At 37.5% G+C, this 72,089-nt stretch overlaps 1 protein-coding gene across 1 annotated transcript; it reads left to right on the top strand.

The window, feature by feature from the left end:
- Positions 1–26,992: 26,992 nt before the first annotated feature.
- Positions 26,993–66,387, top strand: LOC137623307 (integral membrane protein 2C). Its single transcript, XM_068354105.1, has 7 exons — positions 26,993–27,146; positions 38,142–38,330; positions 39,217–39,312; positions 46,100–46,243; positions 52,044–52,158; positions 55,247–55,393; positions 62,631–66,387. Exons 1-7 carry the CDS (start codon positions 27,066–27,068, stop codon positions 62,756–62,758), a joined length of 900 nt encoding a protein of 299 aa, XP_068210206.1. The 5' UTR covers positions 26,993–27,065; the 3' UTR covers positions 62,759–66,387.
- The last annotated feature ends 5,702 nt before the right edge of the window (positions 66,388–72,089 follow it).

Raw genomic sequence — 72,089 nt, 5'->3', positions numbered from 1 at the left:
AGTCTTTGAAAAAGTAATTGGTAAGGAAAATAGAAATAGAAATCCAAGCCAAATTATAGTTAATCCAAGCCAAATGATAGTAAAAACTATTCTTAACTGAGAACTTAGAAATATTAAAGATACAGTCATTTATATTATTAAAATTGTGAGTCATGACACCGAGTTCTTTTCGTTTCTTTTGAAGTCGTTACTGATCATCATCGTCTCCTACGCTTATTGACACAAAGGGCCTCGGTTAAATTTCGCCAGTCGTCTCTATCTTGAGCTTTTAATTCATCCTCTCCTACTTCATCCTCTCCTACTTCACGCTTCATAGTCCTCAGCCATGTAGGCCTGGGTCTTCCAACTCTTCTAATGCCTTGTGGAACACAGTTAAAAGTTTGGTGAACTAATCTCTTGGGAAGTGCGAAGAGCATGCGCAAACCATCTCCATCTATCCCTCACGATGATCTCATCCCCTCAGCAATTGCTCTTAAGGTTTCATTTTTAATCTTGTCCTGCCATTCAACTCCCAATATTCTTCAGAAGGCTTTGTTCTCAAATTTACTAAATCTGTTGGAGATCTTTCATTGTCATATCATGACTCATGTCCATAGAGTACAGAAAATTATCAATAATTGACGAAACTTTAGATAGTTGTTCACGTAGTAGACAATCAATCATATGGGTGCTATCGATAAACTTTTACACCGTCTTAATCTCCTTCTTGAGTAGCTTATCCAAGGTAGGTATGTCAAAATGGCGGAATTGACGGGCTAATGACGGGAAAATAAATATACAGGAGCGCCATCATTTCCGATTTCTGCTTTCCTCTGTCTGGAACGGAAAATATCTCCGCATAGTATCAAGGTTGGAAAACCATTTTTGGCATATAAATCTGTTTTATATTTATAATATGAAGTCTATGCTTTTATATCTGTTGATCTGTGTTGTGATTTGAACTAAAACTAACAAAGTATAGAAATTGTGATTATATTTTGTTAATTTGGCGGATTTTTCGTTGGTTTTCGGTACTACAGTTAGTCATCGGAAGCTTGCAAGAGAATTCACCTCCAGGAAGTTAACAAGATATGAAGTGGGGGGGGGGGAGGCTGCCCCAATCTTTTCCCCTCCGACTGTACTTCCTTTTAACACATTTTCCTCCAATCCTAATTTCCCCCTCCCCTCCCCCACCTATCCTATCCCCCTATACAAGTGGTTCCCAAATTGTTTTTTGGTTTTTACCCACTTTTCGTGGAGGATCATTATCCATGGGGCCTATTTCATAACCCATGATTGCAGTGACTGCCTTATCAAAATGAGACTAAGTGAGTAATGCGGTGCAAAAAAGAAAAAAGAAATCATAAGTTCCTTACATAGAAAGTAATCACAAATCGCATAATTTTCAAAGGCTGTTTCAGCAAAATTAGAAAAAAATATAGAAATAAATTCAATGGAGCTAAAAAGTGTAATACTCCTTCAAAAACTTATCTGACCTTTGGATATGAAAAATCTAGTAAATATATAATTCTAAAATGAAGTTATATTATAGGGAATGATAATTAACTGCCAGAACCATGACCTGCAGTACCTACACACCCAACTGCTACCAGGATCATGTTCCCTTACCAGAATGCCCATTCCACAAAGTGTGATGGGTGAAGTTGTAGATTATCAACCAGCTTCTTGATTCTTGGTTTTGTTTCACAAAAGCTCCCCAAAAGTCATGCTTCACATCCAGTCTTTTATGATATTTTCTTTTATGTGAAGTACTTGAGAGAATGCAGCCTTACATGATTAAGTTAATGGAAATGGCAGGTGGCGGCGAAAAACTGTCACATATGTTAGGATATGAAGCTGCCATTGATGACCAAAATACTGTGAGTGACTCGTGTTCAAACTTTATCTTGGCTCCTGAATCTTCTTGAAGTGCCAATAGCTCAGTCTGAAAATCATCATTGTCATCAGAAATGCATGTAACTGCAGCAGTGAAGGGAAACCTTACTAGCAGAGAGTTTTGCCTTTGGGGATCTAGGAAGTACCTTTTAACTTCCCCTTCTAAGGCCTCAAGATGTTGGGTAATCAAGTTGTGTGTGGCAGCATCACATTCGCTTGCCATTTGTGATACTTTTTTCAACATTGCCAAGTTTCTCATTCCAACTTTTCGCCTCCAATTCTTCATTTTATGAATGAAAGCCTTGATTTTGTTTACAAAATCTATAAAAAAATTACTTTCCCTTGGAGTTCCAGGTTGAATTTATTCAGCTGTCTAAATATGTCAACAAGGTAGGCAAGCTGCACTATGAAGCCATCTATAGACTATACTGACTGTAAATCTTGCTGGTTTTGTGTCCTGGGAAAGAGGGTTATCTCTTGTCTCGAGCTAATATACATGCCGAGTTACTTTGCCTTTGGATAGGCAGCAAACTGTTGTATTCCTATCTTGGAAGAGTTAGTTTCTTGTAAAGGAGTGTATTAAGAATACTACTATTTATAAAGTCAGCTGTCTTTATAATGCTATTGAGTATTCTGTAATTCTGAGGGTAGTGTTTTTGATGCAAGATCTTACCTGTGGATCATGCAGTGAAGAGGTATAGCATTTGGTGCTTTTTGTATAACCCTTGTAACAAAACTTAACTGAAAACCCATCATGGCTGGAGTCCCATCTGTGCATATCACACACATATTGCCCCAGTCAAGACCTTCAGCCTAAAAAAAATTCTGTAAGTTTCTGCATTACATCTTCACCTTTTATAGCTTGTTCAAGAGTTTCACAAAACAAGAATTCTTCCTAGAAGTCCTCATCATGAGCATCTTCCTTGAAGTCCTCATCACGAGCATATCTTACAAAAGCCATGAATTGTGAGCAGGACTGGAAGTCAATGGACTCGTGAAGCTTTTCCAATTCCTTATATCACCTGTTCTTTGCTATCATCAGATATCCAAGATATTTAGTGTTGCACACTATTATTTGAAAGATAAATATCATTCAACTTTCTCAGCACCTTTCTCTCCCCAAACAAAAGTTAATTCCTCCCCAACTGTGTGAGGCTTCTTTACTTTTCTATCTAAAGGGGTACAAGAAATGACCCCTCCACAACTGCAGCATACTTTGTTTCCAGGTGCAACTTAAACTTACAGGATCTTAGCAATTCAGCTGTAAATATTTTGTGACAAATTACACACCGACGCTTCAATACAACTTTATCAGTAATGCTTGTAAATTTAAAATCCAGGTAGTAGTCAACCATCCCATGCTGATACACAAGATTTAAGAACGCAGGTTTTCATACATAATTCATAGCTTAGGAGGCCTTAACATTTTGCAGAGTGAACATTGACTATTACCTCCATGTTTTGTTTTATATCAAGTACAAAGAATTATACAGAAAAGATCATTAAAAGGAAAAACATAATATATCACTCGTGTCTGGCAGCAAAGCATTATAGAAATATGAATTGACTTGTGAGCGGCCTCCACTGGCTGCTTACCCTCTCAACCCTTTTGGTTTTATCTAGACAGCATCAGCTTATGGCTCCCTAATTTGGGAGCCACTGCTCTATACTGTAGCTGTAGCTGTAGGTACTACAGCGTTTAAAGGCCATTTTCCTTACCAGTCGGAATTCTTAGGCAGATCAAGTGGCAACACTGATCAGAGACGTCTCTGTGAAATTCTCTGTGGTATAACGACATTTTGCAGATAGAATCTAATGAACGTAAGGTGCACCCCATTTGAAAGACAATATTGTACGACGTAACTACTTGACTTTTACCTCTTTAAAGTCCATTTTTCAGAGTTCCTCGAGATGCTCCGGGTCACAAGAGGGTAACCTTGGATAAGGAGTTGCGCTGGACACTGAACCTGGGGGATTCCCAGCCTGAACGCGAAGGGAAAGAGGAAAAGAAGCGGATGCAACATCTACGACGTATGCAAGAATTTCCTGGGGGAAGATATATAAAAGCATTCAGCAGAGTTCAGAAAACGTATCTAAAAAGGATATAGTTTAATTCGAGACGTTTGGAACAGTTTTGTTCATTTTCAATCTATAGATGTAAGATAAAGCGTTAAAATTTATCTGACAATATTTTGACATAAGGTTAGTAGCACTTAAAAAAATTCATAAAAATTTAAGTTTATATATATATATATATATATATATATATATATATATATATATATATATATATATATATATATATGTGTGTGTGTGTGTGTGTGTGCGTGTGTGTGGGTGTATATATATATATATATATATATATATATATATATATATCTATATATATATATACATATATACTTTATATATATATATATATATATATATATATATATATATATATATATATATATAGAGAGAGAGAGAGAGAGAGAGAGAGAGAGAGAGAGAGAGAGAGAGAGAGAGAGAGAGAGAGAGAGAGAGAGAGAGAGAGAGAGAGAGAGAGATGAAATATCATTGGAAGGAGAAAGGCTTAATGAGGGGGAATCATTTAAATATGTTGGAACTCTAATCTCTAATACAGGATCTTTAGAATTTGAGTTTAATGAAAGATTGAAACAAACAAATCAGTCAATGGCTGAGTTAAGTATAATTTGGAAATGAAATCGCTTGAAATTACATATCAAAATTCAGCTATATATCAGTTTAGTTATATCGGTGTGACTGTATGGATATGAATCGGGGTATAACAATGAAACTATATCCAACAGATCTTTTAGATTTGAGAACAAAGTCTAAAGAAGAATATTAGGAGTTAAAAGGCAGGAAAAGATTAGAAATGAAAGTATAAGAGAGATCACTCGAGTGCCATATGTGGATGAGATCATGGTGAGGGGTAAATGGAGATGGTTTGGGCATGCTCTTCGCACTCCCTAAGAGAGGTTAGCTCACCAAACTTTCAGCTGGGCTCCACAAGGCACTAGTAGGTTTGGAAGACACAGGCCACAGGGCTAAGGAATATGAAGCCTGAAGTAGATGATGATGAATGGAGAAGTATTGATTTAAAAGCTCAAGACAGAGACGACTGGCGAAATCTAACCGAAGCCCTTTGCGTCAATAGACGTAGGAGGAAATGATGCTGACGATGATGATATATTCAGTAAAACAAGTAAGGCCAGTGGTAACTAAATCTCCCAAATGAGAAGGGAAGAATGAATGACCAAGACAGCAACAACCCACGACTCTATTTTAAAGGTTTAAAGGCCGCTCATGAATGGCAGAGACAAGGGACAGTGACACTGCCCTTTCAATGCCCTAGAGACTGACCATATTGCATGTGATCAGCGCTCAAGCCCCCGCTCCACTCAAGCTAGGGCCAAGGACAAGGAGGGCCACGCAATGGTTGCTGATGACTCACCAGATACACCTATAAGCTCCCGCAAACCCCCCATCCTTAGTATCCGTGTATCGGGAACAAACATATACCGAACTTGCTAAAAATTTCTGTAAAGGTTTTAAACTCCGTTCATGAATGACAGATGCAGGGGACAGAGATATTGCCGTATCAAGCAGGACAATGCCTTAGAGACTTACCATATATATATATATATACTGTATATGGTAGGTAGTAGGTTGGCCAGGGCACCAGCTGCCCGTTGAGATACTACCGCTAGAGTTATGGGGTCCTTTGACTGGCCAGACAGTACTACATAGGACCCTTCCCTCTGGTTACGGTTCTTTCCCTTTGCCTGCACAGACGCCGTATAGTCTGGCCTATTCTTTACAGTTTCTCCTCTGTCCTCATATACCTGACAACACTGGGATTGCTAAATAATTCTTCTTCACGCAAGGGGTTACTGCATTCTAATTGTTCAGTGGCTACTTTACTTTTGGTAAGAGTAGAAGAGACTCTTCAGCTATGATAAGCAGCTCTTCTAGGAGGACACTCCAAATTCAAACCATTGTTCTCTATTCTTGGGTAGTGCCATGGCCTCTGTACCATGGTCTTCCACTATCTTGGGTTAGAGTTCTCTTGCTTGAGGGTACACTCGGGCACAGTGTTCTATTTAGGTTCTCTTCCTTTTGTTTTGTTAAAGTTTTTATAGTTTATATAGGAAGTATTTATTTTGATGTTATTATTCTTAAAATATTTTATTTTCCCTTATTTCCTTTCCTCACTGGGCTATTTTCCCTGTTGGGACCCCTGGGCTTATAGCATCATGCTTTTCCAACTAGGGTTGTAGCTTAGCATTTAATAATAATAATAGTAACATATGATCAGCGCCCAAGCCCCCTCTCCACCCAAGCTAGGACCAAGGAGGGCCAGTCAATGGCTGCCGATGACTCAGCAGATAGTCCTATATGGCCCCCCCCCCCAACTTTAGCTCACAAGGATGGTAAGGTTGCAGCGAACAAAAAAACTAACGAGGTTGAACTGGACTCTAATCGCAGTCTGATGATCACTAGGCAAGGACGTTACCACATAGGCCACCACAACCCTTGTTCATGCTTTAATAATTTTAATCTTAAGTCTATATACACTTTAGTTTATATGGATCTCAGTTATTCTTCAAGATGGTTTCTTTCACAGAGAGATTTTGTTTTCAAAAAACAATTTCTCACAAAACTCATATCTTGAAAATCTGGTTGACCAAGTTGTTAACAAGTTGCTTTCACGACATTTCTCTAATCACGCACCCTCTTATAATGTCTGAGAGATAAATATGTTTATCACAATTGATTCTATTTCAGATAACAAGTTTCCAACCAAACTTAACGTCTTAATGAGAGAATGCCTTATTTTAATGTTGTCACCCCTCTTAAAATAGTTTATTTTCCTTTTTTTCCTTTCCTCATTGCGCTGTTTTTCCTATTGGTGGAGCCCTTGGGATTACAGCATCCTGCTTTTTCAACTAGGTTTGTAACTTAGCAAGTGATAATAGTAATAACAGTAGTCAATTTGGCTTCAACACGGAATATCATTTCAATGTTGAATCTTTGTGACGGACAAAATGGCTCTCGAACTAGGGACTGATTTTCTCCTCAGTTTGACTCGAAATTTCTCCCATACCTTTTTGCTTATCAATAATGCAACCTCCTTCGTATTTGTGTGGGCCGATGTGGTAACATCCCTGACTGGTGAACGCCAGACTGGGGTTCGAGCCCCGCTCAAACTCGTTTGTTTCTTTAGTCGCTGCAACCTCACCATCCTTGTGAGCAAAGGATGGGGGCTTTGGGGAGCTTATATGTCTGTCTGTTGAGTCATCAGCAGCCATTGCCTGGCCCTCCTTGGTCCTAAATTGCGTGGAGAGGGGGCTTGGGTGCTGATCATATGTATGTATGGTCAGTTTCTAGGACATTGTCCTGCTAGATAGGGCATGTCACTGTCCCTTGCCTCTGCTATTCGTGAGTGGCCTTTAAACCTTTAAAAATGAATATAGACGATCGGTTCTAAAAAGGGGTGGACCAATTTAAATATTTAGGATCTGCTATAAGCCAGGAGGGAGGATGTGAGGCTGAAGTTGGAAATAGAATAAAAACAGCATGGGGAAAGTGGAGGGAGGTAGCAGGGATATCCCTTGGTCCTAGCTTATGTGGAGAGGGAGCTGGGGTGCTGATCATATGATCAGTCTCTTGGGCATTGTCACTGTCCCTTGCCTCTGCCATTCATGAGCGATCTTTAAATCTTTGAACTGTCTATAACCTTGCTGTCTAGTCTCTCTTCCTCCCTTTCACCACCTAGAATTTTTTGGGATGGGATACCATAACTTGGTTTGGAGTTTTCTTCAAAAGCTATTGGGAGAACTTTGGTGGTCTAGCCAAGTACCCAATAATGTTTAGACCAAGAGAATTTTAATATTCCCATAGTGACATGTGGAACTATTTTCGATGAGAAATTTGCCCACTATTCTATTTTATTTCTCTTAAAGGTTTAAAGGCCGCTCATGAATGGCAGAGGCAAGGGACAGTGACATTGCCCTATCAACTAAGACAATACTCTAGAGGCTGAACATATGATGTATGATCAGCGCCCAAGCCCCCTCTCCACCCAAGCTAGGACCAAGAAAGGCCAGGGAATGGCTGCTGATGACTCAGCAGATAGACTTATAGGCTCCCCCAAACCCCACATACTAAGCTCACAAGGATGGTGAGATTGCAGCGACCAAAGGAACTAACGAGTTTGAGCGAGACTCGAACCTCTGTCTGGCAATCACCAGGCAAGGTCGTTACCACCCGGCCACGACAACCTTCTTGGTTTTTAAAGTTTTTATAGTTTATTTATAATTTTTTTTTCAATGTTGATACCGTCCTTAAAATATTTTATTCTAATTTTTAATTACATTTCTTGTAGTTTCCTTATTTCCTTTTATTCTACCTTGCTTTGGGTATTATTCCCCTCTCTGGTCATCAGCAGCTGACTCTCATCTTAATTTGTTCGATAGAAACTTGCGGTCTATTTGATTCCTAATTCTTGATCTTGTTATTAATGTCACCGTCGTTCCGTAATTTATTTAGTTATTTATTTATTTATTTATTTATTTTTTTGCTAATTGAATTTGTATTGATCCTTCTTGGTCGAGGATGATATAAGAGTTTTTAGTCTTCCACCAACTCTTCTCCATGAATATTTTTCCACAATGCATTCACTGGCTTCGGCTTCTAACACGTTTTTTATATGAATCAAATAAAGCTAGACCCTTTTTATCGACAGGAAATCCTTTGTTTCTCATAAATGACCTTTGGGAATTCCTAAAATCCTCCGGACGTTTGAATTCGTGTGTGTTTGCTTTTAAATAGTTTGATTACAAATGCTACATAAAAGTTAAAATATCTTAACGGGTAAACCCTGTTAGAAAATTTTCTGTAGAATATAATTCTCACACTGTAAGCTTATTCTTTAAGAAGGGAATCAAATGCTACGGAGGTTTTCTTTTTATCAAATAGGTCTTAATTTCTGGGAGAAGGGCGTGCATATCCAGTCATTTGCAAAACAACTGTCCCTCCTCACTTTGGTGAATTTCTAGAAGTGGGGTCCTAAACGATCAAGTATTGCACCAAATTATTTACGAAAATCGTTCGAGAGAGAGAGAGAGAGAGAGAGAGAGAGAGAGAGAGAGAGAGAGAGAGAGAGAGAGAGAGAGATGTGTTACTGTATGGTCATGAGTCGTGGTATGATAATGAAACAATACCCATTAGATTTTGTAGATTTGAGAAAAAAAAACCCTCAGATGAATATTGGCAGTTTAATGGCAGGAAAGGATTAGAAATGAAACTATAAGAGAAATTACCCGAGTGGCCTTGTGTGGATGAGATCGTGGTGAGGGGTAGATGGAGATGGTTTGGGTATGCTCTTCGCACTCCCCAAGAGAGATTTGTTCATCAAACTTTCAACTGGGCTCCACAAGGCACTAGAAGAGTTGGAAGACCCAGGCCTACATGGCTGAGGACTATGAAACGAGAAGTAGATGATGATGAATGGAGAAATATTGATTTGAAAGGCTCTTTGCGTCAATAGGGGTAGAAGGAGATGATGATGATGATGATATTTGTTGTAATATTTACTTCAGTGTCACGCAAGGAGTCATCACCCAAGACTGGAATTTTACTTGGCGCAATGCTAATAATCACGCAGAGTTGGAACGCCAGAAATCTGTGAACTGATCTTTCAGATGTAGGGCTTCTATTCAGTCCAGATTAATGTTTTGAAGCAACAATTTGGCCGCAAATATTATGGCTTCTATCCAGTGAATCCTCATAAAATGCTTGGTGAAGATATTGTCATCAGTCAATTTCCTTGTCCGGTTTTTGTTATGGCTTCGCTCTCTGACAACTTTGGTGAAAATAGGATTTTATTTTTTTTTTTTTTCGAAGAAGGCTTCACTGAACAAAATTAAAACGTCAGATCTCAAAAAAAAAAAAAAAAAAAAAAAAAAAAAAAAAAAAAAAAAAAAAAAAAAAAAAAAATTAGGCTTGACATTTCCATAGGAATCGAACGCTGTTCTTCGGCTATATATTTTGCGTAGGCCTATGTATGTATGTATGTATGAGAGAGAGAGAGAGAGAGAGAGAGAGAGAGAGAGAGAGAGAGAGAGAGACTTTATTTATTTTAATGTTGCTGTTCTTAAAATATTTTATTTTTCCCTGTTTCCTTTCCTCACTGAGCTATTTTCCCCGTTGGAGCCCTTGGGCTCATAGCATCCTGCTTTTCCAACTAGAGTTGAAGCTGAGCAAGTAATAATAATAATAATAATAATAATAATAATAATATGTTTTCTGGCGTCGTGACTTCCAAGATCATAGGCTCAGAGAAAGCTTTGAATTATAATTCAGAAAATTTCAGAGAATAATCAAACAGAAAAAAAAGCGAACTAAAAAATAATAATGAAGTAAGATTGTGTAAACATGAAATAGCAAACAGGGAATAATGTGTACGAGAGAAATATAAAAGATCAAGAAAATAAGAGAGTGCGTAAAAAAGTCTCGCTAGTAAAGAAAACTGGTTGTAAAAGAAATAATTAAACTTTCAAGATAGATGAAGGAATGTGCGTGATTGTATAATAGCAAAACTTACCTATGTATTTATTTATTTACTCACTCATTCAATAACAAATTATAATCAATGTTATTATTATTATTGACAAAATCATGATTAGTTACCATTAAAATTCTTACTTTACACCGAAAAACTGGAAATATTGAACATTTAAATGCAAAATCATATCTGATTCTTAATTCTTAATTCATATCCAGACAGTTTAAAAGAAACTGTACAAAAGCAACAATTAACAAAACAATGTCCAGCCAAACTATAAATTAGAAACCATTGTTCGCTAGTCTTGGGTAGTGCCATAGCCTCAGCATCATGATCTTCCACTGTCTTGGGATAGAGTTCTCTTGCTTGAGGGTACACTCGGGCACACTATTCTGTTATTTCTCTTCCTTTTTTTTTAAGTTTTATGGTTTATTTTTGAAAGAGTTATTCTAATGTTACTATTCTTAAAATATTTTATTTTAATTGTTAACTGCTTCTCTTGTCGTTTATTTATTTCCTTATTTCCTTTCCTCACTGGGCTATTTTCCCTGATGGAGCCCTTGGGCTTAAAGCATGTTTGATTTTCAACTAGGTTTGTAGCATAGCAATTGATAATAATAATAATAATAATAATAATCTGTATTGATCACATTTCCTTATTATTGTTACCAACGTTTTATTACAACGCCATTATGGTGTATCATTACAAATGCTTAAGGATTGTCAGAATATTTGTTCATGTACGTCAACACCAAAGAAATAAGGATGCGTGTTGCTGGTAACAAAGAATTCGATATGTTATAAACTGGCAGTTGCATACGATTATATTCCACATTAATTCAAACTTGGCAACTCGAGTGACTTGTGTCTATCCGTTCCACAAAGGCAATGGCCTGTTTGTTTTGTTTATTTTTCAGTGAATTAATATCAAGTCCTACTTACGGTAGATTATTCATTTATAATGGAAATATATAACTTTATTTTATGGTATTTTCTCCGTTTATGAACACTAAGGTTTAAGATAAATCTTTCCGCTTTGTTTATTTCTGTGTCCTTCATCTTTGCTTCTTTCAGGATTGTCCTATATAAAGATGTTCATATTATATAGGGCTTTTGACTTCATTGTATGCGCTTATAAATTTCTGACACACACACACACCCACACACACACACACACACACACACACACACATATATATATATATATATATATATATATATATATATATATATATATATATATATATATATATATTCTGTTTTTCATGGGCCTTTTTGCCTACATTTTTTTTTCATTACTTCTCATATAGTTTATTTCTCTCCTTATTTTATTCACTGGGCTACTTTCCCCTGTTAGAGCCCTTAGACGTATAGCATCCTGTTTTAACAACTATGGTTGTAGGTTGCCTAATAATAATAATAATAATAATAATAATAATAATAATAATAATAATAATAATAATAATAATAATAATAATAATTTCTCTATTTTCATTTGTTCAATTCCAAAACTTTCCTTGTAAAATTAGATTAATTTTCCATAAGGTTGGCCAGGGCACCAGCACCCGTCGAGATACTACCGCTAGTGAGTTGGGGTCTTTTGACTGGCCAGACATTACTACATTGGATCCTTCTCTCTGGTTACGGTTCATTTTCCCCTTTGCCTACACACACACTGAATAGTCTGGACTATTCTTTACATAATCTCCTCTGTCCTCATACACCTGAAAATACAGATTACCTAACAATTCTTCTTTACTCAAGGGGTTACTGCACTGTAATATTTCAGTAGCTGCTTTCCTATTGGTAATGGTAGAAGAGACTCTTTAGGTATGGAAAGCAGCTCTTCTGGGAGAAGGACACTCTTAAATCAAACCATTGTTCTCTAGTCTTGGGTAGTGCTATAGCCTCTGTACCGTGGTCTTCCACTGTCTTGGGTTAGAGTTCTCTTGCTTGAGGGTATACTCAAGCACACTATTCTATCCTATTTCTCTTCCTCTTGTTTTGTTAAAGTTTTATAGTTTATATAGGAAATATTTATTTTAATGTTGTTACTCTTCTTAAAAGATTTTATTTTCCTTTTTTCCTTTCCTCACTGGGCTATTTTCCCTGTTGGAGCCCCTGGGCTTATAGCATCCTGCTTTTCCAACTAGGAATGTAGCTTAACAAATGATAATAATAATAATAATAATAATAATAATAATAATAATAATAATAATAATTCTATTAAAATCACTTCACTCAGACTTAGAAACATAGCCATTAGGCCAATATCTATTTTCTTTACTCTCCCAGATAACAAGACACTGTTGATCGTTATATCGTGTACCCTGCTTTCAGCATTCAGGATTTCTGAGAAACATTCCATTGTATCGACATACTGATTATGCAAAAATCCTAATATCCTTAAAAATTGGTATTAAGTATAAATGGCATTTAGAGAGACACGTAGGAGTCAAACTAGAAATAACGTCATGTGTAGCCTACCCGGAAGCAACAGATGAGTAATTAGCTTCAGAAGTTCGTTATTTTTGAAAGTGAAAATGCTGTTATGAAGCGGAACAGAGGGATCATCTATATTTAATTAAGAGAAGCTCTGGAGAGGAAATAATGCGAAGAATGGAGACAGAGTCGTGTGAAGATTAAAACATCAAAAGTAGAATGTGATAATGAAATGCAGGAGAGGGAATCGAAGCGATGATAAGGCTTGTGAATGATATTCATAAAGCCGATTTCTGTGCCCTGGGAAGCCATTCAACCGCTCGGCGTTGATTTGCAACTGGTTGAAAACCTGCAATTGCATATGAAGTTAGGATGGAGTAAAGCGGGGTTTACGCGGTCGAACGGTTCGTCGAACCCAGTTGTCGAACCTGCTTGTCAAACGGTTCAAGAGGTGGCGTCTGCCACAAATGCATAAGGTTTGTGGACTATGAAGTCCCGCCCACAAAAGTCAGGCGAGAACAGAGTCCAGACTTTCTTCGAGCTGTTCGACAACCAAGTACCCCGTTCACACGCTCGAACATCACTTCAAACACTTGTTTGTCGAACGGCGTTCGACTAAATGTTCGACCGTGTAAACCCCGCTATAGGAAACGGGATTTCTTGTATCAAAGCAATTAATCTTTTGTTGTGGTTTCAATTTGAAATTTACCAGTCAACGGACTTTGCTTTAATATCTGTTCCAATGGAACCCGTATTTTTATTTGAATACATGATACATTATCTTCACCGTGCGGGGTCCCAAAATAGATTTGATCAGACCTACTTTATCAATAAAGACAGCTTGTATCTTTATTTTTTGTTATGTAATATATCATCACAATAGAAAATTACCCATAATGCGTATGTGGAAATGAGATTTCAAGTTAAGAAAAGATTACCTGCAAAATATAAAAGTACCTGAAGTAGAAAGGAGGATTAATTTTGTGACTTTTATGAGTGAAGTGGCTGGTAATTGCAATAAACTGCTGGTTGTATTATTATTATTATTATTATTATTATTATTATTATTATTATTATTATTATTATTATTATTACTAGTAACTAGCTAAGCTACAGCCTGGGTTGAAAAAGCAGGATGCTATAAGCTCAAAGGCTCCAACAGGGAAAAAATAGCCCAGTGCGGAAAGGAAATAAGGAAATAAACTACAAGAGAAGTAATGAACAATTGAAATGAAATATTTTAAGAACAGCAACAACATTAAACAAGATCTTTCATACATAAACTATAAAAAGATACTTATTTCAGCCTGTTCAACATATCCTCAGGGGGTTATGATGGCCGATGTGGTAACGTCCTTGACTGGTGAACGCCAGACTGGGGTTCAAGTCCCGCTCAAACTCGAAAGTTTCTTTGGTCGCTGCAACCTCACCATGCTTGTGAGCTAGGGATGGGCGGTTTAGGGGAGCCTATAGGTCTATCTGCTGAGTCATCGGGAGCCATTGCCTGGCCCTCTTTGGTCCTAGCTTGGGTGGAGAGGGGCCTTGGGCGCTGATCATATGTATGTATGGTCAGTCTTTAGGACATTGTCCTGCTTGATAAGGCAATGTGACTGTTCTTTGCTTCTGCCATTTATGAGTGGCCTTTAAAAGCATTTACTGCAGGTTTTGAACTTGAGGTCTTTATTCCACATATTCAAAGCTTTCCTATCCAATGCTGTTTTAATTCTGAACAAATCGACTAAACCGACTTTTATAATCATAATTTTCCTCTTTATTATCATTAAGCAGACTAATGAAAAGTGAGTTTTTAAATCATGCTGCTCATTATTATTATTATTATTATTATTATTATTATTATTATTATTATTATTATTATTATTATTATTATTATTATTACTAGCCAAGCTACAATCCTAGTTGGAAAAGCAAGATGCTATAAGCCCAAGGGCTCCATCATGGAAAAATAGCCCAGTTAGGAAAGGAAATAAGGAAATAAGTAAATGATGAGAATAAATTAACAATATATCATTCTAAAAACAATAACAGCGTCAAAACAGATATGTCCTATATAAACTATTAACAACGTCAAAAACAGATATGCCATATATAAACAATAAAAAGACTCCTGTCAGCCTGGTCAACATAAAAACATTTGCTCCTACTTTGAACTTTTGAAGTTCTACTGATTCAACTACCCGATTAGGAAGCTCATTCCACAACTTGGTAACAGCTGGAATAAAACTTCTAGAATAGGGAACATGTCTTTGCGGATGGTTCCAAATCGACTGCAGGATTTAAAAGTGCATTTGTGGTGGGGGATATTGTTATTGGAAAGAAACTACCATCTTCTTGCTTAGTATTTACTGCTGAGCTGTATGAAGTGATTCTTGCAGCCCGACATGTTTTTAAAATGGTAATTAAAATGGTTTTTTTATACAATTTTTACGGATTTCAATAGTATTTTACTTTACTAAATTTTATATATAATCCAACCCACTACGACCGTCAGAGCACCCCAGTTAAATGTTGACTGGAACAGGAATATTTGACAGTGCCTGTTATTAAGTTTACTATAATTGGATAGCTTTATCAAAATATTGTTCTGCGAAAGGATAATATAAGAATTACGCTACAGTCTATGCTGTTAGATTTCATAGAGAGAGAGAGAGAGAGAGAGAGAGAGAGAGAGAGAGAGAGAGAGAGAGAGAGAGAGAGAGAGAGAGTCGGTTGTTCGATATCATGCCTTGATTAAAAGGACTCGGTTCTAATTAAAATTACATAAGTAATAAAGTCAGTGTATGATTCCGTATCTTAAAACTATGATTATGGAATATAGTAATGTTAATATGTTGATAACTTACTGTCCTCTACAGTTTCAAAATAAGAAAAAGAAAAGTAATTGATAAACAATATTATCGATTTTCCATTGTTTTGAGTACTTAGACCATGATCCGCTTTAAGGTTCTATTCTGAAGAAGTGTTTTAATTTTTTCATTCTTCCTTATGTTGAGTATTATTCTCCTGTCTGGTCTTCAGCTGCTGATTCTCATCTTAATTTGCTGGACAAAAACTTACGGTCTATTAAATTTCTTATTCTTGATCTCACTATTAATCTTTGGCATCGTCGTTCAATTAGTTCATATGCTTGTTGCATAAGATTTTTTATAATTCTGACCATCCTTTACATTCAGATCTTCCCGGACAGTTCCATCCTGCTCGAAATACTAGGCTGGCAGTTAATTCTATTATTCAGGCCTTCTCCATCATGAGGCTCAATACTACACAGTATTCTAGAAGTTTTATTCCAGCTGTGACCAAGTTGTGGAATGATCTTCCTAATCGGGTAGTTAAATCAGTAGAACTTCCAAAGTTCAAAGTTGCAGCAAATGTTTTTATGTTGAACAGGCTGACATAAGTCTATAGTTTATATATGACTTATCTCTTTTGACGTTGTTACTGTTTGTAGAATGATTTGGAAATAAATAATAGATGTAGACAAAGAAGAAGAACTGTTTGTAGAATGATTTATTGTCAATTTGTTTTCATCATTTATTTATTTCCTTATTTCCTTTCCTCACTGGGCTATTTTCCCTGTTAGAGCCCTTGGGCTTATAGCATCTTGCTTTTAAAACTCGGGTTGTAGCTTGGCTGATAGTAATAATAATAATAATAATAATAATAATATACACAGCAACAAATAATGCAGCCGTTTCTAGTCAAATGTAGGACAAAGGCCTCGCATGTCCTTGGTTATGTCAGGGGTTCGGCCATTTTCATCATCACGTTAGCCAGTACGGATTGGTGATGGTGGGAGATTTCTGTCAGGTTGCTCACAGCAAACCAACTTCGTATGGGTGGCCTTGACCAGCAATCCTTTGCTGATGATCACGAATCCTCCAACACTTTGAGATATCCCCACTCAGAAAGGGTATATATACTGTATATACTGAATATATATATATATATATATATATATATATATATATATATATATATATATATATATATATATATATATATATATATATATATATATATATATATATAACCTTTAATACCCAGAAATTCTTACCAGATGAGATGTCAAATAAAGCATGATTAGTATTGCAAACCATCTAATTTTCAACATTAGAACCTTAGCATAGAACTCTTTACATATCCAAAATTATGAAGGCATTATATACTGGTATGATTCTGATTCTCGTATTTATTACGAAACTACGCAGTTAAAAATAACAAGCAGAGATAGAACGTTAGTATCTTATCACTAAGACTTTGATAGGTTTATCTTCCATATCATGAGTACTTATATATATATATATATATATATATATATATATATATATATATATATATATATATATATATATATATGTGTGTGTGTGTGTGTATGTGTGTGTGTGTTAACTTAATTCAGGAGCCAAATAAATATCGATAATAACTGAATGGATTTATTTATAATACGAAGTGTTACCTTCACGGCTGACAAATAACGACTCCCCATATAAGAAAAGGCGGGAGGCGAAAACCATTACAGTAGACATGTAAACAAAGTAACAGTAGTAATTATTATATGTAAATAACTGGTCGTTTGACCATACAACTGTTGAACGACAATCATAACAAGATGTAGATAGAACTCTAGTATACTTCAACTTCCTTTTTTCTTTTCCTTTTTTTTTTTATTGGATCAGAAAATATTTACCTTTAGAGCTCCATCATAAATAATGAAAATAAATGTACATTACAACTATTTCTATCAAATGTTACAATACAAAGTTTATACTATTCCTTTTACAAAGATACATTTAATTACATTGCAAATCTGACAGTTTTTTGTCTTAATCTTCCACTTCGTCTCGGTTCCCTTATTTCTCCCTCGGTACTTTCAAACTTCATCTGTGGATCTTCATCAACATCTCCTCGGTATTCTCGAAGTAATCTACGGTTTCTCCATAGCAACTTTCCATTTGATAACTGGACATGATAGCTTCTATTCCGTAAACCAGCTTTGACTATTTTTCCCCTCTTATCCCATTTCTTGGATACTGAGTCTTGGATTCGAACTTCTACCCCAGGCAAGAATTCTTTCAGCTTTTTGGCGGATGCGTTGTACCACGTTGCAGTCTTCATTTCTCTTTCTTTTCTTTTCCTTTCTGCTTCTTCAATTTCTTCCGCACTTTCTTGCTGAAAAGCACTGTGATGAATGGGAACAGTAGATCTGAGAGGATGTCCAAACACTATTTGGTTCGGCGACCGTCCATCTGCTCTTGGAGTGTTTCTTAGTTCTAACATTGCTTCTTGAAATGTTTCGTCCACCGTTGTTTTATTTAACTTTTTTAATAAGGTCTTGACCTTCTTAACAAAGGCTTCTGCATGCCCATTACTGCTTGGGAAATGGGGTGAGCTTGGGCCCCACTCGATGCCCTTCCTCTCCAGAAACTTCTGAAATTCTGCGGCTCGGAATTGCGGTCCACCATCTGTTCGGATCCGTTGTGGGTTTCCCATTATTGCCATCATTTTTATCATTGCCCCCACAATAGATCCTGCTGATGGATCATCTTTCCATTCATGGACCATCGGATATCCACTCAGGCGATCAGCATAAATCAAGAAATGTCTGCCATTACAGTAAAATAGGTCTGCAGATACACATTCGAACGGTCGAGATGGTAATGGGTCTGATTGTAGTGGTTCCTTTCCCAAGCTGGGTAGATGGCATTGGCATGTCTCACATTTCTCTACTAGCTGATTTATGTCATTTGTGATACCAGGCCAGTATACACACATACGGGCACGCTGCTTCGTTCTTGTAATTCCTTGATGAGCAGTATGTAGTAGATTAAGAACTTCTCGTCTCTGTCCTTTTGGAATTACAATGCGCTTCCCATATATCACAAGGTCTTCGTCAATTGCTAATTGGTGCCGTATGGCTTTATACTGTTTCACACATGCAGGTACATCTTCATGTCCTACATTGTCATTCCTGACAGCAGTTACTAATTCCATGTATTCTGGATCTCCTCTTGCGGCTTCACGTAACTTTTCAATGATGAGGTCAGTGCATCCTTTCCCATCCATTGAATTCTCACTTCCTATTGATGCGATCCGAATAGCCATCAATGTACGTCCCTGGAGATAGTCTTCACCTTCATCTGGATCCTCCACGGGTGCTCGGCTAAGGCAATCTGCGATAGCATGCTCCTTACCTTTTCTCCATTCGACAGTGAATTGATATTGACTTTGGAGTTCTGCCTTCAAATTCTGCAATTTAACATTTTCAACCTGGGTCAAAGAGTATTTGTTGAATATTGACAAGAGCGGACGATGGTCAGTAATCACTGTAAACTGTGGTAGTCCAGACAAATATAACCTACTTTTCTTCAATGCATATCTGATAGATAGAGCCTCTAGTTCTATCATGGAGTACCTGGTTTCAACATCTGTCAGGAACCTGCTTCCACAACTGATGAGTTTCCATCCATCTTCATGTCGTTGAAGCACGATGAAGCCAAATCCATTTAGTCTGCTTGCATCAGTTTCCACACGAGTTTCCCGAAGTGGATCAAATTGTGCAAGAACTGGTGTTTTTACGAGAAGTTGCTTCACTTCATTAAAGGCTTCAGTATGTGCTGGCAACCATTGAAACTGATTCCTGGTTTTCAAAAGTTCCCTCAGCGGCGTGCTCGCTGCACTAATGTGCGGGCTAAAGGATCCTAACTGATTTACCAATCCCATAAAACTTCGTAGTTCGGTGATATTTGTCGGCGTTGCAAAATCTGCAATAGCATTCACTTTCTTTGGATCTGCTTCTGTCCCGTTTTTGGACAAAACATACCCTGCAAACTGCACTTTTGGTTGAGCAAATTTGAATTTTTTCTCATTCAATGAAATGCCATGTTCGATGCACCTGTTTAGGAATGCCCGTACATCTTGTATGTGTTCCTGATACGTCCTACTTGCAATCAGCACGTCGTCCACCACTTTATGGGTTCTTTCCAAACCATCAATTGCCAAGTCTCCTCTGAAATTGTAACTGTCACCAGTGCTGATGAATCCCATAGGCGCTCTCTTGTACCGAAATCTTCCCCATGGTGTTAGGAAAGTAGTAAGATCTCTTGAATCTTCATGTAACTCTAATTGCCGGTAACCCTTGACAGCATCACATACTGTGAAGTATTTAGCACCATGAATCACTTCATTTATAGCATCCTGTGGCGTTTTGGCATTGTGTACCGTCCTATTTACTTGCGAATTGAGCTTTGTGAGATCGACCGTCATTCTGATCCCACCATCTGGTTTCGGGATTACAACGATTGGATGGCACCATTCCGTTGGTCTATCTCCAACTCGTTCTATGACATCCTGATTAATCATGTTCTCCAGCTCCTTCTTCACTGCATCCCGCAATGGGTAGCTCACTGGTCGGGAGGCATAAATTGCAAAAGGTTTTGCATTTTCCTTAAGCTCTATTCTCATCGGTGCAGTTTTCATAGTTTTTAACCGTCCTTCAATGCTGAACACTTCTGAGTAGTCTTCTATGATCTGGTTCCTCGTGTTTATGCTGAATTCCTCCACTGGGCTATTTTTTTCAGTACACCGAAGATCTGTGATAATACGAACTGTTTTTTTCATAGGAAATGGGAAATTTTCATGCACGATGTGCAACTTCTTGCAGGCATCAAGAGATATATACATCTCCTCACTTTTGACGTCACTACAAAAAATAACATTTTCCACACATTTGTTACCATTACCATGTAACACTAAATCAGTCTCTCCAATAACATTTAGTCTTTTGCCGTTAACACTTTCTAAGTACTCTTCACAGAATTGGAGGTCCTGTTCACCAAGCATCAAATCCTCCATCATTCCCACACCAGCAACAGTCCTCTCTGCTCCTGTATCGGCGATGACCCATTTTCTGATGACATGACTCTTCAGTGGGTGATGGATGTCAACTGACAACATCGGACGTTTCTCAGTACAACTAGAAATGTCGGCGACATGCTTGCGTTTATCGGCTTTAGGAGACGATTTTGTAGCGTTTTCCTTCCTTGGACTTTCACAGGCCTTACTATAATGGTTAAAGCGACCACAATTAAAACACTCCTTTCCCATTGCTGGACATTTTTTTCCTTGTTGGTGGGCTGAAAAACCACATCTGTGACACTTTGCGGATTCATCTATAGAGGACTTGTTGGCATGACTTTTTGTTCGCTGTTGACTTTTGCTTCTTTTCCGGGTCTGCAATCTATTCATATCAACACTATAACCTCTGCTCAATCTCTGATCTTCTTTCCCTGCCAACTCACGGTTGCGGCATAAAGTGATCGTCTCACGAAGGTTAAGTGCAGGTTTCTTCCCCAACAGTTCCTGTCTTACACTCTCATCGCGAACTCCGGACAATATAAGAGTGGCAATCCATTCATCAGCACTCATGTCTGACAGGTTGACATCCTCTGCTTGCTCGCGAAGATCCACCAGAAAATCGTCAAATGACTCTCCAGATTCTTGCTTCCTCCGAACAAGCTTGTAACGGTCTACTGCGATGTTCCGTTGTGATTTAAGGTGTCCCCTAATTCTCTCTATGATTTCACTCAAACTTAATTGTGTATCCATTGGGATTTCCATTGCATGGCAAATTCTTTGAAGGAACTCTGGTGTGCAAAACGTCCAAAAATTCGCGATCTGGTCCTCTCGAGTTTTCTCCCCTAGCTTTGTCACCTGTGCGTAATTTTTCCATGTAGCCTCCCATCTCTTGAAAATCTTCAAAGTAGTACCATCATCTAGTAACTCTGGGGGTCTAACAGAAATTTTTGTTGTCTCACTTCGGCGACTTCTCTCAACTCCTGTGGTTGTGTTATCGTTGAGGTCAGCCCGAGGTGTGACTCGTTCAAGGATAGCAGCTAATTCTCGTTCGCGGCGCTCCTGTTCACGTGTAAAGCGTTCTTCCTGTGATTGCATCTGCTTCTGTAGCATTTGCAACATAGTAAACATGGGATCACTTGCCGCTATAAAAGTAGTTTCCTTGTGATTTTCAATAGGAGTCTTTATTCCCTCCTCAGTGTCGCCTATCAAATTGGACCTTTCGATTGTTATTTGAAGTAGTCTTGATAATCTTGATGTATTATCCTTGTTGTCATAGGGAACTCCAAGAGCCTCCAGGTAATTCTTGATTTCATCACGATCTAAATCACCAATATTTTCTTTAGTGAGGGCAAGGGCTTCCTCACGAAGTTCTGCAACTATAGGCATTGTAGTGGTAGGGTTATTCTTTCTGCTTGTAGATATCTTCCTTTATACTCACTGCGCCATGTGTTAACTTAATTCAGGAGCCAAATAAATATCGATAATAACGAATCAACTATTTATTCCTGAATGGATTTATTTATAATACGAAGTGTTACCTTCACGGCTGACAAATAACGACTCCCCATATAAGAAAAGGCGGGAGGCGAAAACCATTACAGTAGACATGTAAACAAAGTAACAGTAGTAATTATTATATGTAAATAACTGGTCGTTTGACCATACAACTGTTGAACGACAATTATAACAAGATGTAGATAGAACTCTAGTATACTTCAATATATATATATATATATATATATATATATATATATATATATATATATATATATATATATATATATATATATAGTATATATACAGTATATATATAGTGTATATATACAGTATATATATATATATATATATATATATATATATATATATATATATATATATATATATATATATATATATATATATAGTATACAGTATATACAGTATATATATAGTATATATATATATATATATATATACCTTTAATACCCAGAAATTCTTACCAGATGAGATGTCTAATAAAGCATGATTAGTATTGCAAACCATCTAATTTTCAACATTAGAACCTTAGCATAGAACTCTTTACATATCCAAAATTATGAAGGCATTATATACTGGTATGATTCTGATTCTCGTATTTATTACGAAACTACGCAGTTAAAAATAACAAGCAGAGATAGTTAGAACGTTAGTATCTTATCACTAAGACTTTGATAGGTTTATCTTCCATATCATGAGTACTTATTTTTATATATATATATATATATATATATATATATATATATATATATATATATATATATATATATATATATATATATATATATATATATATATATATATATATATATACATACTGCTATAGGTCGCTCTCCCCATTCCCCCGGGTAGGGGGAAGTAGTCATACCCCGGTGAGAGTGGTTTTAGTTAGGAAAAGGGGGAGGGGGTGGGAAGGGTTGAATCCGTGTGTGTACATATGAATGTAAATATTTAGCCCTCATTTTTGACGGGTTGTGTACAATGGGATATATATATATATATATATATATATATATATATATATATATATATATATATATATATCCCCTATAAAGTGCAATTGTTTGAATATATATATATATATATATATATATATATATATATATATATATATATATATATATATATATATATATATGTGTGTGTGTGTGTGTGTCTGTGTGTTTGTAAATTGGTGATGTTATTTTTAGGATCTATGGATATTCTATCTACACTTTATTCCGGAATATATGTAAATTTAATTCCAAATTTTAAGATAATCATTTCATTGTGGAGAATATTCTTGTTAACTGTTGCCACTTGGATATATTAATCCATTCTGAAATATGTTGTTATCAGAGGCGCAGTGATTTTCGATAAATCTTCATTAGGCCTACTTAAACACATGGCGAAGTTAGTGATAGACATTATTGAGTCAAGTGACTGATAAAATTGTAGGATATAGGCCTACTCTGATGCGTTATCTATTGAGAAACTGAAATATGACAATTTGGGTATATAACAATTGTGATACTTAAGGACTCCATACATACCACACACATACAATAATAATAATAATAATAATAATAATAATAATAATAATAATAATAATAATAGTATGAGGATCGCCAAGAATGGAGACAGTTCTTGAAGCGGGACGACTGACAGGCCTGGAGGCCTACCTGGCGTCTGGTGAGAAAGGTGATATATATATATATATATATATATATATATATATATATATATATATATATATATATATATATATATATATATATATATATATATATATATATATATATATATATATATATGTGTGTGTGTGTGTGTGTGTGTGTGTGTGTGTGTGTGTGTGTGTTGCACGGCACCTGTTTCATACACGCTCATACACTGTAGCCTAATGCTATTACTGTTTTTTTTTTTTATCTCCCTTGCTGATAACATAAAATCCCGTTTAAGCTGTGGTAATCAGCTCTTCTAGGAGGACACACCAAAATCAAACTATTGTTCTCTAATCTTGGGTAGTGCCCTAGCCTCTGTACCATGGTCATTCACTGTCTTGGGTTAGAGTTCTCTTGCTTGAGGGTACACTCGGGCACACTGTTCTATCTTATATCTTATTTCGGTGCTACTATAGCGTGAGGTCTACCGCCATATGTCGCCTACCCAGGCGGAGGGCTAGATCTACCACGCGACAAGCTTGGACCTTCCGCAACCTAAACGCCATGGGGTACCAACTTCTACAGTGAACCACCAGCAATATTATGTGGATCCAGCGACAGGAGCACACACACAGGCAATTGAGCGATCGTGGTTGGACGCTAAAACGATGATTCTCAAGAGATTAATGCGAGGTGTTGGTCGTCAGCTGTTCCAGTCTCATCTTGAGAAAAAATTCCAATGATCTATTTGTCGTTCTTAGAAGATGTACGAAGTGTGTACCGCTAGGATAAATGTATGGAAATATATGATAACATGTTTATTTTTACCTTTATTCCTTGTTTTAATGTAATTAGAAATCCAATTATCTTTAAGTCATTTCTAAGATATGTTTAAATTAAGTGTTTATTGCTTAAACAAATGTATGAAATGTGTTTCATCTATGAGGGACGAATAATTTAGCAGTACACTGATAACATCATTATTTTTACCTTTATTTCTTTTTTTTAATGTAATTAGAAATCCAATTATCTATTTAAGTCATTTCTAAGATATGTTTAAATTAAGTGTTTATTGTTTTGTATCGCTAGAATAAATATGGAAATATATAACATGTTTATTTTTACCTTTATTAATTTTTTTTTCAATGTAATTAAAATTCCAATTATCATTTTAAGACATTTCTAAAATATGTTTAAATTAAGTGTTTATTACTTAAACAAATGTATGAAATGTGTTTTATCTATGAGGGACGAATAATTCAGCGGTAGACCTCACGCTATAGTGTTAACGGGAGGTAGACCTCACGCTATAGTGTGGTAGACCTCACGCTATAGTAGCACCCTTATTTCTCTTCCACTTGTTTTGTTAAAGTTTTTATAGTTTATAAAGTGATATTTATTTTAATATTATTGCTCTTCTTAAAATATTTATTTTTTCCTTTTTTCCTTTCCTCACTCAGCTATTTTCGCTGTTGGAGCCCCTGTGCTTATAGCATCCTGCTTTTCCAACTATGGTTGTAGCTTAGCAAATAATAATAATATTAATAACATAACCCAGTTAAATTATAATCATGAATCAATATACAAGAAAGAAAAAAAATTGGCTTGTTTGCCAGTTGGGATAACACCTACTGCAATTGTATACTGTTACTTCTGCAAAACCTTTTTTTTTTTTTTTTTTTTAAATATGTTTACCAATCTTGCAACCGTTTATTATAGAATTATGCATTGTCACATTTACCGCAATATACATTTTCACACTACCAGATTGCTCATAGGAACCTGCTTGTTATTGTTACTATTTATAACTTTTCCTCCTTGGAGCTCCTTGACTTGTAGTATCCTGCTTATCCAAGTAGAGTTGTAGCTTAGCTAATAATAATAATAATAATAATAATAATAATAATAATAATAATAAAATTTAAATCATGTTTTTATATAGGAGTTCACATTACACAAAGGTGTTCGTCTTCTAAAGCTTACCAGTAACAAGTTCGTTTACTTTGTACAAACTATGTCAATTAATTACGAAATTCAAGTTCTCTTTTCAGAAAATAACATTCGCTCACGTTAAACAATGAGTAAATCCGTGGTAGTCAACTAAACGCGAAGGGAATCAAATGGCCGGGTATGTTTGCTCTAAGGGTTGCAATGCGTTGATGATCTAATTCCGCCTTCTGCCCCTAACGTCATAGTTCCTCTGCCTTCTTCAATTTCATCGTTATGGTTGCCATCCTCTCCATAGAAAAAGGACAATTAACAACAAATGATTGGGACGACTTATTTTTTTTCAGTTATGCGCGCTGTTATGCAGCCTACGGTCTATAACGAATATATTTAAAAAATATATTGATTAGCTATTTAATTTATAATCGAAATTATATACGGAAGGGTAGTTTGCGTAGCTACTGCATGCATACCAAGTGGTATCGTCCTTCAAAGTTCACATGCACCCCGAGGATCAGTAAATAAACAGCGCAGTAATGTCTAAAACACTCTTAGTTACACCCTTGTATACATACGTCACTTCCCCTTTTGCTTTTTTAATCAATATAAAGTACTTTTGATCCACATGAAGTAGGAGTGACAAACAACACCGTTATTTATTAACGAATACAGAAACAACCTCGCCTTTAATATATCTCTTGTTAATGGGGTTAATGACTTAAACAAAGGTTCGTGCTTTCTGAAAGCAGACGAAATTTCCTGAAACCTAAGTTGACAGATGTTGAAATATCTAAACTGATAATAGCCGAACAAAAGAGTTTCAAGCAGAACCTTCGTGTCTGTACCTGTACTATAGATATCAATCGATTTATATTTCGATAATGTTATATACCAGTTCTCTAAATGTCTTTTAAAAATATATCTTTAATAATGTTTTGGTAACGTAACTCCATCGCCTAGCAATGAACAGAATCACGTCAGTATAAACGCCTTGACATACCAGTCCCCAACAGCTATAGGAGGATTTAAATCCTTAAAAGGATTGAAACTCGGCATTCAACTCCGTCATCCAAACCTCTTTCATCTATTCTTCCCAACACTTATATTCTTCTATTGATTATTGCAGTGTTGGTGAATGTAGTTGGAGGAAGGAACGTCAATTCTTCGCTTATCGTCGCCAGTGACCCAACGCCGTGAAAATGACTATTGTCACCAAGCCTATAACGGAAAAGAAGAGTGAGAAGCCTCTGGAAAAGCCATTAGTGTGCAACGAAGCACTTGTAAGTAGCTCTTTCACTTTTTTTTTAGGTTGAGTAACTATGTAAATATTGGAAAACGACTAAATCTTAAGAGCTAGAATCCGCTGCGTTGTTAGACTTATCACATCCGATATCGTGAAACAAAAATGTTGGGCTAACTCCTAAGCCATTTGTTAGGCCATTTACTACGAAAGCTCTTAAGTTCACGGGTTTGGATTTTAATGTTAATGGCCATTTTTTTAGTGATAATACTATAAGTCTTACTAACATTTTGCTGATGTTATGTAGTCTAGGTTGCCTACGGTAGGTTAACAATTCTTTACCGATTGCCGTGTTAGTCTTCCATGTAATTTGTATAGGACATCTCAAAAATTTATTCAAGGCCTATGTGAAGATAGTCATATCGAGGTCATTGCTAGTAGGCCTTTATGCCAACTTTGACCTTTTGAATTTGTACATCCTGTTATTTCAGCTACCTCCATTATTATTATTATTATTATTATTATTATTATTATTATTATTATTATTAGATAAGCTACAACTCTAGTTGCTGTAAGCCCAAGGGCTCCAACAAGGATAATAGCTCAGCAAGGAAAGGAAATAAGGAAATATACTACAAGAGTAGATCAATGAAAAAAAAAATGTAACTGATCCCAGTGTGAAATAATTCTTAGTGCCTCTGGCAAATAATCTGATAAATAGGTATTCTTATTCCTTCCTTTGTTGAGTTATGTAAGTTTGTTGGTAAAAAAAAATGATAGACTAGTGCAAGAAATGGTTTGTTGAAAATAAGACTGCTATTGTGTATTTTGTGGTCTTTTCAATGATTTTGGTAATGATTTCTGGAAGAAATCTGTAGTATTTAAGTGATAGAGGGTTGGCAGTAAATTTTTGGTAGTCTCCCACCCAGTCATTAGGAAGTGTGTATGTGGTTGGGTCACCGATTTTTTGTCTGCCAAAATGCTCATTCACTTGGCTAATATCATGTATTGCCTACCAGAAGAGAGGAGCAATAAGATACTGTAATGATTAATTGTGGTCGAGCGAAGACCATGAAGTGAATAATTAGTGTTGGTTCATTAACCAACATACTTAGAGATACAATAAGCTACGGGTGACGACGATAGTTAAGGTTCTCGTTTTCTATGTGAGCAGCACACCTGGTAACCCGACAATCTACACACGTACCCTGCCAATTATTGCATGAAAAATAATTTTTTCCATTAGCTTTCTTGTTGGTGTTGTGTTTTCTGGTGTTGTTATCCATCACAAAAGTATCATTTTATTTCCACCACCCAACAGTGATGGTGGAACCCCAGGTGGGAATCGTGGTCGTGGGTGGGATCAAATGAAAACTAACAAATTGTGGAAGATAAAAACAGCAAAAACCAATAAAATAACAAGAAAACTAACAAAAATCTTTTTCATGCAAAATAAGAGATTGAAACAACACTTGCAGACTAACTGCTCCAGTTATCTCTGGAGCACCATTTTCTCGTGAGTTTTGTTTTCTTTTGAGCTCCATTTTCAGTAAATTTATAGAAAAACACAGGACAACATTTTTAAGAGAAATAAAGTACTTTTACTACATTAAATTATTTGTTTTCAGCAAATTTGATCTTTATTTCCACTGCAAATAAGCTGTTCTACTGTTATGCAACCTCACCCTTCTCGATGAATACAAGTGGGAACCTGGGATTTTGGGTGTGCAAAAATAGGACAAATCATGATTCTTTAACTTTTGGAATTTGTAAAAGAACGCAGAACCTAACAAACCCACCTAACCTAACTTAGTTCCCAGGTCCCAGACCTAGCTTGGGTAAGCCCCCCTGGACTCCTCTTCCCAGGTCACAAACTAAAAGTAAATCACAAATTAATCCTTACATTATGATAAAGTAAATCACAAAAAAACATTACATTATGATCAAGTAAATCAGAAATGCCCTTACTTTATGATTGATACCTACGTCTCCTTCTTGTCTTGGCAATCTTTATAGAAGCCTCACAGTAAAAAAGTGCTGGTCTTCCCTAAATGCCATGTCAGAATTGCACTTGAGACACTTCAATCTTCAGGGATAACACAGAAAGATTTTAAAAGATTATCCACTATACCAGGAGCACCATGGTAATCGCCATTACACTTTGGTGCGTTGGACTCCATAACTGATACCCGACACGTAACACAGCTACAAAGGAACTGAAAACTTGTGGGAAGAAAATGGGGTGTGCCACAGAACTGCCCAAGTCATACTCTAGCATACATACATGTCCATATATGGTAAACTTCGTCACATGGTAGAGGAATGACGTATGTGCGCAGGAAGTATAAACTCGTAATGGAACAGCAAGGAAGAGGGCTTGTGTGCAGGAAGTATAAACTCGTAACCGTGCAACCAGTAGGAGGGTTTGTGCTCGGGAAGTATAAACTCGTATTTGTGTAAGAAACCATGCACATCAGGAGCAGAAACATCCGACTCGCAAAAGTAAACAAAACGATGGAATAAATATTTAAGGGAAGAGGGTCCCCATATTTTGTGGATTTATTATGCATCCAAGAGAATAATGTATAGAGAAGGAAATTTAAGTTTTACCATTATTTATCAATTCGCCAGTAAATTTTTCCCACCCAAAAACCCCTTGTTCCCACTGGGTGGCCCCCATTACCGTAGGATATACTAGGGTACGGTATATAGTATATTATTAACTACGTTTTTGCTAGGGAAATAAAGGTAATTTTCGAAGAAAATGTAAGTTTTTCTATACTGTATATACCCCAATTTTTTTTTTTATTAGTAAAGTTTCTCCTATGTAGTTCTATAATAATACCCCATTTTCTTTTTAGCTCTATTTTCTTCTGAACACAGACTTCTCAATCTTTAACATGGTTCAATTTTGAAAGGGAACCAAACACAAGAACACCAGTTAACCTAAACTTCTCCATCTAATGTAATCTAGAAGTCGTATCCTTTGCTTACTCTGAACTTTGTTTGTAATGTCTTGTCTTAATAGTCTGAGTCTGAGTAATCCAAATCAGGTCTAAAATCAGTAGTGATGGCTTGCTTTCAAAATGGCGTATCTGCAAAATTACCCTTGTAATCACTCTCAGAGAAAGTGCTCAGATCACGCTTCTTAGTTCACTCTTTCTAACTTTAGAATGACATTACCAATAATGTCGATCTTGATGTAAAGTGCACAGCTTTTTATGGAAGCGCTCTGTGATTATGAAGAAATTTCAAAGTTTCTTCATTATTTGTTGAATATAGTCTAATGGATTCATGTGGGGGATATTCACATCTATCACAAACGGTAGCCATGCCTGAACTGTTGAATTTTTATATGCAAATCAACTGCTGAAGCATATTGTTTAACGAATTTCAAGAAAATCCATTAAAAAGGGGGTAATTAGAATATATCTGGATTCTGTTGGCAAATTCGAATTAAAGATCATAAAAACGGTAGAGAAAAGCATTAGGAAATAACACGCCTGTGTAAACAGATCATGGACAAACTTATCATTAAGCGAAGAACCCCCCAAATTCTTACAATCAATTCTAATGTATTTAGAGAAGGTGGTGCATTACCATTGGAGGGCCGAGCTCAGTGGATGGATTCACTGCACATTTAGGCGAAAATTGTCACGGTGTACAATGGGGAGGAGTTAGTTTGCTGGAAACATACAATTATAACGAGAGCTACTCTTTGCGACACTGTGAACATCAACAATTAACTTAGAAAAATTCCTACTTACTGTTTAATGATTATATTTTTTTTCTGATGCATTTGCGTGAATATTGTATTGAGAAGATTTTTTTTTTTCCACGTGTGTTACCCGAGAAAAATATGAATTTGGACTCGGGCTGTATTTGCACCAAGTATGTCATCAATAACAATTGTAATGCCTTTGAGCATACTGTTTATTAGTTTGATTTTATATTTCAACTGTCATCAAAACCCAGTAATAGTAATGAAACATGATCATAACAGTGTAACTTGTTTGCCTGGTCTTCCTGACTGTATAAAGAATTTTCCAGTCTCCTTTTTAATGGAGTCATTTGTAGCCATGTCCATCATACCAAGAAAATATCCTGTGTGTTGGTATGCCAAATTAATTTTCAATTATTCATTGGTGTTTGTTGCAGCTGGAACATTTTTCGCTATTTGCGTAAGCCCCATTGACAAAGATTTTGGCGTTATATATTTTAATTACCTAATTTATCACCTTGTTCAATTGGGTTTTCTCTGCCGTAACTTGCATTGGTTGTAGTTTACCATTCTGATGGCTCCTATGTTCTGGCAAACTGTTTTGCTACAAGTGTTATCTCTGTGGGCTAGTATTTATAAGAGTTTATGGTTTGACTTTAGTTCATTCAAACAGATATATGTTTCAGATTTGATTTCGCTTGATGTAAGATGATGAAACAGAACAACAAAATGTATTACATATATACTGTATCATAACAATTGAAAATGTATAATTGACTGAATAAAACCCATGATATACAAACTTGACAAAGGGGTGAGTTACAGTTTTGTGGTCCAGGTTCTATTTGAACATGGACTTGGCTTCCATTTCTCATTATCAGACTGAATAATAATCAAACACATGTTTCTACCCTCACCTTTTATTATTAACATAAATAAAATAAGAGTTTTAATTACATTACAGTCAGCCCTCAACATTCGCGTGTTCGTGACACAAAGAACAGTATAACCTATTGAATAAAAAATCAATCATTCGAAGTTTAGCGATAAGTACTATTGCTGCCTGACTCTTTCAAACCAACCGCACACCTTTGCGCCTATCATTCTTCGATGTTTCCTTCTCCATACAGCACAGCACCCCCATCTCTTGCTCACATGATCTCAGTCTTGCATCGTCTCTCCTCATGTGGATCTCCTACTTCGGTCCTTTATGTACAGAAATACATGATTTGTACGTATCCAATGTGTATTTTAGTAATTGTAGTATAAAATGTGATACGTGCATCATGTTACTCCACACGCTAAATAGTTGATGGTTCCAAGAGCTGCATGTTGTGATCTTAAAATCGTTACAGGTTCTTTTAATAAGTAAAATAAATGCATACAACAACAACCAAACAAAACATGGGAAATATAAAAATAAACACACAAAAAACAACTCATTTATTCACAAACTTACAAAGAAAACTAATGCTACTTCTTCGGTTACTTTAACGGACAAATCAAATCAGTCAAAACATCAACAGTAAAGGGGAACAGTCAGTATGGTAGAAATACTTTAGTTTTCTGCAGCTGCCGAGACGATACTTGTACGGAGACTTCGGGCTTAAAAACGTTGCAGAAGGGCGGCCGAAGTTCAGATGAAACTGGCACGATGACCGGATTCGAAGACGTCGCAAAAAGGGTGGCATCAATAAGGGACATCAGAGGTCTTCCAAGGATTCAACGATACTGTTGTTGAACGAAGGCAGGCTGCAGGCAATGTTGGCTACTTCTTGTCACGAGCAGAGAGGACTGGCTGCTTCAATTTCTCTCTTTTTCTTGGCCATGGAATTTTTTGGAGATAGGCTTTTGTTGTCTGAAGGGAAGGTTCGAATGTGGCTCTATCAGACTTCCGGTCTTCTCTGTTTTTTATCTTGCTAGAACTTGGATCTTATCTGCTTTGGACATAGTTCCTCTCTTGTCTTATGTCCTGTCCTATCTCTCTTGGACAATCTCTTCTTGAAGTTTATATACCCATGTATGGGCGGAGTTAATTACACTGGGTTGTGGTCATCTCCATAGGGGGCGTTCTTTTAAACAATTCTGCATCTCTATTGGCTTCCTTAAAAATGCTTACTTTGATCACGCCATGGAAGTTTTATAAGAAATTTTTGGTGCAACCTGGACCACATGTTAAGTCGTAACAAAAGGGCAGCAGGTGTCCTTCCATGATGACATTTATCCTAAACAAGGATTTCCCTCAGGGTCGGTTTCTCAAAATATGCCAGCTCCACTAATTAAGACGACGACATCTTGGTCAAAACAGTACAGTTCCCTTATCATGGGTCCATAGTCGAATCTCGTCTCGCCTCACGCTCACTCTTTGGTAATAGATATTTTTGTGTTTCACTATATCCTTTTAAAAGTATTGTATCTACCCATGACACTGCATTATGCTTCAGTCTTATTGCATAGAACTTTACATGTATACGGCATAGTAATGCATTTTAATTTTTATTTTGTTAGTGTATTAATTGTGTAGTACTGTAATGTTATTGTTTTATTAACTACTGTACTGTACTGTATACAAATTAACAACTTTTTTTTTACAGTAATATAGGTAGGCTACGTGTATGGTGACATAAACTGCACAGGTCAACCTTCCGAAATCAGTGAACACTTAGGAGTGTTGTCTGAACTGTAATGCAGTGATAGTACTGTACATATAATACAATAATATACAGTACAGTATCAGTAAGTTTTATTAGATAGGAACAACAGTTTTTTTGTTGTTACAGTATGTATTATATGTACACATTGAGTGTGGCGATAACTCTTGTTGTGTGTACCGTAGTTTTACTGTGTACGTAGTACACGTGTTTACATGTAATGTACTGTACACTTATGAAATGTGTTCATTCATTAATATAATACTTGTACTGTAGTAGAAGCCAAGTAAAAACAATATTCATCAGTACAGCGAGTTACTTAGTGTTTTAGTTGACTGTGTGTAGGCAATGGTAGTAAGTTGGTAGGTTAGGAGTTAATCTACCCTAGGGCAGCAAGTATTGCGGATTCTTGGTTTTCGCGCCTGTCTCTGTTACCTAACCCCCGTGAATAAGGCAGGCTGACTGTGTATATTCCAATATTGAAAACAATTGCCAGGATGGTATAGAATATGAAACGGACTCTTTATTTTGTTCGAATAAGAAAGTCTTATAACAGAACCCCCATATATCAATTTTTTCAGAACTACAGGGAGGGAGGAGGCTTCTGCAGTAGGTGTAAAGGTGACGAAATGAGCAAAACGTGAATATTTTGTTAACATCTGTAACTTTCTAGAAATTTTTTGCCAGTATATGGAATTCAAAATAGTGTATTTGCAAAGATATAAGTCAATTATGCAAGTTCAAATTCCCTATCTAATATTGCACTATTCTATTATAAAACAGATGTAAGTTTTTATGCGAAGTTTGATTTTTTTGTCAAAGTTCTAAAAAATTTAAGAAATAGCATATCTTGTCTTTATCTAAATAGTGTTATAACCCCAGGGTCTTGATTGCCTTGGTGAACCAGGACCATTGAAGGTTTACATCCTTATTTCCACAACACCCATATTTGAGGTTTTTAATAGAAAATTTGGGCAAAGTGTGTAAATATATATCCTGAAGGTGATCATGTGTTCCTGAGCATGTGATGTCATTTTTAACAATTTCTAAAGCTGTACAGAAATTTCTTGATTAGGGGTATGAAGGTTGTTTAATTGACCTTAATTTTAGTGTTTTTTTATACTGTGGTAATCATGAGGCCCCATTTTTTTTTTATAAACTTGTACAGATGATTGGTGTTTTTTGTTTTACTAAAGTATAGTAAAAATATCAGTTATGAGATTAGAACTGAGATAAACCAATATATTTCTTCAAACACATTAATTTGAACCATATATATCCTAGTTGGAGACTAACAGTAACTTAGGTACTATACTTAATTTAATGAAAAATTCAAATTTTATTGTCTTTGGACATTATTATTCAACTTTCTACGGTGTTAGAACTGGTCGCCATTTATTATCACCCTCTAACAGGCCATTCAGTACTCTTTTTTTTTTTTTGGGGTGGGGGGGGGGGGTAATCACCTAACTTAACTCAAGATATCCTAGTACTCAAATTTTAAAACCAGTCTTCCTTATACTGTATCTTGGTTGGTGTGTCACTGTTGAGATAAAGCCAAATATGTGGGACCATTTTACTGATACATTTTTTGGGGCTTTGAAAGTGTTTGTTGAATACTTTCGGAAATGCGTACTTATCAAGTTATAAGGGTGATTGAAACACAAACATTTGTGTTTGTAAAACTACACACCACGAGATTACAACCTGCGCTACGATAAGGTAACTATACGGAAGCCCAGGGGAGGTTTTAAGGGAGTCTGAGGCCCACCCTGGTAGTCAAGGAGGGCCATCTTAGGTTAGGTTGCATCAGAGTGTTTATTTCCCATTTTAAATAGTTTTTCAGTCATGACTACTTGTGTTTCAACTTCCAAACAACAAATATAGTCTTCAAAATTATTAAAGTTACCTATGAATACACCAGAAACTACTACTATTTTCCTTGTTAAGGTTAGTTTATTAATACATAAAGACAGTAGGTGGTTACAATAGCTACATATCTATGAAGTGTTGTAACTGCTTTCGATGCAGGTTGGAAAACACAAATATAGTTTAACCCTGGATAGGAACGCTCCTCGGACACCCCTTTAAGGGTATACTTAGTCGCGCGCGACCCCAACTCCGAAAAAAATTCAGGAAAAATTTAGTTATGCATCAATCTGTATTGTTTGACTTGCTAGAAATACTTCAAAGAATGCTAAAAACTACTGAAAATATAAATGATACCCATCTACAAAATAAATATTTATTGGAAATATATTAAAAATTTAAGTATACAAAAAAAAAGACGACGTAAATATTCACAAAAAATAGAAATATACATATACATATAAATCCCTTTAGGGACACCTTCTTAGATGGCAAAGCAACAGCGTGTAATTGCTGGAAATGAGTTGGACCCATAGAAGTCAAGATCTGAAATGAGAAAAAAAGGGTAACTTTTTTTGGCCAAAAAAATTTGTCCAAATTTCATGAATTTTTTTGGGTACCCAAATGAAATAGGAAGAGGCTAATTTTTTTTATAGAATAAACTCATATTATCCAAGAACAGAAATACATAATAAAATGTGCACTTAGATGTAATTTACTGTTATATCAGGGGCGAAATCTAAAGGTAATTTTTTGACGGCTTAGTTTCACAATGTAAATTTCTTATGAAAATCATTGTATCTCCTTTAAAATATGATATTTATGCATTAAAATATACCAAAATATCACGAAATCTATACAGAACAAGAATATATAGAGATATGCCAACTTACCTTTCGGGTATGTCAACAAAATGGCCGCAGACCGCAACAACTCTTAAAGCCCAATCTACCACTTGAAATGAAGAATGGGGTTGCAAACTCCATATTATCATCAACATCTCTTTTTAAATCCCTTAGAAGTGTGTTGATGACATCCATGCCGAGGGAATACTGCCTGTTGGCCATTATTGAAGATAAATTCAAAATAAATAGAAAAAAATCAAATTTGCAAAAAATAAAAAAAATTCAGAAATTAACATTTGAGGGAAAATGGACCTCATGGCAATAGTAGTAGGTTGGCCAGGGCACCAGCCACCCGTTGAGATACTACCGCTAGAGAGTTATGGGGTCTTTTGACTGGCCAGACAGTACTACATTGGATCCTCCTCTCTGGTTACGGTTCATTTTCCCTTTGCCTACATACACACTGAATAGTCTGGCATATTCTTTACATATTCTCCTCTATCCTCATACACCTGACAACACAGATTACCAAACAATTCTTCATCACCCAAGGGGTTACTGCACTGTACTTGTTCAGTGCCACTTTCCTCTTGGTAAGGGTAGAAGAGACTCTTTAGCTATGGTAAGCAGCTCTTCTAGGAGAAGGACACTCCAAAATCAAACCACTGTTCTCTAGTCTTGGGTAGTGCCATAGCCTCTGTACCATGGCCTTTCACTGTCTTGGGTTAGAGTTCTCTTGCTTGAGGGTACACTCGAGCACACTCTCCTATCTTATTTCTCTTCCTCTTGTTTTGTTAAAGTTTTTATAGTTTATATAGGAGATATTTATTGTTGTTACTCTTCTTAGAATATTTTATTTTCCTTTTTTCCTTTCCGCACTGAGCTATTTTCCCTGTTGGAGCCCCTGGGCTTATAGCATACTGCTTTTCCAACTAGGGTTGTAGCTTAGTAAGTAATAATAATAATAATAATAATATATGGCATCTAAGCCAAAACCAATGTCATGCAAGTGGTAGACACACCATCCATCCACACTTTCCAACTATAAAGAACCAAACAAGTATCAACACTGTTCGACAATTTATAATTATGTAATAACTTTTCTGTTTAATCACTTACCCCTATAAAGGTATGTCAGGGTCGAGGTCGACCCCTGGGGGGGTAAAAAACGGGGAAGGAGGGAAGTTAGACAAAAATCAGTCCTAAAGCAGACAATGGCATGTAGACTAGTCACCCCTTGCAGGTCGATCACTTCCATATTCGAGACAGCTGATGATTTATGGGGAAAAAACAGGTTTTTAAAATGCTGCAGGGGTCGCATACGACCCATCATACCTTTCCAGGGTTAATACACAACCACTCATGTCATTCACGAGGGTAGTAATAGAATTATAATCTATGAATTAAAATTTAGAATTATGAAATGAAACACGAACAAGAAAGATAATGCAATTGTTTTATGGAAACCTTTTTTTTCCATCTACAAGGCATTTTAACCCGAAGACTTAACTTTGCACAATACAGTACCCATTTCTTAGTGACATTATGGAATTTCTTAATATTTTGGGATGGGAAAAATTAGTTCTCTGTATGTACTATAGTAACTATATTGGTGTACTGTACAAAATAATTAAATATGTTATGTATTGTATAATATATAAGTTCCGATAACTTTTCTTTTTCATCTAGACATACTGTACTTTTGGTACAGGTAGCAAAATGCCTTTTTTGCCCAAAATGTTTTTATTTTCATGTTTGTATTGCGCTGAAACTGCTTATACTTCCCAGTACAGTGATGAAGATCTTACTTTGTTTTATTTCAGAGGATTATTAATGTGTATATGTTAGCATATGGTAAAGTTTTGTTTTTTTGAGGGGTTAAGATTTTAAAACAGTGTGTAATTATTTTATTTTACTGAGTCTTGTTTTTTTTTTTCTTTATTATGTAGGGTGGAGATTGCAATGACCATGCTGTTATTGACCCCAACACTGATGATGTGGAAGCCTGGCTCTCCTCTTCTGCCCGCCGCCGTGTGTCTACGGCCACTACCATCTGTGTATTCCTCACTGCTCTCTTGGTGATGAGCATTGGTATTATTGGAGGCGTATATTTGTACCGCCAGTTTTCTCAGCATCAGGTAAACAAAATATTCTTAGATATTTAGGTGAACATTCTATGAGGTTAGTGTTAAAGTCTACATTTTTAGGTAATTGGATATTATTGTTAACTACTATAGGCTAAAATTCCCCTATATGAGAACTTTGAAAAACATTTTATGATGCGCTATTACTTTGAAAAGCATATTATTAGACACTACAGTATTAGCTGTAAAAAATCTTGATACATTTTTAGATGTTTAGGCGAGCTCACTAGTAATAGTAAGTTTGGGTAGGAGTTATTAGGAATATTCTACATACCCCTCACTCTCCTCTAGTTACACATTCGAGGTTCGACGAGAATGCAAAGACGCTCCAGAAACAAATAAAAGTGCTAGGTTTATTTCTAAACAAGAGCTTACTCAACTAGTGTCCAGGCCTAGACATACAGTCTCTTTTCTACCCCACCAAGAGGAAAGTAGCCACTGAACAATGACATTGCAGTTGTTAACCCCTTGAGCAAAGAAGAATTGTTTGGTAATCTCAATGTTGTCAGGTGTATGAGGACAGGAGAATGTGAAAAGAATAGGCCAGACTATTTGGTGAATGTGTAAGCAAAGAAAAATGAGCCATAACTAGAGAGAGGGATCCAGTGTAGTACTATATGGCTAGTCAAAGGATACAATAACTCTAGCAGTAGTATCTCAATGGGTGGCTGGTGTCCTGTCCAACCTACTACCTACTAGAGGATGAAGGATAAGATTTGTATGATTATCTATAATTCAACCATCTGCAAATGATATCTTTAGTTAAATTAAATAAAGAATTTTTTTTTTTCGAAACTTCATTTTCAACTTAGTTGTTAAACTTTTAAAAAATCTAAATCTCAAAATGTATTAAATGAAATTTAAACTTTATCTTGTCCAGATGAATCGTTTCCGAGGATGGTGTGGCATTCCCTATGAGCGGAACTTGATGGAACGCAGTAATCTGGAGCTACCTGCAAACTATCCTCTTTTCACAGTAAGTTTGTGTGCTAAATACCCTCGTAAGAAGGTTGGGTTTGGTTAAAAAAAATGTGAAAGGTATTATATAGAGAGATAGATAGATGGATATACTGTAGATATTTTATTGACCATTCTCCACAGAAACATCAAATGTAATATTATAAAATTACGTCGGCGCCCACTCGTGTCCGAGTATTGTGTTCTGTCGTTAGCCATCAGCCTCCTATCTAGAGATGAAGAGGGGTGGAGGAAACGACAGAATGCCAGTAGCTGGGTATACTGTTTTGGGTGGTCGTGGCTTTGCAACGGCCACGTACACACACTTGGCCCACGCCGTTTTCACCGCGGCTCAAGACATATGAGACAGGCGGCTTCTACGATGTTGGTTGCATCGGGCTGCCGGGTTCTTGTTATGTCAAGGCTCGCCTTGTTGCCTGCCCGACAGGCATTGCTCTCTTCCGCCGGCGCTGGGAAGCTCCGCCGTTGGGATCTTGTTTGGTTTGATTTTGGAGTTTTCCATCTCCTAGCCTTTGCCTATCTTAAATAAAGGAGAAGGCCTATAGGGGGATCCAGTCTTGGTCTGGTCTCTCAGATTGGCCTTAGCGGTATGGTTGAGCCTGCCAGGGTGGATAAACTACCCCACCGCCATTGCCCAGCCCATCATTGAGACACTCAAGCCCCTCTACTGCAGCAAAGTGCTGGACCATCAGAGGGGATATATATAAAATTACACAACGGTCCAAATACATAAACTCATTTCACAAGTCATGTTTCCTAAAAATGAAAATTTTTTAAAAAAGAACTGTATTCAAAGCAAATGACAACAATAATTAATATTTCAGATAACATTTCTGTGCCCTGATAACTCAGAACTGACAACCTTAAGATTCTTTGGTATGGTTTAAGGGGATTGTCCGCCATGGTGTTTTGACTTACCAACTTTCAGAAATCAAAAATCGTTTTAATGCATAAACATATCGTACATGCTCTTCAGAAGTTTCAGCCAATGATTTTTACAAATAACAAAGATATAGCGGTCTATAAATGATGATGTCATCCTTACTGTGTCGTCAGGCAGAAATGGAAGGCATTAGTAGAAAGTAGGTGAATAAATTCTACATCCTGGGAAAACCGCAGCCAGAGATTCCAAAGACGTATAGAAGTTATAATGCATGTGTTAGTTTACTTGCAGTTCGTATGTACATTGTGTTTTAACATCATCCTCGGGAACTTTATAGCAAGGCCAATGTTACCTAAGGTCATATAAAGAACAAATAGTCAATTATTTTTTCAAATAATGAAGATATAGCAGTCTTTAAATGATGACATCCTTACTGCGTCGTCTGCATGACTGAGTTTGACAGAATCGTCTTTGTGTTTATTTTTGTATCTCTCTCTCTCTCTCTCTCTCTCTCTCTCTCTCTCTCTCTCTCTCTCTCTCTCTCTCTCTCTCCCTCTCTCTCTCTCTCATTACTTTAAACTCCCATTTATACAAATACTATAATACCAGTATTCTACTCTCTCTTAGAATCAAATGATGGTTGATCTCTCTCTCTCTCTCTCTCTCCTCTCTCTCCTCTCTCTCTCTCTCTCTCTCCTCTCTCTCTCTCTCTCTCTCTCTCTCTCTCTCTCTCTCTCTCTCTCTCTCAATTTGAACTGCCATCTATATCAACCAAATGCTATCAATCCAAAGTTGAATTCTCTCAGTGATACATGATTTCTCTCTCTCTCTCTCTCTCTCTCTCCTCTCTCTCTCTCCTCTCTCTCTCTCTCTCTCTCTCTCTCTCTCTCTCTCAATTTGAACTGCCATCTGTATCAACCAAATGTTATCAATCCAAAGTTGAATTCTCTCAGTGATTCATGATTTCTCTCTCTCTCTCTCTCTCTCTCTCTCCTCTCTCTCTCTCTCTCTCTCTCTCTCTCTCTCTCTCTCTCTCTCAATTTGAACTGCCATCTATATCAACCAAATGCTATCAATCCAAAGTTGAATTCTTTCAGTGATTCATGATTTTTTTCTCTCTCTCTCTCTCTCTCTCTCTCTCTCTCTCTCTCTCTCTCTCTCTCTCTCTCTCTCTCTCTCTCTCTCTCTCTCTCTCTCTCTCTCTCAATTTGAACTGCCATCTATATCAACCAAATGCTATCAATCCAAAGTTGAATTCTTTCAGTGATTCATGATTTCTCTCTCTCTCTCTCTCTCTCTCTCTCTCTCTCTCTCTCTCTCTCTCTCTCTCTCTCTCTCCTCTCTCTCTCTCTCTCTCTCTCTCTCTCTCTCTCTCTCTCTCAATTTGAACTTCCATCTATATCAACCAAATGCTATCAATCCAAAGTTGAATTCTCAGTGATTCATGATTTCTCTCTCTCTCTCTCTCTCTCTCTCTCTCTCTCTCTCTCTCTCTCTCTCTCTCTCTCTCTCTCTCTCTCATATATGTTCAAAATCTCGTACTTCTGGCAGAAATGGAAGGCATTGGTAGAGGGAAGGGGAACGAAATCTACGTCCTACGAGAACAGTAGCTAGAGTTTCAAAAGACATATAGAAGTTATAATGTATTTGTTTGTTTACTTGCTGTTCGTCTGTACATTGTGTTTTCACAACGTTCTCGGGAACTTTATAGAAAGGCCAATGTTACCTAAGGTCATAGAAAGAACAAAAAGTAAGCAGAGAACAAGAAAAAAAGAACCAAGAAGAGAGGGTAACATGAATAAGAGTACAAAGCTGAAACATGCTAGGCAACTCATGACATCATTATGCCAAGTGTAATAGTAAACATAGGGTTTAAATACCTCGTTTAGGGTGCGTTTATATAGGAATAAACAATAAAATTGTCATAATAATGTTATCTTGGTTTCTTTAAGAAGCTAAAATTTTTTGCAAATATTTGGGAGCTCATATCTCAAAAACATAATTATTCACACTTAGGTACATTTTTCTCACTTATTTATTGTTCGATATTAGAGAGAAAGAAATCATTGAAAAGAGGAATAAAAATCCCACAATTTTGTGAGACGGAATTTTGATTTTATTTTTACTTTCATTTTCACGATTATTTTGCGTCTAGACGAGGAAAAGTAAATAAAAATTCAAGGAAAAAAAAGAGGAAAATGAAAATTCTGTCTCACAGAATTGTTCGCTTTATAAATTAGTTTTTATGGTACTGTATAAGATTCAATACAAATGGTGTCGTATTTGTGGGGAAAAATGTACCTAAATTTTGTTTTAAATCATGATTTTTGCTAATAAATCAAGTATTTTTTTATCTAATGACTTGAATTTTTTTATATTATGAAGGTATTATATATGTCTAAAACATATACAATATAGAAATGGTGTATTTTGGATCGTTAGGAAAAAAGTGGCGGACGGTCCCCTTAAGGTACGGGTCTTTTTTGTAATTTTTAAAAACCAGGTTTCTGAGGTGAGAAATTATATCAATTTTGGTATTATTCAGTTACAATTACATTTTATGTACTTGATCCTCATTAGATGAGAGTAGGTAGGAGGTAAACAGTCAGGAAGGAATTCTTAATGAGGTAAGATGCTGAAGTCGGAGTTGTGACAGGTTTGATCCCATACACATGGAATGTTAGTTATGCTATATACAGTACTGTGATTGTGATTCATTAATTTTAATAGATGAATTACTTTTAATTACAATTAGCTGGTCTCATAGATTCAACGAAAGAATTCATCCCCAGGGCTGGGAATATTTTGCTGGATGGGATCTATCTTAGCTGTCTCCAAACTGAATTGGATTTCAGAGAGTTTGTTTTATATCTGTCTCATTTTATGCTAGTCATCTTTTTTAGTATCACTAATTTGTATTAAGCCAAAAGATCTTCATAATGGGTTGCTAGTTTAGATTACATACCTATATTGACATATTTGGTTAGTTATTCATTGCCATCATAATTATGGTTAGTTACTGTATCTAACAATATAGGCCCTTTGCATCAATAGGCGTAGGAGGAGGAGTTGATGATCTAACAAGATCAATGCCAGTAGTATAATACGTTCACAATAAAGTAGAGGGAAAAACATTTTCCAAGGGACACTTGTCGTCGTCGTCTTTCCTACCATTATCCCTACATTAAGGGGTCATTTGCCTAAGGTGCCCTCTCCAATGTCTGTTATCAAAGGCATTCTCTTTCATCATACCACTTCTCTCTCATCAAACCTCATATCTCCTGATCATCCTTCACCTTATCTTGCTCTGTAATTCACTGCCTCTTCTCTCCCAATCACACTTCAGTTTATTTGGCTATGTAATTCTCTGTCTCTTATCTCAATCTCACCCTCCCTTAGAGGTTCTGCCCTAGCCCCCCATGCATCCTCAACATGTGCCTGCACCACCTCCGTGATCTTTACTACACCTACCATTATTCTTATTTCATCACTTTCTAATCTTTCAAGCAGTGATATTCCCCTAATCCACCTCAGAATTTTCATCTCTGTTCTCTCAAGCCTTGCATCCTCTTTTCCTCATAAGAGTGCACGTTTCAGATCCATACGTTAACACAGTACTGTGCAATAGATCTTGAATTTGATGTAGATTGGCCTTTTCTTACCACCCACGCTGCCTCCCTCCACTATTCAAACTCACAATCTCTCTCCTAACTTATAGTAGATCCCAAGTATCTAAATTGTTCCATCTGTTTAATAACCAAGCCTCTACTCCCATGTATGGCTATCCTGTCCCTACCTTGCTTACCGCTTGCCATAACCTCAGTCTTATCCACGTTCACCCTCAAGCCACCCCTACAAAATCTTCTACCACTCTACAGCCTTTCTTTGTAAGTCACCCTAATTTTCAGCAGTAATCAAATCATTTGCATATAGCATCTCCCACAACTCCTCATTCCTGATCTCTTCACTTAACACATTCATTATCAGCACAAATAAAAAAAGGCTTAATGCTGATTCCTGATGTAATCCAACACTAACTTCAGAGGTTTGTGTTTCCCCAACTGCTGTTATGATGTTTTTCCTTGTCCTTTTGTAAATCATCTCAATTATTCTAAATAATCTACCTAGGACTTTCCTCTTCCATTAGCATCAAAACATCATTTCCCTTTGGTTATAGTTATAGGCTTTTTCTTAGGTAATATTTATTGTCTAAGTGAAGATAGTGTAGCATTTGGGACAGGTACCTTATTCGGTATTAGGACAGAGTGTCGAAAGGCAGAGCGTCGAAGGACAGAGCGTCGAAGGACAAAGTGTTGAATGGGCAAAGTGTAGAATGGACAAAGTGTCGAATGGACAAAGTGTAGAATGGACAAAAGTTAAAAAGAGAGATAGATAGATTGGATTTGATTATTGATTTTAGGCTTAGGTCAAGGAATGGGACTTCAAGGTCATCCAGAAGATAGAGAGTTACAAGGAGTTATAAATGTTTTTTGAGTTGATTATTCAATTTAGGCTTACGCCAAGCACTGGGATTACAAGGTCATTCAGCGCTTTTGAAAAAATAAAATGGATATAGGATCATAAATATACATCATACATCAATATAAGCAATAAAAATCTATTTATGAGAAGACATAAAATATGAAAATACAAATGTATTAATGTTTTAAAAAAACTTGTAGCAATATTTATTTAAAGATTGTGAGCGATGGCTCTAAGATATTGTAACCCATCATTGACGTCATATATATCAAAAATACTTTTTAGTCTTAGGTTAAGGAGAGCATATTTCTTGTATTTTCTTTTTGCGTCACGGCCTTGTTGAATTTGTCCTAGAATGATTTCAGTGCTGGCCTGCTCCATACGAAGTTTTCGTAAAAGTTTGTCCTCTGTTGGGTGGCAAATCTTCACTCTTCTATGAAAAGCATTATGCCACCCTTCAACGGAGTTATTAGTCCTAGGCAAATCTTTTGCAACTCTCTCGTGAACTGACCACAAGTCAATTTCATATAATGGCTTTCTTCTTCTTCCCCTCTGGACGATTCCAAGCCATGTAGCTTCAAAATATTGTAAAAATTCTCCTAATGTTTCATCGGTTTCATCATCAAAAGACTCATTTAACTTATTGAACAGAGCACAAACATCAATTTATGGATGCTTCTTTCACTTCGGGCAGTGTTTATGGAGAAAAATCCAAGCCCTAGGATTGCAGACATGGTATAATGAGCGAAATAATGCTTTTATTATAAAGCAAATTCAGGCCCTCGCATTTGTTCCCCCCTTTGATGTTTGTGCTCTGTAAGAATTGTTATATGTAAGGATACAGTATATCATTGTAAACATTGTTATATAGTTATATGTAAGGATATACCAATGTAAACATTATTATATAGTTAAAGGTTAATTAGGTCGTTAGTTAAATGGATACTGTATTCTTTATCTTTTTATCATTTATATTTTATCATTGTTATATAGTTATATGTAAGGATATACCAATGAAAACATTATTATATAGTTAAAGGTTAATTAGGTCGTTAGTTAAATGGATACTGTATTCTCTCTCTTTTTATCATTTATATTTTATCATTTATCATTTTCATAATTTCGACACATTGTCTGTTCGACTTTTTGTCTGTTCGACACTTTGTCTGTTCGACATTTTGTCCATTCGACACTTTGTCCTTCGACGCTCTGTCCTTCGACACTCTGTCTTTCGACACTCTGTCCGCGCACGCCTTATTCTGGATTGTTTATTGCATTTTTAAGGAAGAAATGCAAAATTATTTTAAATTTTGAATTTAGATAATTTGGTGAAATTGTCTGATAAATTTTTATTATACTGTAATACTAGTTATTTTTTTTTACAATATTAATCTTCTCTGTAATCTGATATTCTTTGCAGAAAAAGCATCCTGCTGAGTGGAGCACTGGGGCCCTTTTCAAAGAAGAATTTGATCTAGATCTTGACGAAGAAGCATACGAACAGATTCATGTACCGAGTTTCGAATTTGGCCGTCGAGGTCGATTCATTCATGACTTCAAGACCGTAAGTATTCCGAACCTGTGTGCATATACAATCATCTGTGTTTTTCAAGAAATAAGAAACAGATTGACCTACATTTGTGAAGGGAACCTTATTGTGATACTGTTGATTATTTTAACTACAGTATATCTTTTGCTCAATATAGTGACGTATGTTGTGAGAAAACTTAAAAGAGGATGACTCTAAGGATTACGGTATTAAAATTTTAATCATGCCTGGAGGTATGAACTCTTGATGTTGTTGATTGTAAGTATGTACTAAAAAAAAAAATCTAGTATTAGAAAGGGTAGTTAAGAAGAAAGATGAGTAAAATCTATGATAAACCCCTTAATAGATGCTCATCTTGTATGCCACAGATAGTTTGTTTTTCAGTTCTCTTGTCAACTTTGTTCTGGATTATTTTATGTGGTTTAGGTTATTAGCAATCTTAAGGGATATGTTTTCCTGGATTTGTTAGTAATTCCTGCTTAAATTGTTCAAGAGTTATTGCTGGGCAATCATAATCCTCATTCTCTTTGTCTCTCTTGCCATCTAGATACAGTAATCATGAAGTATGTTAATGGCTTCCTGTTCCTCTTGGGAAGAGTTATGTTCAGAGGATAGTTGACGAGATTGAGAGTTCCAAAACTTTGGTTTGGGAAAATCTAGAGAAGACTATGCCAGTTGATTACATTGGAGGTGGTGATGATACCACTCAAGCTATTAGCAATTTTTTAAGCTTTGATAATATTTAGTTTTGTAAGCTCTTTTCCTCTTTGGCTTCCTTTGTTAGATGACGGCCATCCAGTCTTCAGGCAAAGGCAGAGCCTCTAGCCTAACCTTCTCAGTTTCAAATCCTAGCATAACTCCTAATATTTTTCCTAGTGGTTCTAGTGCACCAGTCAGTACGGGTTCTGATGGAGCACACGTCAAGACAGTCAATCAGCCTCACTCTCTCAAATGACTTCCAATATTTATGCTGCAAAACCCTTGTATTTTTCTATGATCTGATCTCCTTTTTATGCCCAGTAGATTCAGAGGTAGAAGACTGAGCTGATAGCCTGGATCTAAATATGCATCCACTCTTTGAAATAAACACTTGTGACTCAATTTATACAAAACAAAGCAATTGTTTTAACTTTGAGTTTAGATCTATTTAATTCTTTTGAAGCCATCGTTAATGTAAATAATAAGGAATCTTTAAATGCAAGTGTTTTGAGGTGGTTAACTAAAGAAATGCTGTTTGTTAGTGAAATTGGGAAATTAAAGTACTCTTGCTGTGTCTTGTACACAGAAACATTGTCCAATTTCTTTTCCAAATTTAGGTCTTGTATTTGATATGAATAGAAATGGATAAGGTGGCAGCACAGGTGGATGTTAAGACACCTGAATCTTTCTCAAAAACCTCCTGTTTCTCTGCATTTGCCCAAAATCTTTCTCAAAAGCCTCCTGTTTCTCTGTATCGACCCAAAATCTTTCTCAAAAACTTCCCGTTTCTCTGTATCGGCCCAAAATCTTTCTAAAAAAAACTCCCGTTTCTCTGTATCTGCCCAAAATCTTTCTCAAAAACCTCCCACTTCTCTGTATCGGCGCAAAACCTTTCTCAACCCCCCCCCCCCCCCCGTTTCTCCATATTGGGCCAAAATCTTTCTCAAAAATCTCCCATTTCTTTGTATCAGGCCAAAATTTTTCTCAAAAACCTCCTGTTTCTCTGTATTGGCCCAAAATCTTTCTCGAAAACCTCCTGTTTCTGTGTATTGGCCCGTATCGACTAAATCTAAAAAATGTTCTCTCCCAAGCGCTTCATATCATAAGTGGTAGACCTGCAGGTTTTTTCTCTGGCAGACCTTCCATCTAAAATGTTAACAGGACTAATGGAACCCATAGAAGAACACGATGATGATATTTCTCAATGAATCCGTGTTGGAGGGAGGCTGTCCTACTTCATCAGGTTTTGGAAGCCTTCGTCATGACTCCTGGTGGCTGTCTGTGGTCAATAAGGGCTATTGAATTCCTCTTATCCTCCAATCATCCTTTGTCCAAGGAACCAATACATTTTCCAATTTATCGAACCAATTCATAAAAGACCCATGTTTTGAAGATTATGATTGCAAAAAATCCTAGAAAAGAAGGAAATGGAAATCATTAATTCATTCCAGGGTTTTTACAACTAGTTATTCCTAATCCTCAAAGCATCAGGAGGTTGGAGACTGGTTCTAGATGTTTCGATATTAAAAAAGTTCATAATTTTTACTAATTATTTTATTGTAACACCATTGACAGTCTTGGGGGCCATAAGGAAAGTAGATTGGGTAATTTTGATAAGACTTGATATCTGCGTACTTTCACATTCTATGGGCCAGAATTCAAGGAATCTCCTTCGGTTTGTGAATGGTTTGAAGGTTTACAATTTCAAGTAGCTATGTTTGTCTCAAAACTGCTCTCCAATTCTCTACCTGGATGATGACTCTCATCTCAAAATGGATAAGATTACCTCAAACTGGGATCAATTTTTATACCTGAATGAAAATCTATTTTTTGTACGCTTCTTTGGAAAGGTTCAACAAGTGGCAATGCTTAAATAGCTGGAAGGATTGCGAATATTGGTTAAATTTGTATTATTATTATTACTAGACAAGCTACAGCCCAAGCTGGAAAAGCAGGGAGTTAAGCCCAAGGGCTCCCAACAAAGAAAAAAGCTCAGTGCAGAAAGGAAATAGAGAAATAACAAATAAACTATAAATGAGAAATAAGCAAAAAATATAAGATATTTAGGATCAGTAATATTAAAGTAGATCAGTCATATATAAGCTATGAACTGAGACTTGTTCCCACATGTTCAACAGAAAACCATTTGCAACAAATTTGAACTTCTGAAGTTCACTGATTTAAACTCTCAGATTAGGAAGATCATTCCACATTTGGGTCACAGCTGGAATGAAACTTACAGAATGCTTTGTTGGATTGAGCTTTATAATGGAGATGGCAAGACTGTTAGAATTAACAAAGGATGGTGTCAAAATTTAGAAAAAATCTTTTGCACCATGCACAAAGAAATAGCTGAACGGTGGTGCCAATGACAAAAATTTAATAGACTGCAAGCTTTAGTCCAACAAATTAAGGTGAGAGTCAGCAGCTGAAGACCAGACAGGGGTACAATATTCAAAATATAGAATAAAAGAATTAAACATTTCCCAAGGATAGCGTGATCACCAAAAAATCTTGAAAGACTTTCTTTCTTAACTTGCCAATTTTTTGTGTAATTGAAGTAGAAACAGACCAGATGTTATTTTCTAAAGGAAATTGGCAATCAATAATCTAACATAGAATTTTAAATGGACATTGTCAATGCAAAGCTCAGGATGTCAAGGAGCCACTGTCCTTGACGTACTCACAATCATACTTCGTGATTTGTTAGGATTCAGTTTTGTACCCCATAATTTGCACCATACACTATTTTCGCTAGGTCTCTATTAAGGAATTCAGCATCCATAGGTCTACAATCAGGAGATGGAATTGATGGATAGAGAGTTGTACCATAATATACAACTGTCTTGTTTTCTATGCCAAACTGCATATTGTGTAAATAGTGTGAAAAGTAATCGACCAAGAACCTTACCCTGAGAAACAATAGCTATAACATTCCTGTAGTCACTATAGTGCCCATCAATAACTCCTCTTTGCAATCTTTCACCTATGCATTTAATAATGATGCTAAGAAAAAACCCACCTATTCCTATCAGTTTAAAGCTTGGAAAAAAAGGGCTTTAGTATTAATAGTTGTCAAATGCAGCAATAGAATCTAGGCTAATCATACAAACTTCCTGACCGCAATCAAGGGATGTCTGTACAGCATTGGAAATCGTTAGAAGGGCATCAGATTTTCCAAGGTCTTTGTGAAAGCCAATTGGCAAACTATGGAACATTATTACTTTTATTAAGCATACCTATTTAGACATCTTTCCAAAAGACGTTCAAAAACTAGATGTGAGAGTTATAGAAGTTGAATGGTTAATCAGTATGGTTAGAGCTACCACAAACACATTTACCCAATTAGGTAACATTACTGATCCTCTAACAAGTGCAAAAGGAAGTTATTTTTGCTAGCTTTCAAAGTATAAGAAATTAAGCAGTCTTTATAAAATCCAAAGATGAAATATAATTTGGATCTGCACCTCCATAAGCATCGAGGCAAGGGTCTAGTATGTCTTTTCATTTCATGGGACCCCTCTTTCTGGTTATGGCTCTTTTTTCCTGTGCCCATACATACACTGAATAGTCTGGCCTATTCTTTACATGGTCTCCTCTTTCCTCATAAACCTGACAACACTGAGGTAATCGAACAATTATTTTTCACTCAAGCGATCAACTACTGCATGGTAATTGTCTATAAGTAACAAGTTTTGTTTGTAATGGGAGGTTTTCGACCCCATGACCAAAAAGCTTGCGGACTCATTCAACAAACAAAGTGTGTGTCACCCAAGCCTTGTTGTTTGATCTCCATGTAATGTTTAGCTGCTTTTTCCGGGTCTAGCACTTCTTAAAGCTTGTAAATTCTCTGAGTTATGTCAGACTTGGTTTGATTTTGCCATCCACGCTAGCATTAGCCCTGAACAGCAGGGTCAAACCGTCTTTCAGAAGCTTGTGAATAGAAATTGTCTTCTCTTCTGCATTAATGAAAGTCCTCCTGGGCATCTTCTTCTAAAAAAGACCATCTTGTTGCAGTTGAACACTTGCTGCAGCTTGTAAGACATGGAATCCATGAATGTTTTTAACTCAAAAATAAATTTCTGTTTACATTAGAGCTTGCCTTCTCTCGAAGTTTCTGAATCACCCACAACTCACTTTGAATGTTTCTTTTTCTTTGTCTACTGATGTTTCTAACCCCTTTTTAACAAGGTCAGTATACAATAAATTTGCCTTTTCGCAAATTGTTTTCAGTTACATCTGCTAATTGCATCTCATTGATCCATCTGAGAAGCAAGTTCTCAACATCATCCATAATACATGGCCATTGTTTCATCAATGTCAGCATCCCTTTTATAGCATCAATTGCTTTGATTTCTTTCTTTCTTCTGGATTATGCTTATCATGGATGTTGTACAAAAGTACATTTTTTGGTATGTCTGCCTTGCATAACTTTATCGTGTTTCTCGATTATTTCTTTTTTCAACTCTTAAAATAATCCTCTTCTTTCCTTCCTTCTTGATCATCTTATGGACCATTGTCTAGATGGTTGGTGGTGAATAATAACGATCAGAATTCTATAAAAGAAATTGAGGTCACAACTTTATAAAAGAACACTGTTAAAGGTGTAAGGTGATGCTGGTATGGCAGTTTTAAGGTATGAGCAAGGGGGATGCAATCAAAGGCAAAACAAAATGCTGTAAAAATCATATGACAACTGTGTAATGGTGCTGTGCGATATTTTATGCACAGCGCCTGCTAGCTTCGTTTGTATATTTTCCCTGGTTATAACATGCCCTCTCCTCCCCAATGACTAGTGATTTCAAGGGGCAAATGATCTAGTTTTGACTTTGAAAATGAAGAAAGCAAAGGAACAATGATATACCTACACCTAGTTAATTGCTGTCAATCTCAAGTCAGCTCCGTAATTAACTAGATGGGGGAGGCATTTTGCAAGGAAAAAAACTGTAAATTTTGAATTTCAGGGTGGGAATCAATATTGAAATAGGTTCAAGAAAGGACTAATAACATCAGATGAGTTTAGAAATAATAAATTTTATTAAAATTCAATTATTTAGGTAATGATTGATGGGATTGTAATGAATCATGGTTTTGATGAAAAAAAATTTATTTACAGAACAAGACTGCCATCATTGATTACACTTCTGGACGTTGCTTTGTGATGTCTCTTGATCGCAGACATGTCCTCCCACCTCGCACAGTATTTGACTTGGTCAAGAAAATGTGGATGGGTAAGTAACAATATGCTACTACTGTACTCTTGTTATCTGCATGTTTGGTACAGTCCACTCTCATTGCTCGTGATTAATTGATTTATGAAAATGGCCGTGTATACCAAACACTCTCACGTGAAACTAATTTTTCCCTTAAGAATACATGGTAAGTGTGTGTGATGTGGACCCTGAGTCTCCCCAACTTTTTCCATATTTTAACTAAATGAACTATGTTTTATCTTAATTAAATAACTATTAACTATGCATTATTATATTCAGCCCTGGATAGGTTTTGTGTTTTCACCAACATATTTAGCGGTGTGGGCCAGGGTCTAGGTCAATCCTGGCTCAAAAATATTCATTGAAAATTGTTTGTATATCAGTCTTTATTCTTGTTATAGCTAAAATAACTTGGAAGAATAGTAAAAACATCGGAAAAGCTAAATAAATTCCATCTAAATTTGTAATATTTGTTAAAAATAAATTGATAAAAAAATAACTATACAGGTACTCCTCACATAATGACGAGATAGGGACCGAAAAGTGGATCGAATTATACTCTTATTTTGAATATAACCTTAATTTTTAGTTATGGTATTATACATAAATACTTGTACAGCTTTTCTTTACAAAGTAAAGGGTATATTAAAGACTTATTTTTTGTTTTACAAAGTAGTTGGTATCATCATCATCATCTCCTCCTATGCCTATTGATGTAAAAGCCCTTGGTTATATTTTGCCAATCGTCTCTATCTTGAGCTTTTAAATCAATACTTCTCCATTCATCATCTCCTACTTCACACTTCATAGTCCTCAGTCATGTAGGCCTGGGTCTTCTAACTCTTCTAGTGCCTTGCGGAGCCCAGTTGAAAATTTGATGAACTAATCTATCTTGGGGGAGTGTGAAGAGCATGCTCAAACTATCTCCATCTACCCCTCACGATGATGATGATTGCTTGGTGGAGGATTAAAACTGATAGATGAGTGATCTTGAGTGGCAAATGAGCCATTTGTTGTTTATGGATGATACTGTTTTGGTTGCAGACTCGGAGGAGAAGCTGTGTCAAGTTATAAGATGCACAGAAAGGGAGAGTTATCAGAGAGTGAATGAAGATGTAAAGTGCTGGGATCAGTGAAGGGAGTGGTAAAGAATAGACGGTTAGGGATGAATATAAAGAGAACGCTGTATGAAAAAGTGGTTGTTTCAACTAGAATGTATAGATAGTTTTGGGGAATGAAAGTTGTGGCGAGACAGAAATTGCTAGGTCAAAGATTGAAACTGATAGATGAGTGATCATGAGTAGGAGGTGAATCAATTGTTGTTTGCGGATGATACTGTATTGGTTGCAGACTTGGAGGAGAAGCTATGTGGATTAGTGACAGAGTTTGGAAGGTTGTGTGAGAGAAGGGAGTAGCAAGTTAATATGGGTTAGAGTAAGGTTATGAGATGTAGAAGGGAGGGTACATCAGAGTGAATAAAGGATGTAAACTTAGGTGCAGTGAAGGAATTGGTAAAGAATAGATGGTTAGGGAAGAAAGTAAAGCGAGTTCTGTGTGAGTAAGTCAATTTTACCAACTGTGATGTATGGATTGGAGGTGTGGGGAATGAAAGTAATGGAGAGTCGAAGTTAAATGTTTTCAAGGAGTGTCTGGGGAGTAAGGGTGGTGAATCTCAGTTGGTTAGGGTTACGAACAATGTAGTGAGGGTGAGAAAGGGTGTGAGAAATGACTTATGAGTTTGTGTTGAGGTGATTTGGCATTGTAAAGAGGATGGAAAATGGTTGTCTGTCAAAGGTGATGAATGAAAGAGTTGATGGGAGAAGTGTTTATTTTATTTATTTATTTATCTATTTTATTTATTGATTAATTTTTTTATTTATTTTATTTTTTATTATATTTATTTATTTTATTTTTATTTTTATTTTGTTTTATTTCATATATTTTTTTTATTTATTTATTTCTTTTGTTTATTTATTTTATTTTATTTTTTATTTATTTTATTCATTTTATTTATACATTTTATTTATTTACTTATTTTATTTATTTATGTGTTTTATTTATTTATTTATTTCTTATTTTATTTTATTTATTTTATTCATTTTATTTATTTATTCATTTTATTAATTTATTTATTTTATTTATTTTATTTATTTTATTTCATTTACATATTTATTTTATATATTTATTTTATTTTTATCTTTTATTTTCTAGGGGTCAAATTCAGAATAAATTCTCCTAGGCTCCAAGTTGATAAGTCTTATTGAACTGTCTGTATTAAAAAAAAGGGGTCTAGGATTTGTCTAGTATTGTACATGTTAACTGTTACCTTTAGTGCATGTAGTCTGAGACCTAATCTACCAGGTGGGATTACACACAGGGGATGGTAGGTAAAGCTGTAAATTATTAAGCTTAGGATGCATTTGCAATAATCCTGCAACACTTTTTCAGGAAAAGTATGAGATGGTAAAGGTACCCTGACACTTGCACGACTTTTTGCCACAAATTTTTCGTGGCAAGTCGTGACATTTTGTGGCACGAACTGGAAGATAACAAAAAAAACAAAAATTACCTCAGAATCTCAGCTGACCTGTCCACATTGACACGAACTGGCACAACGAGTTCACGCATAGTTTGCGCACTTCCCGCATCGTTCCGACGAGTTCACGAACAGTTCACGCATAGTTCACGACCCGGTCACGAAATTTTGTCGTGACCAAAATTTTTAACATTTCAAAATGCTCGTGACGACATGCCATGATGTCACGACAGGTTTACGAACACTTCATGCCAGTTCACAACGAGTTCATGACTTGAGTCGTTACAATGCGTGCCACAAATTCGTGCAAGTGTCAGATTTGCTTAAGGAAAATTGAGGAACTGTAAAACTTAAGAATGTTCATACTATGGAAATTAATTTTTTTTTTCTTTTTTTTTTCACTGTATTTTCTTTTTGTTCTGTTTGATTATGGAAGGATAATCTTTATCATGGATGTAATTCATTTACTTAACAGTAAACTGTAGTATATACTAATGTACAAGTAATAATAGATTTCCACTAAATATTCCATTTTGAATATTACAAATGCTTAATTTTTTGTTCACATAGGCTATTACAACATTGATACTGGATTGGTGCGTCAAACCATGCGTGTGACTTATCCAGCCGTGAGTGATTATGAGCCTTTTGGAAAGTACATTTCTGATCAGTGCTCCAACTACCCAACTTATGTTCTTGTGGCGATCCAGTCACCAGGTCAGTATTAAATTACTATTTTCTTACTCATGTCATCACATTCAAATTTTGCCATTTTAAGAATACTAATGTCATTTTTTATTTTACAAGCTGTCACAGACATTTTTTTTTAATTGAAAAATGTGGCAATCTAAACAGGGCAATTTTCATCGGAGAATTCTCATACAGAATTTGGCACTTTTGTGAAGATATTCTATTAGGAATTTTTCTAAAAAGCCCAGTTGGTTAGAAATTTGCTATGGATGATATTTGCCCTTTTTATTTATTTCTGAAAATCTTGCTGTTTAGTATGAAGGTGCAATTTCTCAAGGTATTTCAGTATTTTTCAGATACCTCTTGAAACTTTTCTAGCAATCCCTTACTTGCTAAAGAGGGTTTTATGTTTTCACTAGGCAGTCAATCAAATGTTCTTGAGAACTTATTGTCTAAGCTTGAGGCTTTTCATTGCAAGACAAGTGAATCATTGGGTATCCTTTTCAGCATATCTTTTATCCAAGTTTAATGCCTTCTCCGTATCCAGAAGAACCTTATCACATATCTTCAAACTGACTTAGTGGTAGCAGAGCTAGTAACTATGTTTGATCATATTGATTTCGTCATCTTTAAAAATCTCCGGAATGGAAGACTCATTCTTCCCATACTTGTGCAAAAGTTCAGCAAAAGTGTTTTTTTTTTTTTTTTTTTTTTTTTTTTTTTTTTCTTGCTTGAATCAAGACTATTGGCCTCAACCAGGTGTTGGCCTGTACGAATAACCTCATAACCTCATCACACACTTAACCCTTTTACCCCTAGGCTATTTGGAAATTTCCAACCCTTAACCCCGAGGGGGTTATTTTTTTCCCAGCACGTTTTGCAGTATATATTTTTTTAAATTGCTCTAACAGCCTTAATTTTTGTTATAGAGAGGTCAGGTTGGTCTCATTCTCTTGGAAAATGCCCGAATTTTCTAAAAAAAAAAAATTTTTCAAAAATATGAAAAAAGACATTTTTATAGCATTTTTTTGCAAGGACGTACTGGTACGTCCATGGGGGTAAAGCGATGGCTTTTGTGAAACGTACCAGTACGTCCTTTGGGGGTAAAAGGGTTAACAATAGATAGCCACCACACAAGACTCTGAAAGAAACAAGGCAAATAGTGAGTCTATTGAAACTGAGCACACAGAAGACGCCTATGGGGCGCTTGCATCAAGCATCTTGCTCTACCGAGTGGCAAACAGACCATCAATTGGGTGTATTAGCTGATGATTTTAAAATTTTCCCCAGTGCTTTTAGTTTAGAGGCTGCAGTTGAGTAATTTATCAGCATATATATTTTTTTCAATGGTATCAAAAGTTCAATAGCATATCGATTAAATCAGCAGTTAAGGAAGTCTTATTATTCTAGGTCCAAGGAATTACCAGACTTATGAGTAGCCTCACTTATGATTTTCTCACACACTGACACCGCCATAGCCCTTGCCCTAGGAATGGCAATATATCAAAAAATTATTGGTTTCTTAAAACTGTGAATAAGCAGTAGACAAGTGTCTGTTTTGAGAAACCAAATTTTTAGGACAACATAATAGAGTAGCATACTGTTTGCAAGCAATTTTAAGATCTCTAATATCATGTAGTCCACAAATAGTATGATACACTAGTGAATACTGTCGCAGTCTGTGTTGCACTGTTCCGAATTCTACACAATATCACTAGAAAGAATAACTAATGAAAATAATGAAAAGACCTCATCATGCTTGAAAACAGCTCAAAATTGGAAACAAAAATATGTACATAACTCAAAAATACAAATGTAACCCATAGGAACAAAATGTTGGGTAAAATTGGTCAACATGGCTGAGTTGACACAACATTCAATGACTAGTACCATCCAGGATAGCACTCTTTTTAAAGGAAGAGCAGTAATAATGGGTTTGAGAATGAATACTAGAGAGGAAAATAAAAGGACAGATTGGGCAAAGGCAACATCTTGATAAACCACCAGATATCTTTGATCCTTCTACTAAGTCTTCCAAACAAACATAAGACTTACCCGGTGGTTATATAAACATAGCTTTAGTCTCTGACGTCCCGGCAGAAATTCAAAACTCGTGGCAATCGCAGATTGAGTAGCCAGGTGTACCACCTGCGCGCCCTCTGGCGAAGGTACTTAAAACCATTCCATGATTCCTCAGATTTTCTCTGCCACTCACGCCGGCAACATCGTTGGATATTCACTCGTTATTAACCTGAATTTTGGGAGTTATCTTGGTGATGTACTACTAAATTGGTTATTGGCATTCGCTTATTTTGATTTTCTTTGGTACTGTATTTGATCGCTATGTTCATAGCTTAAAAGGTAGGATTAGAGGTTTTTTCAACCTACTGTAAAACTTAACGAACCCATTCCTGAAAACAATGACGGAAGGAACACCGCCAACACTATGACATCACAGTCATCTGACGTAAAGTACGTAGTTACTACATTGTATGACTTGCATTTTCATTTCTTTTTCGATGCAGAGAATGGAAAGTAAAACTCAACTTACAAACTAAAAGTAGTTAAGTTTTTATAATATAAAGGAATATATTATTTTTAAGAATATATTTGTCCTATTAGTGTTCTTTATCTAGATGATCATCGATCTATTTTCAGAGTTTAAATAAACTAGCGTACAGTTAAAGTTACGCTACGCAGTTCTCTGTCAATCGATACAGTATTACAAATTTCTTTGTATCGTTATTTATGAAAAGTAAAATTCTACTTAAAAACTTAAGTATTTAAGTTCTTATAATATAAAAGGAATATATTATTTTTAAGAATATATTTGTCCAATTAGTATACTTTATTTAGAGAATCATCGATCTATTTTCAGAGTTCAAATAAAACTAGCGTACAGTTAAATTTATGCTATGTTGTTCTCAGTGTGTTTTTCCCCAGCGGAGGCCGCAATAATGGAGGACACGGCCCAGGACATAGTCAGCGTCACGTCTTGGCTGGACTGGTGGGCCTGTACCCTAGTGGGTTTCCAGTCCTCTTCTGATCTCTCCGTGCCGAAGAATCAGACTTTATTGCAGGAACTGATCCGCTCAGGAGGGAAGGCGATGAAGTTCCTCACATTCCAGTCCCTCTCGCAGACTGCTAACTGGGTCCTACAGAAGAGAGACACTGTCCTCAGTAAACTACTCCGTAGGCTACCCGAGAGGGAGGCTAGGTGCCTGAGGAGCTCCCCCTGAAGGCAGTCGAGGAAGTGATGGAGAGAGTGAGGAAAATCAAGGAGGCAGGAGAGTCCAGGCCCCCAGCGGCAAGACGTCCTGCGCATAGAAGAACTGCTCCAGACAGTCCCCACTCCTCGTCAGCCCAACCCAGAAGAGATTCCACTTTGGTTTCCTGGCATCAAGCCTCGCAGCCCTCCCGCAGGGGAAGCACGACCCCGGAGGCCTCCTTTAGGCTTGGCTACTCGAACTCCAGGAGAGGACGTTCGAGCCGCGCCTCCAGGAGAAGGTAGGGAGAGAGGCCCCCACTCCTGCCGAAGCCTCAGGTAGGGGGATGCCTCAAACACTCTTGGCAAGCTTGGCGGGACAACGGAGCAGATCTGTGGACCGTAGCAGTCCTGAGGGACGGGTACAGGGTGCCCTTCCTGGCGGACCCGCTCCCTCTAATTCCCGACCAACAGGCGGAGTGGTTGGCTCCCAAGGACCCCTTAAAGAAGGTGGCATTACAGAAGGAAGTGCCGGCCATGCTCGCAAAAGGGGCATTGGAGCTAGTCAAGAACCCCACCCCGGGGTTCTACAGCAGGCTCTTCCTGGTGGAGAAGGCAACAGGGGGTTGGAGGCCGGTCATAGATCTGTCGGCGCTCAACAAGTTCGTATGCAAGACCGACTTCAAGATGGACACCCCTAAGTCGGTAATGGCAGCCTTGAGGGAGGGAGACTTCATGATGTCTCTAGATAGACCTCAAGGACGTATATTTTCAGATCCCTGTCCACCCCTCCAGCAGGAAGTTCCTAAGGGTGAAATGGGGTGCCCAAGCATTGCAGTTCAAGTGCCTATGCTTCGGGCTGTCGACAGCTCCTCAGGTCTTCACGAGGGTATTCACAACAGTTTCAGTCTGGGCTCACGAACAGGGCATCCACCTGAAGGAGCAGGGCGCGAACCTTCTACGGTTCTGCAAGGAATGGGGTATCACCGTCAACCTAGAAAAGTCACAACTGATACCCTCCACCAGGGTGACCTACCTGGGGATGGTTCTAGACACCAAGTTCGGGAGGGCCTTCCCCTCCTCAGAGAGGTTAGAAAATCTAGACCGAATAATTCTCCCCTTCCTATCAAACCTTCCAAGGAGAGCCAAAGACTGGCAGAGTTTAGTGGGCCACCTGGTGTCGCTGGAGAAGTTAGTCCCCCAGGGGAGACTCAAGCTAAGGGCGGTTCAGTGGAACCTAAAAGAATTCTAGACCCCGGGGGAGTCCCCGCACAAGCTGGTCACGGTGTCCACGGAGACAGAGGAAACCCTGAAATGGTGGCACGACAGGGCGAACGCCGTCAAGGGAATGCCCTTCGCGATCGATTCCCCGGAGATGCTGCTCTTCACGGACGCATCAGAGGAGGAATGGGGAGCCCATCTTTTCGACGAATCAGCAAAGGGGAAGTGGTCCCCCGAAGAAAAGAACCTTCACATAAACATCCTGGAACTGATGGCGGTTCAGAGGGCGTGCGTAGAATTCGTCCACCTTCTCCGAGGGAACACGGTGGTACTGATGTGCGACAGTGCCACAGCGGTAGCCTATATGCAAAAGCAACGAGGGCTAAAGTCGAAAGAGTTGTGCAGTCTCACGACAAAGATCCTGGAATGGACCGCAAAGGAGCACATCGAGGTCACAGCCAGGTTCATTCTAGGGAAGAGGAACGTCCTAGCCGACGGCCTCAGCAGGATGGGCCAGGTGGTAGGGTCGGAGTGGTCCCTACACCCAGTAGTGGCTCAGACGGTCATCCTGAAGTGGGGGTCGCCGATAATGGACCTCTTCGCCACAAAACTCAACGCATAGCTCCCCGTGTTCTGTTCTCCAGTCCCAGACCCAGCAGCAGCGTTTGAGGACGCCTTTCAACACTCTTGGGACAATCTCGACGTGTATGCTTTCCTTCTCTTCGGGACCCTCAGGCAGGTCCTCAACAGTTGAGTCAGACGAGCAAAGAACCTGTGGATGACTTAGGTAGCGCCCTGGTGGCCGGAGAGAGAGTGGTTCGCAGACCTAAAGGAACTGGCGGGCCTTCCACCCTGGCCGCTTCCGGACAGAGAAGACCTCCTCCGTCAGCCCCACTTTCAAAGGTTTCACGAAAACCCTCGGTCCCTCCGCCTACACGCGTGGATGCTATTGAGCGGCTCCTGAGGAGGGAGGGATACTCATTGAAGACCACAACAAGGATGTCAGGTTACCTGAGACGGTCCTCAGTCACGGTTTATCAAGCTAAATGGGCCACTTACACAAAATGGTGTGCTTCTCAGAACCTCAGGCCGTTGGAGGCCTCCATTCATCAGATAGCAAATTTCCTAGTCCATCTGAGAGATGACGTAGGCATGTCTATCCCGGCCATCAAAGGTGTCCGAGCTGCCTTGGGACAGGTCTTTCTCCTCAAGGGTCTAGATCTAGGAGCTTCCCGGCAGATCTCGATGCTCATCAAGAGGTTCTAACAATCGTGTTCTCCCCGTTCCTCTGGAGTCTCGCAGTGGGACGTTGCCAGAGTTCTTAAATCCCTGTCTGAGCCACCCTTCGAACCCCTCAAGGACATCCTAGACAAAGACCTCACCCTCAAGACTGTCTTCCTTCTCGCCCTGGCCTCGGCTAAACGAGTGAGCGAACTCCATGGGCTGTCGTACGAGATTTCGCACTCGAAAGGTTGGAAGGATCTAAGTTTCAAGTTCTTGCCCGATTTCATGGCCAAGACGCAGAACCCAGCCTCTTGGGATCCTAGGTTTGAGGTATTTTCAGTGCCAGCGATTCCTCGATCAGACAATCCAAAGGATTTGTTGCTATGCCCAGTCAGGGCAGTTAGAAAATACCTGGAAAGGACAGCCAGACTTCGCCCAGGGATTTAGAGTCTGTTCATTTCCTCGGGCTCGGTGAAGAAAGCGGTGTCCAGGAACACCATCTCCTTCTGGTTACGACAAGTGATTAAGAGAGCGTATGACAGTGCCGGATCCTCGGTGCCCCTAAGCCGCACCCCCATAATATTTGGGGCCTGAGCACTTCACTAGCCTTCGAGAAGAACATGGCTGTGGGCCAGATTCTGAAGGCGGGCACATGGTCCAGGCAGTCCACGTTTACGGCCCACTACCTGAAGGACTGTACTAGGAAGTCTCTGGACTTCTCCATTGATTGGTCCGGTCATTTCTGCGCTCCAAAAAGGTTTAAGGTTGAAGCCCCGGGGAGGCCCGTGGAAAGTAATTCCAAGCGATAAGTTCCTTCCTTACTACTTTTTCCCCCCCTTGTCCCTGCTTCCCCTCCATTCCCTTTTTCCCTTACTCCTCCCATGTGAGAAACGTTCAGTGGAGACGCCCATGTCCGGAGGATCTTACAGAGATGAGTTACTTAGACACTAAATAGTTTTTTGCGCAGTTCTCCACAAGTCTCATATCCAGTTGGTGGTCAGAAGAACCTAGCCTCCTATCTAGGTTCAATCATTATTATCCAGCAGGTCTCTCGGTCCGTAAGACTACCCCCGACTCCTAAAGTATAAGTCTCCTAAGAAAGTAGTTCGAGGTAAGTACTCCATGTTGGAACAAATCACAAATTTTAAGTAATTTGTATTTTTCCTAACAGTACTTACCTCGAACTACTTTTGGGTTATTGCCCGCCCATCCTTCCCCGAGTGACTTACAGGAGTTTGATAACATATTTATCAAAAGCTTACTGATGACCGAGACCTAGCCACGCGCTCTCGCTGACCCAGGTCGCCTCAGGGCGAGTATTCATCCGCCACAGAGGAACCCACTATAGAAAACAGAGATAGGGCAAAATACACAAAATTCTGGTCGGTTGGGAGGATAATCCCAGATACTCCTAAGAAAGTAGTTGGAGGTAAGTACTGTTAGGAAAAATACAAATTACTTTAAAATATGTGATTTTTTTAAAAATGATAAGTAAATGCTTTGTGTATTTGGATGGGTTCTGAAAACATCAGAGGCTCAAGAACTTTCTACATATTAATCAAGTGATCCTAACCAGTACTGTAATTTTTTCCTCATTGTTTAATTTTTTTTCAGGTGTGAAAAAACGTAGCGTAGATGATCAGGTTACTGACGAGGCTATGGAGTTTGTAGAGTTTGCAGGGAACAAGATTGTTTTGTTCACAATTTTGGAGCCTGAACCTGAAGCACTGCAACAGCAGTAGAAAAATGTAGTGATCTACAGTGGTTGTGTATTATGAAGTTTGAGGGAAATCCACACATATACTGTGGTTATATTTCAGTACTGGATTATGCACTGAAGCTCTAAGAGAAGTTGCTGTATCAAACTAGATCCATGTTGGTACAAGTTGATGCTGATTAGTTACATTGGCCATGATGATCTGAATGAATGTCATGAATTGAAGGCTTCTTTCAATATTCATTCGTCACAGTAGATTGGAAGTTAGTTTTAACTTTTTCTATTGGCAGTGTTATTTTGGTTTGTTATATTGAAATATTTTTATTACCTCCTGTGCTTGTTGAACAAATTAATATTATAAATGTGTAAATACACATTGCATATTTATCTATAAAGTATATACATATATATAGGTACAGTGTGTACATATACATATAATGTATATGTTTATGTATGAAATGCAGATTAATCAATATATACAGTATGCTCAAAATATTTAATTTTTCACATTCACAACTTTATAGTTTGTTCAACACTTATTATTATTCATTGGAGTGATTTACAGAGTCTGTTCAAGTAAGGAATATTTCTGTGATTAAGAAATCCTTTGCTACAAGAGCTTGATCAGTCAGAGACCTCAGGATAGATTAATCTTGAAAATAAAAAGATTTTAAGTGGTTGTATAGATCCTTGATAAGCAAGTACAGGGTAATGGGTTGGGGCTAGGGTAACTTCCTATTTTTGCTCAGTAAAATCGATGGGCATACAATATAATTAGTCTTTTGTAATTGTATAATTTTTATTTTTGCAGTTATCAAAGAAAAGAGGTTTAACTCACAAATGTATTGTGATTATAATAAGTTGCATAGTTCTATATTCAGAACAGGAATTATGTCATACCACCTTCAATTTTATATATTGTAAGAGTGCTTTTGGTTTAAAGAAAGGTATTAACCGTTTTCCTATAAAGATACTGTATTACCCTTAAATTGTGTAAATGATTTTAAAAAAGCTGCAATTTTATTGATATAGATAAAGTTTTTCTTATACCTAGACAGTTTATAGACCTAAAACCTTTTGCTAAAATAGAAAAGTTATTTTGCAGTTTGGTTGAAAATTTAGCATTAGCTGGTTATGTTTTTTTTTCCTTTTCGTACATATATCAATTGTCTAAATTCCTGTAAACGCTTTGTTAGTGTTGTGTGAAATACTGTTGTATTCAGATATTAATGTTTGTTTCATAATATTGGAACTGTAGATGTTTAGATGTTCCAAAACCCCACTTCATTGTATTCATTGTATAGCAGGGGATGTTTTTAAAAGTTTTATAAGACATATAATATTATACACCAATTCTTTATCATTTGTCAATACACTTACAATGTAGGAGAGCTTTCTCAAGTTTTATAAGACATATAATATTATACACTAATACTTTATCATTTGTCAATACATTTACAGTGTTGTAGAGCTTTCTCATATAAAGGACAAGCTTACTTCATATATTCTGCTTAGGGTTAATTTGAAAAAAGATGCAAGATACACTGTCATCTATTGATATCGGAGAATGCTTGCTATTCAAGTCGGATTAAAAAAAAAACAATGATGATTTCCATAGAAAATATACTTTGAAAAAATGGGAAATTGTTCAGCAGAGGTGAATGAACATTTCAGTTACTGTTAAAATAATCTTGAAGAAATGATATCACTAGGACATATCGTAGGGATAAAAATTTCATCATTCACTTCCACTTTACACTGTTAAGTTACTACTCTAAAATTAATTCAACTTATTTAATTTCAGAATGAAATGGATAGCCCTACAAGGTTTAGGAATTTGAACTCGAATCCATCTAATAAAATCAATACCTCTCTTAAAATTATTCAGCTTCATTCATAACTGTTTCTTCAACTTTTAACAAATATACAAAGGAGGCTAGTAATTTACTTGGGTACCTAAAAAAATATTTAGTATTTTGAGCACGGCAATGAAAACCCCAATTAGCTGGGTTGATGTTGAAAATAACTATCTTTATTCAATGTCTTGATTAATTGTGTTTATAGATATACCAGTCTTTATATTTTGTTATATTTCTGTACTTTACTGAAGAAGTGGTATGATTTGTACTTGAGTGCACCCATCTTCTTAGGATTCTAAAATTTCAACTCTAGTTCATCCAGATAGGAGATAAGTAAACTTCAGTTTTGCAGATATACATTGAATTAGCAATTTAATAAAGTTTGATATAGGCAAGTTGGTGTGATCTTGTTCATTTTAGATTTTTACTTTTCAAGTCTGCTGTGTTGATAGGTAAAATCTCAAGAGTATCCTACGAAAACTTCCGTTTCATTTTAATGTCAAAAATTCTCTTAGGATACTATAGAATGGTATTTTGTAAACATTTGAAAGTTAAATATACTGAAGGTAGAAGAGTATTGCAAAGGAGGCTGATAGTGAGAGAAAAGTACTGTAATTATATTGTGATTTAGTATAATTGGAAAATTATTAATTACTACAGCCTTTAGAAGACAATAATCCATCAGGTACATGGGGTAAGATTCTACAGAAAATTTTATACAGTATACTCTTATATCTTGAACAGTTCTATAGTAAAATTTTATAAGAAATGAGATATAAGGGTATATTGTATAAAAATTACATATCTTCAACTTGCATATAAATGTTTGTTTTAAGAGGCGGATTTAGTATAGAGTATGTTAAATATTGCTTAATCTATGTGTATTGAATGGTTTGTCTGTTTTGTTGTTTGAAATGGGATATCTAAAATTTCAAAAGAAATTCTACCTCTGTAATCACTAATAGGGGTGTTATACAAAGCATGTGGATTTTTATTGCAGCATCTTTAGTGGGATAAGGCACAGTTAATGTGTCAGTTCAGTACTCACTAAAATCATATCAATTGGTAATTTTACAATTTTTGATTCACTAATATCTCATATGGTATGTAACGCATGTTTTTATTAATTGAAAAGTTGATTGAGAAAATTTTAAAAAGTTTGAGGTTTGAATACTGTGTAACCTTATTTTACTCTTCCAGCTTGGCAAGAAAGTAATCCATACTAATTAAGTATGTTGTAATTCACGCAGAAGTTCATTTGGAATTCATTAGATAACTTGGATAGTTGTCACATTTGTACTGCTTCTCCTCTTCTCATTGCTGGTCATCCTAGCAGAGGGAGATACAAGTCTATGGTACTTAGTGGTTAGTTACTTTGAAGCAATGCTGTAGTGATATTATTTAAATGAGAAAGCAATTTATTCATACACTTTGAGAGAAATGTCATCCCCTACTTAAGCTAGATTTAAGGAATGACAGTGATTTGATCAAGTATTTTGAATAAATATCGACTGTAAATATTGATTGTGCCGATAAGTATTAAACAAATGGGCATTATTATTAAAATTTAAGACTTCAAATTCAAAATACTTGAGTGAAAGTTATGGGGGCTGGAGTAGTCACTTGCAGTCACCAACTATAAAAGACTATATTAACATTTTATATAGGTAGTAAAACAAAGTATCAGTGTGTGTTTTATGTCCAAGTCATTATTACAATGTGTACATTATATTGTGCAGTTTCTAAATTCTACCCAATTCAGAGTTATTGGACAGTAAAATATTACATTGTTAAATGTTTTTCAATACTCCTGTTTATTGTATATACTGTAAAATAATTCAGGTTTACTACATTATTTGTTTTAAAACTTGTTTGTTAACTTTTTTGTTCTGAAGCGGTATATTTTCATGAACTGCCTTTATAGGAGGGTGCTGGGATTTCCCAGTCTTAACCAGAAAAATCCAGATAAGTCTCCCCCTAACTCCCTAATCTCAAGGTGCCAGTATACGACCGGATGTTAACTCGGTTCATGACCAGGCTAGAGACTCCAATCCAGTTCTGGTCCCCGTTGCATGCGGTCATATCTCTCATCTAACCAGATTTTATCCAGTGTTGCATTCCTCGTGTTGGTTGTGTTTATCATGCAGCATGGAAAGTGAGTGTGTTTAGCGTTGTTGTCCAGGTGCGATCGAAAAATCTTGGGGTTCTTTTCTTTCGTGGCTGGGGATAGATCCCCACTTTGTGCACCACGTGACGAGGTTGTCTGTGTTTTTGTAAAAACTTGTGTTCCCAGTGTGCGGGTTGGCCCGAGTTGCAGTGGAATATTATGGCCACCAAGAAAAAGAAGAAATTGAAGAATGACTGGTTGCAGTAAGGGAGAAGTCAGGACACAATCACAACTTCCACTCCAGCCAATTTAAGTTTTGTCCTACCCTATCCTTCTTCATCGCCGTCGGGGTATCCCGGTGAACTCTGTTCGTTGGGGGTTGTTCCCCTTGCATGGACTTTAAGCAGTTTCTTCGGAGTTGTTCGACGAAGCCATTTTCCATGCTGGTTTGGGCGGGGTTTGGTTTCAGTGGGATTCCCTCCGTGGAAATTCTGTCATAGATAGAGGGGCCATTTGTTTCTCCTCACATAAGACCACAATTCTTGAGATTACTACATGGCCCATGTGCGTTCCCCCCCATCTTCACTTCCTGCGACCTCAATGCTAGACCACGTGGCAGGCACCATCTTCGATGATAGACCACGTGGCAGGCACCATCTTCGTTACACGTTGCCTCACTGCTGGACCAAGGGGCTGCCTCGGGCCATATGCCGTCTTTGCTACCAGCTGCATTGATGAGGGATGGCCTGGGGCCCCCCCTTTTCTTCGCGAGGACTTCCTGAGTTCCCTAGACTAGCAGATGGGCTCTAGGTCAGGTCCTCCCCTCTGCTCCTTCAGGTCTCCCCAGAGTGACATGCAGGCGCTCTGGATGTCCGTTGGCACGTCGTCATATACAGCAGATCAGAGGTCTTGCTAGTCGTCGTAAGGTAGTAGACCCTCCTATGAGCCACTCTAGGTTCAGCAGGGCAGGAAAAGGGAATGGTCCAGATCCCCCTAGCTCAAGATCATCTCCTCGGGCAGGGACAGGAGTTGTAGGAGGCCTTTGTCATATGCCAAGGATGGATCTGCCACGGTGGTGACAGTAAGGACAGGAGTCATAAGAGGCCTTTGTCATATGCCAGGGATGGGTCTGCCAAGTCGGTATCCAGTCACAGTTGCCGTTTTCACAGTCAGAGAGGAGGTTGCCGGTCTGGCCTTGACTGTTCCTGTTCGTCCAGCAAACAATACGCTTTCCAAGATAGGTGAAGCCCAGCCATAGAGGGACCTCCCACTGCCACCTGCTCTGTTCCATCTGCCTGGCCTTGGGCCACCACAGATGGTGCCAATCTGTCTCACTCTCAGCACAGGGACTACACTGGTGGGTGTCATACGCTGTTCAGTTAATGATCCCGGGACACTTCCGCTCCACTCCCGTTGCTAGGGAAGTCTTAATTTTGTGTGGAAACCAGTGTTATAGACACACCTAGAAGGAGGATTCTTCCAGGCCAGGGGAGGACCAGTGGTCCCCGGATGAGATGTCAGTCTTCCAGAGGGTCATCACCTTAATCTGTTGATGCAATGGCATTCCTAGCCTGCCGCGTTTTCCCCGCTCTGCTGGGCACCTTGTAGGTACACATCTTGTTGGGCAGTCCACAGGAAATCTATCTGACCCTGGGCCTTTCCATGTCACAGGCCACCTCACAAGCCTTCACCAGCCAGGAGGAAGCCATCGCTGGACTGAAGAACTCCCCCTGGACGTACAGTTCCAGCAAACTTCTGCCACCACCAAAGGCTTGTTAGAGACATTTCTACACTCTAGAAGGCCTCCCAACAGGACACAAGTCAGTGTAGGTCAACTTACCAGCACTCATCCTAGGCAACTCGTAGGACAGGATGTTGAACTTCTCTGTGCACAAGGCCACGTCTATGGAAGTCTAGGCCTGGTCGGCCGCCCATGTAGCTTCCTGGGCAGACCTATGAACGGCAGTGGTTTCTAAGTTTGCATGGAACACATTCCCTCCAAATTGGCAAGGGATCAGTTTCGTTAACTTGTGCTGTCAGGAGGTAGGGCAGTAAACTTCCTGACGGCTTTAGATCTCACCCAGTGGGCTAACTGGGTCCAACGAAGGAGGGACACCCTGCAGCCCTGGCTGCCCAGGAAGACTGAGAGCAAGGCTTGCTCCTCAGGAACGCGTCGGTCATGGGAGTGTCTCCGGAGCACCTTGTAGAAGAGACCCAAGAGAAGAGGTGCAAGGCCGACCAGGACGTGGTGCTCAACAGAACCTTCTCAGGAATGCAGGCTTCCTATCACCCTAGACCAGCTCGCTTGCCTTGGCCAGCGCCACCACGCCCTTGCCTTCGGGATCATCATCAATACGTTCATACTCCCTGTTGAATGGTAGAATGTATTCTTCACTATCCCCCTCATGAGCGTGTTCGGTATTAGACGAAGAATCAACCAACCTTGGTGTGTGATACTTCTTTGCTTTAGTTTGGATTGCTGATCGAGCATTTATCCAGATGCTCAACTAATCCCTTCAGGCTGCTCACTTCTTTCTGTTCCCCTCCTACTAAGCATGAGTCTCCTATGAAGGTAGTTAAGTATACTGCATTGGAACAAGTAACAAGTTCTTCGTAATTTGTATTTTTCCTAGTTTTACTTACCATGAACTACTTTCGGGTTACTGCCCGCCCTGCCTTCCCCGCAAATTGCACAGGTGGAAGAAGGGTGTCTATCAGGATAACTAGAATGGAGTTTCTGTGCCGGTTATGACCCAAGGTTAACATACTGGTGCCTTGGGAGTAGGGAGTTGGGGGAGGCCTATCCAGAGTTTCCTGGTCGAGACTTGGAGATCCCAGAACCCTCCTATGAATGTAGTTCATAGTAAGTTTAGCTAGGAAAAATACAACTTCTAGATTAAGTAGGAAAAATACAAATTACTAAGAATTTGTTATTTTTGAGATTGTACTTTAGTACACCACTCTAGTTTACTATAAATATTCTCATGTAAATTATTACACATTTTAATAAAAATTTACAGAACAGGACAAAAAAAAATTGTACATAACATTGCAATTTGGCACAATATATCTACATTATTTCAAAAGAAATTCTTGAATACAGTAATCTATTACTTATATCAAAAGAGAAAATGGTAGTCAAACTATACTGTACTTGACAAGTCCAATTATTTTTGTTCTACATATCTGAATTTACCATGAAAATATGAACTTCATAGTTGGATTAACATGACAAAAGTATGCAAGACTTGAGTAATTAAATAACTGGAAAACTGTATACAGTACTAATCCTGATAGATCACAACAAAAGGAGTACATTCCTTAAACCACTTTGAAATTCATGTAATATATTGAAACAAAATATTTGTTGAACAACTTTTTCATAATAAAAACAAAAATAATAATGATAAAAAGAATTGCTGTCCTTTATGCAAAATAAATTAATACCAATGAAAGATGTAGGAAAATAAGAATAACGATATAGCACAGTACCTGAAAATTATAACAAAATTTAGAGGGACTACTTACTGCATAGGTAAAAGTAGCTTTAAACTTTTACATTAAATTTAATCTAAGTTCAATATATTTTCATTAGAAAAGTTGTACATGTAAAAATAATCATTTTTATAATTTGCAATGCAGAAAATTGTAAATATGCCTATGAATGCCACCCATATTGTCATTAAAGAAGATTCAATTGCAGTTCTCATAAGAAAACAAGCCTTCATTCTTTTGAGAGAAGGTAATCTCCACTGATGGAGCTGGGAATAAAACTGCATTGTAGCCCAAATTGCCATTCTGGTTCCAGCGGTGGCCTAGATAGATCACCTCCCACAACCAGAGCAAACCTTTGACTTGTATTCTTGTTTTCTCTGTGATTCTCTTAGTGTTTGCATTTGTGGAGTTCCTTATTTGTGTTCTCTGCCTTGTGCCTGGAATGTGAGGACTTGCTGGAGGACCAATGGGTGTACTACAACAGGAGGAAGAAGTGAAAAAAGGATTCCACTTGCCAAGACTGCAGTAGCTACTGCCGACTCTTGACCTTCTTTACAGGCAGCAGGTTTCCCATGTGTTTCCCCTACCTGTTAAATGGAAGGCAGAGGTATGGCTGCTAGTTCTCATGCACCAATGTATGAACTTCAAGGTGAGGTAACCCCAGGTTCCCATTGCTGGCAGAGCACTTCTTTTTCTTCCCAGGTTATATCCTTCAGCACAAGAAGAGGCCCTCAAATTGTTCTAGTTTTCCCTTTTCTTTGAAGACACTCTTACTTAAATCTCATCAGGGAGTATTTCAGGAGGAGGATTGACATTCATGTGATGAGCCCATATTTTGGAGTGTGGATTTCAAGCACAAGACCGAGAGGACAAAGGTGGTTCAAAGGAAGTGGTGTATTTCAGATTACAGATCCAGATTACTTGCCACTTCAGGGATAAGGTTGTTGTGGCCCAAATGGTAACGTCTCTGCCTGGTGTTTGCCAGAAGGGGGTTCGAATCCCGCTCGGACTCTTTAGTTCCTTTAGTGTGTGTAACCTTACCATCCTTGTGAGCTAAGATTGGGGGAACCTATAGGTCTATCTGCTGAGTAGTTATCAGCCATTGCTTGGCCCTCCCTGGTCCTAGCTTGGGTGGAGAGTGGACTTTGGAACTGATTATATATGGTCAGTCTCAAAAAGGAAATGTCACTGTCCCTTGCCTCTCCATTCATGAGCAGCCTTTAAAAGATGACGACTACGACCTCAGCTTTGCAAGCAAAACTACTAAGTGCACCGCTTCTCGTGCACTCGCCCAAGGATATAGCAGCCGTAAGGAAAAAGTTCATGATACCCTACAAACTGAAATCAGTTTCTCAATGAGGTCGGATGTTTTTCTTCTCCCACGGGCCCACAGGGGAGATTGTATAGCCCCATCCTAAGCATCCCCATTCACCACTCCATTGCCAGGTGCACTTACCCCGTAGATTTTCTCCTCTTTGACGGATGACGGACAGTAGTTCTCATCACTCGTTGCCATCAACCAGTAGAAAGGATTGTAAGTCACATGTTTTAGTCATCAAGAGAAGGACGAGAGGGTCCAGATCCAGTGTAAGGATCAAGGGTGTGGCATCTCGGTCTCCGCTCAAGAAGAGACGTAGTGAGGAATGCGCCAGTCCCCCTCCAGGCACTGTTCTGACCATGATGCAGAGAAACTAGCATCACATGCTGGGAAGGAGACCACCAACCATAGACAAAAAGAGTTTTGGAGCAACTGAGAGAGATGGTGAAAGCTGCTATACTAGGGAAGCTTTAAAGACAGAGAGTTGAGGTTCAGGTGCAGGGTGTCTCTACCTTTTCAAAGTACATACATAGCTTTGTCAGCCAGGACTGCATCCTCTTCTTTTCCAAGATCTTGT

Source organism: Palaemon carinicauda, chromosome 30, assembly GCF_036898095.1.
Source record: "Palaemon carinicauda isolate YSFRI2023 chromosome 30, ASM3689809v2, whole genome shotgun sequence".
Classification (NCBI taxonomy): domain Eukaryota; kingdom Metazoa; phylum Arthropoda; class Malacostraca; order Decapoda; family Palaemonidae; genus Palaemon; species Palaemon carinicauda.
Note: the sequence above shows the minus strand (reverse complement) of the source record. Positions and strands in the feature narration are given on the sequence as shown.

Coding starts and splice junctions, on each gene's coding strand:
- LOC137623307 (XM_068354105.1), top strand. CDS start 27,066: ATGACTATTGTCACCAAGCCTATAACGGAAAAGAAGAGTGAGAAGCCT. Junction 27,147..38,141: donor TAGTGTGCAACGAAGCACTT/GTAAGTAGCTCT, acceptor TTTATTATGTAG/GGTGGAGATTGCAATGACCA. Junction 39,313..46,099: donor CAAACTATCCTCTTTTCACA/GTAAGTTTGTGT, acceptor TATTCTTTGCAG/AAAAAGCATCCTGCTGAGTG.